Source organism: Paroedura picta, chromosome 1 (assembly GCF_049243985.1).
Source record: "Paroedura picta isolate Pp20150507F chromosome 1, Ppicta_v3.0, whole genome shotgun sequence".
In the NCBI taxonomy this organism is placed as follows: domain Eukaryota; kingdom Metazoa; phylum Chordata; class Lepidosauria; order Squamata; family Gekkonidae; genus Paroedura; species Paroedura picta.
The window spans coordinates 198,142,590-198,205,826 of NC_135369.1; the positions used below are offsets into that span (position 1 = coordinate 198,142,590).

A 63,237-nucleotide genomic window follows, 5' to 3' on the forward strand; every position below is an offset into this window, starting at 1 on the left:
GCCGAACTCCTTTCTCAATTTTGAACCAATCAGTGATTCCATGCCTGGTTCTCACTGTTGCTTCTTGACCTGCATATACATTTCTCAAGAGACAAATAAGATGCTCTGGTATTCCGATCTCTTTAAGAACTTGCCACAATTTGTTGTGCTCCACGCAATCAAAGACTTTAGCATAGTCAATGCAGCAGAAGTAGATGTTCTTCTGGAACTCCCTGGCTTTCTCCATGATCTAGCGTATGTTGGCAATTTGATCTCTAGTTCCTCTGCCTCTTCGAAATCCTGCCTGTACTTCTGGAAGTTTTCGGTCCACATATTGCTGGAGCCTAGCTTCTAGGATTTTGAACATAACTTTGCTAGCATGAGAAATGAGTGCAATGGTGTGGTAGCTTGAACATTCTTTGGCATTGCCCTTCTTTGGGATTGGAATGTAAACTGACATTTCCAATCCTGTGACCATTGTTGAGTTTTCCAAATTTGCTGGCATATTGAGTGTAGCACTTTTACCGCATCGTCTTCTAAGATTTTGAATAGTTCAGCCGGAATGCGGTCACCACCACTAGCTTTATTGTTGCTCAGACTTCCTAAGCCCCCTTTGACTTAACATTCCAGGATGTCTGGCTCCAGGTCAGTAACTACCCCATATCAGGGATGTTAAGCTCGCTCTTGTATAGTTCTTGTATAGTTTCTCTGGATCAGTTGTAGGCCTCAACAGTTATGTCACTGTGTGTTGAAATTCCAGGAGATTTTTAAGTGTGGAGAAGGTGGGATGTGGGAAGAGGAAAGAGCTCTGTTGCCTGAAAAACAGTTGTAATAAGAGACATCTCCTGTCCTCACCTGGAGGTTTTTCTTCCTATTTATTTATGCTATTTTGAGTCCATCACTTGGAGTCAAGGTGGATTTCAAGGAGAGAGTCTGTGCAGTCAACAAGAAAGGATAGTCACTCAACCGTGCAATAGGGTTGGGATTCTAGCAAGTCTAGCCGGTATGCCTTGAGAGGCTTGGTGTAGTGGTTAGGAGCGTGGACTTCTAATCTGGTGAGCCAGGTTTGTTTCCCTGCACCCCCACATGCAGCCAGCTGGGTTTCCTTGGGCTCGCGATTGCACTGATAAAGCTGTTTTGACCAAGCAGTAATATCTCTCAGCCTCCCCTCCCTCACAGGGTGTCTGTTGTGGGGAGGGGAAAGGGAAGGGAAGGCCATTGTAAGCTGCTTGGAGACTCCATCAGGTATAGAAAAGTGGCATATAAGAACCAACTCTTCTTCTTTTTCAGTAATATCAGAGTTCTCTTAGCCTCCCCCCCCCACACACACACACACAGGGTGCCTGTTGTGGGGACAGGGAAGGGAAATCGATTGTAAACCACTTTGAGACTCCTTCAGGTAGAGAAAAGCAGCATATAAGAACCAACTCTTCTTCAGTAATATCAGGGCCATGTCACCAGAAGTGAAATGACCACCCACGTTAACAGTCAGGCTCGAAGAGGACGGGGCGGGGGGAGACAGGAGGAGTGGGTGTGCAGGCTACGAGAGAACTCATGCTTGGGCAGGGGGAGTGGAACAATGAAAATGGCTGAGTCCATTAAGGCAGGAAGAGAAAGGCCACAGACCCCCTCTAGAGCTCCCGTGGACACCTGAGGGTCCATAGACCCCATGCTTGAGATTCCCTGGTCTAAATAAAACTTTCTTTTGCTTTATGAAGGCATGGAATGATACAGCTGGTGAGAATGCTCGGAAATGGGCTGAGCAATGTATACTGGCAAACAGTCCTGAGGAAAGTCGAACCCTTGGTGGTAAGTCAACTGCATCATGGACCAGTAATTTCTAATCAGGGCCAAGGGTAGACCCACATAGAGAGAATTACAGAAATCTTGGAGAAGACCATTGCATAGATCATGCTAAGGGGATGATGGGTCTCCCATGGAAGAAATGTGACCAACTGGGGCAAATGATAGAAGACAGAGTTCAAACTACAGTGTCCAGAATAAAAGGATATTTCTTAAAATGATAGTGGAGTGACCTTACAAGGAGAGGAGAGAAAACCACATTTCCTCTTTTCCTGAACCTCTGTACCTCCCCCAAAGGATGTTCATTTAATATTATACTTGTCATTCACTACCTTGAGTCTACTTCGGCAGAGAGGGCAATCTAGAAATGCAAACAATAAAATAAAATAAAATAAGGCTGGCTATTTATTCTCAGAGTCGCAGTCACCAAAAGTATTTCATGACCTCAGTTCTCACAGCTGGGGCTTCTCCCATTGTCCCCGTTGCATGGTTCAGATGGACACCCTAGGAAAAGGCCGAGTGCTTCTTGTTTCAAGATAAAACGGCTGCTAACTCCCCCTTCCTCTCAGCAGAACTTGTACCATCTCCCTTTGGGTCATCCATTTCTTCCTGTCCAAAAGATAATTTGATCATTTGAACTCTGTATTCCTAGGTGTGACTCTCTGTTTGAGGTGTGAGCTGGCATCTCTTGGTTATCCCCAGGCTGGAAACACCTGCAGATCCATGGCCCTGGATTCGCAGTGTCTCTGTGAGATGACCTGTTCTCCTGTAGCTTTCCCACTATGAGCACATAAAGAGTGAGGACCCAATTATTACAACTCTGATGTATATCTTTTCACACGGCCCTCCATATTCATACCTTATATTTTTGCAAGGGTACTTAAAAGAACTGGAAGTCCATACCTTAAATATCAAAGAAAAGCAAATATGCTTGTGATTTCTTTTATTAAACAAGATGGTCTTTCCTATAGAATTTTTGATCAGGATAGTTTTTTTCATCTAATTGTTTTCTAGTCAACCATCTTGTTTCCGCTCTCAAATATGGCTTGTCTAGCAGTATGGTAGACATTGTAAAATATTGTGCATTGTAAAGTATTTCTTTATCAAAGGCAGACCATCATTTTCTCATAACTTTCCCTGAGTTCTTGTGATACGTTTCCTGTCATAATTTAGACTCTCATTTTTCTTCTGTTTTTCTTTCAATGATTATATGGTGAGGTCATTTGTCCTCTGAGGTACAGCAGGAAGTACATCATGACAGCTTCCCAAACTGTGATCTGGGGAATCTTCCCCAGAATTTTTAAAATCCAAAATGGACTGCTTTCCAGATTTAATCTACGTAATAACCAGAGAATAATCTGCATATGTAGCATGACAAATGCATGTTTGTCATTAATGTATTCACAAGAGAAGTTGAGCTTAATATAAAATCTGTTTTATGGAGATATTTTCTCCATATTATAGAGAAAAGAGGAAAAAGAATACTCCATTTCAGACTATCTGCACTACCTAGTCATGAAACAAAGAAGATAACATTGATGTAAAGATTTTTTTCCTTGGATATATCCAATGCACTATCAAACATGCTGTTGATTTAGTATCTAATCTTAATTGCATTGCAGTCATCACTTTTGGCAATGACCTGAGGCCATTGTAGAATAAACGTTTGGGTCAATTTAGCATAAGGTGACCAGATTGTCCCACTTTTGGAGGGACATCTGGGGGTACCTGGCAAATTGTTCTTATGTTGAAATTAAAAAATATATATTACAATACTATTTTTGCGTTCTATGCGTTCTATGAAACTTTTTGTTGCTCCATATAGACCAAATTTTTGATCAAGAACCCCCCCCCCCCAGTCAATGGTGTCCTGTTTTACCAATGTTAAAATCTGGTCACCTTAATTTAGCATCCAGTCTTAATTGTGCCTGCTAGCTCATGTCCCACTCAATTATTCAGGGTAATGTGGTTGCTTACAACTCTCAAAGATGGGTGCCAAAAAAGTAACCAATTGGATATTAGCAGTGAGGCCTTTGTGAGTTATTTTGTGGATAAGGTATTGATGCTCTTCTACAACCTTCCTGCCCCCATTCATACAGAATGGAAACTGGAGAGTCCTTGGCTGCCTTCGAGGAGGGTGTTTGATGGCTTCTGATGGCTCTCATTGACTGAAATGGATGGGTTGCTAATATCAGTGCGGCTGACCACTTGCCCACTAGATCCCTGTCCTTCTTGGCTGCCTGAATTGAGCGATCAGAGGATAGGAGGTCCTCTTTGGGAGATCATAAATCTTTCCCTGTCTACTAAGAAATTCCCAAGAGGGCTAAAAGGGGCACTGGTCTGGCCTTTGCTGAAAAAAACATCATTGGACCCCCAGGACCTGGCCAACTACTGCCCCATCTTGCACCTGGCATTTCTGGGGAAGGTGATTGAAAGAGTGGCCATGGACCAACTCTTAGCACACCTAGAGGACGCTTCGGTTCTTCTCTTTCCAGTCTGGTTTCCATCCTGGACATGGGGTGGAAAGGGCTATGGTTGCCCTGATGGATTACCTCTGATGGCAGCTGGACAGAGGCAGGTCAGTGCTGCTTGTGTTGTTAGGACTCATGGTAGATCATGAGCTTGCTGGTGCTGGTATACAAGGGACAGCCCTTCAGTGGCTGATCTCTTTCCACTGGGGCCTCAGACAGAGGGCTGCAGTGGGAGAGAGCCAATTGCAAGGCTGCCAACTCCCCTGCTGAGTACTGCAGGGTGCAGTTCTCTTTCCCACCTTATTGAACATCTTTATGTGCCGCCTATCCCAGCTAGATTGGGCGTCCCAAATATGCTGATGGCACCCAGTTCTACTTCCTAATGAATGGCCCACTGAGCTCCCCCCAGAAACACTGGAAACAATGATGGTTTGACTCAAGCAGAACTACCTGAAACTCAACTCCATAATAGAGGTCCTGTGGTGGGGTAGGAGAGGACCAGGCAAGAAAGTGTGATTGCCCTACCTAGATGGTGTGCAGTTGATGGCTGCTCAATCTGCTAGGAACCAGGCCTGATCTTCAGTGTCTCCTTTTCAGTGGAAGCGCAGGTCACTAAGGTAGCTCAACTGACATTTTACCACCTTTGCCAGGCAAAGCGACTAGTTCTCTACCTGGCCCTGGGACACCTAACCACTGCAATCCAGGTGACGCTCACCTCCAGATTAGATTTCTGTAACATGCCCTTGACGCTGATCCGGAAACTGCAATGGGTCCAGAATGCAGCCTGCCTTCAGGCAGCTGTGCTGGCTCCCAGATGAGTTCCTGATTCACTTCAAGGTTTTGGTGTTAACCTTTAAGGTCATTCACAGTCTGGTCCCACCTTATCTGAGGGATCGTTTGACTGACTATACCCCCCAAAGGACATTACAATCAGCCAGTTCTAATAAATTGGTGATCCCTGACCTGAAGACTGTGAATCTGACCCCCAACCAGGGCCAGGACCTTTTCAGTCCTGGCCCCCAACTGGTAAAATGAGCTCCCAGAAGAGCTGAGGACCATGATGGAACTGAACCAATCCTGCAGGTCCTGCAAGACAGAGCTCTTCCACCAGGCATTTGGTTGGGGCCAATGAACACCATGGTGATAATGGATGAAAACATCAACAGGGCTCCCTCTAAAACCCCACCCCATCCCAAAGCCTAAATATAGTGTCATGAACTATCTGGCTGATCAACTGGTGCAAATGATTTTAATGTTTATCTTTTAATGTTTTATGATAAATTGTATTTTATTTTGATATATTGGTTTTTAAAATGTTGGAAACTGGCCCCGGGCCAATCTGCCAAGAGTAGTGGTGGATAAACCCCCCAATAAATAAATGATTTTTACTGCAATCATCAGTTTTGGCAAGGAACCCTTAGAAGGTACTATGTTTGTGCTTTTTACAGGGGTGGTGTGCGGTGAGACTATATACCAGTCAAATCAGCTCACGTTGTGGAAGGATGTGATCGACTTCTGGCTTACTGGAAAGGAATTTTTCAAGTATGGTGTTGGGGCTCTAGACCCCAGAAAAAACATATTTGCCTACACTCAGGTATGAACCCAACAAAGATCATTCATCAGAATGATCCACCCTCTCCTCACCAAAAGCCAGACCAAAATGGGTTCATTCAACAATACCTAAAATGACAGAACTGTCACTTACTAGAGGGTGAGAGAGTTGCCACAGACCAATTTAGACCTTACCACATGCAACAGTCACCTCCAGCCTGGACTACTGCAATTTGCTCTATATAGAGCTACCCTTGGAAACACTTTGGAAACTGCAGGAGTTCACAAATGCAATGGCCAGGCTGCTGGCTGAAAATACAAGCTCAGCTCATGTATGCCAATTCTGCAGCAGCTGCACTGGCTACCAGTTAGTTTCCAGATCCAATTCAAGGTGTTGAACACCAAAGCTATAAAGCTCTTAATGGTCTGGGACCCCTCATACCTGTGGGACCACCTCTTCTGTTACAACCCCTCATGCTGATTTGGAAATACTGAACAGTAACTGCGGCAATTTGGAGAGGAGGAGACCATGAACTTGGATAGAGTTTCCTGACAGAGATGGATTTGGCTGCATGGAGGTCTCCCATTGATGGCCTTCAGCTGAGGGCCTGGAGGAAGAGCTCCATTTTGCAGGCTCTATGGAACTATTTAAGTTCCGTTAGTGACTTGCTTGGATTGGGGAGCTCATTCCACCAGGTTGGGGCCACCATTGAAAAGGCCCTGACTCTTGCTGAGGCCAGCCGGACTTATCCAAGCAAATGTGGATATTGAGCTCAGATTAGTTGTCTCTATGGACCAGACTAGTTGATATGCCTCCCCCCTTGCCTGTTTTGTGAAGGATGTTAGATTGAGAATCCAGCATTTCCAGATGCAGGACAGCCTTATTGAGCTCAAATGTAAGGCATGAAGGGAGGGACTTCGACTTCACCCCTCACATTATTCCCTTATATGACTTGTCAAAGATGTATCATTTAGTCTGGCCAGAAATCCAATGATAGATTTTATCTGTGGAATATCTAGCGAAGAAGTCAATAGTGAACCTCTGAATTGTCTGCATTATCGTTGGGAGTTAATGGAGACCCTTCATGGCAAGAACCTCAACCAGGGCCAGGTTGTTCTCTGTCCTGGCCCCCCTTGCTGCGATGAGCTCCAAGAGGAGATCGGGGCCCTGCCAGAGCTAGCACAGCTCCTCAGGGACTGCAAAATGGAGCTCTTCCGCCAAGGATTTGGTTGAGGCCAGTGAAATCAACAACATATATTGGGCCCTCTAGAACAGCGTTCCCCAATCTTTCTGAGGGGCTGAGGGGAGTGAGGGGAGAGCCGAGAGGTGAGGGGAGAGCCGACGGCCAGGGTGCCACGCACACATGCAGCAGCTGCGTGCAAACGCGAAAGAGCAGTTGTCGCACACACGCGTTTTTGCCACCGGGGGCGCTAACGTGCATACGCAGTTGCCGCACATGCACGTTTTCGCCACCAGGGGGCGCAAACACGCACGAGCGGCAACTGTGTGCATGCGATTTTGTGTTGCCAGCGTGCTAGCGGCCGCGCCTGCCTCTTCCCTTCCCTCTCACAGCGCTAAGCTAGCCAGGCCTGGTGAGATTCTTGCTGCGGTGGGGGGGAGGCTGGCGCGGCTGCCGGCGGCACGGTACTGTGGCCTTTGCGGCCCGGCACCGGGCCGCGGACCAGGGGTTGATGACCCCTGCTCTAGAACACCCATCCCGATCTGACCAGTCTGCAGGGTTATGGTTAAAATGTTAATATAATTAAACAGTGAAAGAGTAAATATTCAATGTTTAATTCAAATGGGTAGCCGTGTTGGTCTGGAGTAGCACAATAAAATCAGAGTCCAGTAGTACCTTTAAGACCAACAAAGATTTATTCAAAACGTGAGCTTTCGAGTGTAAGCACTCTTCCTCAGACTAAGAATTGACCATCATAGCATTAGGCATATATAAGCCAAAGTTTAATGTTACTGAAGTTATTGTTGTTGTTTGATGCAGTTAATGAATTCGAGTTGTATATGTCTTATTGGCTTTCATGTTCCCTGTGAACTGCTCTGAGCTGCAAGGGTATAAAATAAACAAAATAAATGAAACATTAAAAGGCCAACACAAAAGAAATGAACTTAAGCCTATACAGGGTAGAACACAATTTTAAAAATGTAGTACCAGTATTTATCAAACAAGTTAAAAATGCAGGGCTTTTAACATAGAATAGAATCATAGAATCATAGAATCATAGAGTTGGAAGGGGCCATACAGGCCATCTAGTCCAACCCCCTGCTCAACGCAGGATCAGCCCTAAGCATCCTAAAGCATCCAAGAAAAGTGTGTATCCAACCTTTGCTTGAAGACTTCCAGTGAGGGGGAGCTCACCACCTCCTTAGGCAGCCTATTCCACTGCTGAACTACTCTGTGAAAAGTTTTTTCCTGATATCTAGCTTATATTGTTGTACTTGAAGTTTAAACCCATTACTGCGCGTCCTCTCCTCTGCAGACTACAGAAACAGCATCCTGCCCTCCTCCAAGTGACAACCTTTCAAATACTTAAAGAGGGCTATCATGTCCCCTCTCAACCTCCTTTTCTCCAGGCTGAACATTCCCAAGTCCCTCAACCTATCTTTATAGGGCTTGGTCCCTTGGCCCCAGTTCATCTTCGTCACTCTCCTCTGTACCCTTTCAATTTTATCTACGTCCTTCTTGAAGTGAGGCCTCCAGAACTGCACACAGTTCTCCAGGTGTGGTCTGACCAGTGCCGTATACAATGGGACTATGACATCTTGTGATTTTGATGTGATGCCCCTGTTGATACAGCCCAAAATGGCATTTGCCTTTTTTACCGCTGCATCACACTGCCTGCTCATGTTTAGTTTACAATCCACAAGTACCCCAAGGTCTCGTTCACACACAGTGTTACCTAGAAGCGTATCCCCCATCCAGTAGGCATGCTTTTCATTTTTCTGACCCAGATGCAGAACTTTACACTTATCTTTATTAAATTGCATCTTGTTCTCATTTGCCCATTTTTCCATTGTGTTCAGATCTTGTTGAACTCTGTCTCTATCTTCCGGAGTATTTGCCAGTCCTTCCAATTTGGTGTCATCTGCAAACTTGATGAGTAGTCCCTCCACCCCCTCATCTAGATCATTAATAAATATGTTAAAAAGTACTGGGCCGAGCACCGAGCCCTGAGGTACCCTGCTACTCACCTCTCTCCAGTCTGATGAAGCACCATTGACAACAACTCTTTGAGTGCGGTTCTCTAACCAATTCCCTATCCACTTAACTATCTGAAAATCCAGATTGCAGTCCTTCAACTTATCCATCAGAAGATCATGGGGAACCTAGTCAAAAGCTTTACTAAAATCCAAGTAAATGACATCAACCGAATTCCCCCGGTCCAGCAAACCTGTTACTTGGTCAAAAAAGGAAACCAGGTTGGTCTGGCAGGACCTGTTGGAGACAACAGATGTAAAATAGGCACTAAGCCTTTCTGCTTTCTCTGCATCCTCCGTTAGAGTTTGTCCATCCGCACCCAACAGTGGGCCTATTGCCTCCTTTACTTTACGTTTGCTCCTCACATAACTGAAAAATCTTTTCTTGTTACAATGGGCTTCCCTGGCCAATCTTAGCTCACTCTCAGCTTTGGCCTTTCTGATTACTGATCTACAGTGCCTAGTAACCTGTAGGTACTCTTCTTTAGAGCTCTGTCCTTCCCTCCATTTCCTGAACATTTTCCTTTTCTTTCTTAGTTCCTCTTGAAGTTCTCTGTTCATCCAAACAGGATTCTTAGAGCTCCTGCAGTGTTTTCGTCTTTCTGGGATAGTCATTGATTGAGCATGCAATAGCTCTTGTTTGAGTAGCGCCCACCCTTCACATGATCCCTTCCCTTCCAGCATTCTCGTCCATGGTATGACACTCATCATGTCTCTGAGTTTATTAAAGTTTGCCCTACGGAAATCCAACATCCGCGTCTGGCTACAAGCTTCCTTGGCTCCCCATCTCAAAAGGAATTCTATGAGGACATGGTCACTTCCCCCTAGGGTCCCCACCTCCTTCACCTCATCCACCAACTCTTGCCTGTTGGTCAGTATTAAGTCCAGTATGGCTGAACCTCTTGTGGGTTCATCTACCATTTGATAAATGAAATTGTCAGCCAGGCAGGTCAGAAAGTTGCATGACTGAGGATGCTTCGCAGAGTTTGTTTCCCAGCACACATCTGGGAAATTGAAGTCACCCATGATGACAAGGTCCTGTCGCTTGGATATTTTCTCAAGCTGCTCACAAAGTGCAGCATCCACATCCTCTCGTTGGTCAGGCGGTCGGTAGCAGACACCAACCACCACACTGTTTGTTTTCCCCTCGCTTATTTTCACCCAGATGCTTTCCACTGTAGATATGCTCTCCTTCACTAGAATTTCCTGACCGGTAAGCCCTTTCCTCACATACAATGCCACTCCTCCACCTCTTCGATCTATTCTTGTTTTTTCTGAACAGTTCATATCCATCCACTATTACATTCCAGTCTTGAGAATCATTCCACCAAGTTTCTGTGATGCCTACTAGATCATACCTTTCCGTCAGCATGAGAAGTTCCAGCTCTTCCTTTTTATTGTCCATGCTTCGGGCGTTAGTATAAAGACATCTGAATCCTTTTGCTGTTGGTTCCCTATGAGCTGGCCTTGCCGGTTGGGCTGCCCCCGATCGTTTTCCTTCCATACACTCCCTATGTTGACATAGCCTCAATAAAATGAATACATGCATACTAGGGATGTGTGCCTCGGCTCAGTTTGGCCACCTCAGAGATCCTGGAAGCCCAAGGCAGCATGTAGGAGGCCAGGGCCACGGCACGAAGAGGAGGGGTTGCAGAGGAGGAATCATTGAGATGGCCAAACTGAGCCGAGGCGAACATCCCTAATTGCATACTAATGTCTCCAGTGACCAGATGTGTTTCAGCATCACTGCCTTTATGGTCAGGCATCAAATAGAACTAGCATACATAAAATATACAATGATTACACTAATTGTTATAGCTAGTTATAGCTACATAAAATGATCTGTTCAGGACACTATGGACCTATAGTTGATTCTGTGGATAAAACTATTTGAGGTTAAGGCATACTCTTGATGAAGCCTGGCTCCTGACTATATGACACTTACTGGATATTTAAAGAGCTTGCCTTCACCGAGGCCTGTTTTTGAAATATTAGAGGCTTCAAAAAGAATCACCTTAACCCTAATTCTACAGTATTAGACCAGCAGTTTCGGCAAAATAAAAGCATGTGACCTGCTTCATGCATGCCATCAGTTCTGGGATAGCCCAGTTCTGGGTTGTCATGGAGTCCCTGGGTTGTCATGGAGTCCCTGAAGTACTAACCCATGCCAGCACCAGGGGTCTCAACATGGATACTGAGATGTCCAAAACCAAAAGCTGTGGTGATTACAACATCCAATCCAATATGTTTGCTCCTCATATAACTGAAATATCTTTGCTTGTTACAGTGGGCTTCCCTGGCCAACCTTAGCTCACTCTCAGCTTTGGCCTTTCTGATGATTGATCTACAGTGCCTAGGAACCTGTAGGTACTCTTCTTAGTTCTTCTAACCTCTTAGTTACTGCCATCTCTAGATGTGCCTAAACCCTTTGACCTGTGGGAAAAAACAGATATAAAATAGGCACTGAGCCTTTCTGCTTTATCAGCATCCTCCGTTAGAGTTTGTCCATCCGCACCCAACAGTGGGCCTATTGCCTCCTTTACTTTACGTTTGCTCCTCACATAACTGAAAAATCTTTTCTTGTTACAATGGGCTTCCCTGGCCAATCTTAGCTCACTCTTAGCTTTGGCCTTTCTGATGATTGATCTACAGTGCCTAGTAACCTGTAGGTAGTCTTCTTTAGAGCTCTGTCCTTCCCTCCATTTCCTGAGCATCTCCCTCTTCTTTCTTAGTTCTTCCTGAAGTTCTCTGTTCATCCAAATAGGCTTCTTAGAGCTCCTGCAGTGTTTTCGTCTTTCTGGGATAGTCGTTGATTGAGCATGCAATAGCTCTTGTTTGAGTAGCACCCACCCTTCACATGCTCCCTTCCTTTCCAGCATTCTCGTCCATGGTATGACACTCATCATGTCTCTAAGTTTATTAAAGTTTGCCCTACGAAAATCCAACATCCGCGTCTGGCTACAAGCTTCCTTGGCGCCCCATCTCAAAAGGAATTCTTTGAGTCAACTGTCAGGAATTCTGACTTCTAAGTTGTAATTTGGCTACTTGTACAAGAGTCTGCTTGGTGAATTCCCTTGATGCACTTATAGTTGGTGCTTTTTACAGCAGGGGTCATTAACCCCCGGTCTGAGGCCCGGTACCGGGCTGCTGGCGGCTGTGCCTGCCTCCCCCCCCTCCGCAGCGAGAAGATCACCAGGCCGTGAGCGAAGAGGCTGCCAAAGCGGCCACTTTGCTTGCGGCTTGGCTAGCTACTCGCTGCGAGGAGGGGGAAGAGGCAGGCGCGGCCGCTGCCCCCAATTGGTCTCCTTCCTTACACTCCGCATGTTGAACATCTCCTTGCCCCTGTGGCTTCATTTTAAAGCTCTCCTGATGAATCTCGCCAAGTTCCTGCCAAACTCATTCTTTCCCATCTTCGACAAGTGCAGTCCATTAGGTGCTAGTAGGCCTTCTTCAAGAAAGCCTATCCCATGGTCCCAGAAACCAAATCTTTTCTGCTGGCACCAACTACGCAGCCACTGATTCACCTCCATTATCTTCCTCTCCTGACGCATTCCTCTTCCCTTGACAGGCAAGATTGAAGAGAATACCATTTGTGCCCCCATTTGCTTGAGCTTCCTCCCTAGATCTTGATAGTCTGTTTTAATAGGAGCGATGGTATTCAGGGACATGTCATTCGTTCCCACTTGGACCATCACAAATGGGTAGCGATCCGTAGATTTGAGGAGTTTGGGTAGCCGTTCTGAAATGTCTTTAATTTTCACCCCTGGCAAGCAACACACCTCTCGGGTTAGGGGGTCGGGCCCAGCCACATGACGATCCATTCCTCTTAGTAGGGAGTCTCCAATTACCAGTACTCTCCTTTTTTTCCTCTTCTCAACACCATTTCCCTCTATTCCCGTGGCCTTTTCACTTTGTCTTAGACTTTGTTTTGGGTCCTCTTCCCTCGTTGACACTTGCACCTCCTCTGCAAGGGCCTGAAATCTATTCTGGAGCTCCAAAGGCCCTGAGAACTGTCTCGCTCTGCGCCGTTGAGTCTTTTTCCTAACTGTCTGCAGAGGCTTCGTAATGAGGTCAATCCCCTTATCCTCTTCAGGACTGGTTGTATCCTTTTCTGTCAGAATAATAATCCCGTTTTCTAAGTCCCTAATCCTTTCCTCCAAAAGTTTGTTCAACATTTATTGGGTGATATGACCATATATGGTCATGTCAACCTGCCTCCCTCTCCCAAAGTGGCCAATGGGGGTGGGAAGGGGAGGGGGTGGGAAGGGGAGGTGCCCCATGGCACAGCTATGCTTCCCAACCATATTCTATTGCACCACTTCTGAGTTTCTCAAAGACTGTAGAATGTTTCAGGGGTTTCTCCATAGTAAAAAAGTTGAGCAAGGCTGATCTAGAGAATAGAATTTCAGACCACTTTGAGTTGACTTAATGCTGTTTTTTCCCCCTTTTACATTCACAGCTTATTTGGTATAACTCACACATAATTGGATGTGGAATAGCACATTGCCCAGAAATTACTTTCTCTTTTGTGTCTATATGCCACTACTGCCCAGGGTAAGTCTAAATTCTGCATGAAACTCGGTGGTTGGGGACCACTGTCCTAGAACAACTCTGTCCACTCCAAGGGAAGAAGCAGATCCATTTGCCAAACTGCTGGCCAGGAAGAGGAATGGAGCTACTCTTGTGAGAGGAGGGGAATCAGCTTCTGTGTTGCACCAGGCCACATAAAGACTCAGTTTATTGGCACTGCAGAAGTAGGGAGTAGGGAGTGTTTCTGTAGTACACGCTTTCTCAAACAGGGTTTTATGAAACCCTGTGGTTTCTTGAAGACCCTGGAAGGGTTTCTTAAATTGGTGGGAGTTAATTAATTTTAATATATTTTCACATATATGGTCATGTCTATCTACTCACCCCTCCCTAAAATGGCTAATGATGGACCTGGAGAAGGGCCCCAGGTGGGCATGTACTCAGCTATGATTCCCAACTGTATTCTGCACGACTGCACCACCTCTGAGAGTTCTCGAAGCCTGAAGAATGTTTGGGGAGTTCGAGGTCACAAAGAGGTGGGGCAGGGTTGAAACTGGTCTTTCAAATGGCCACCCTTGCGCAAGGTTGTCAGCCAGCATATGGCACCTGGTGGGAGACTGTGTGAAGATATGGGTAGGGAACCATAGCATTGACACAGTGATATAATTTCTCAAGCGAACATGAAAGAAATGTCACACTGATTATGGATTTCATGAAAACTCTATGGTTTTATCATAGGATTTTCACAGAATCCTACAGCAATGTGATAATCACTTCCAGGGCTGCCCTGGAAATGACGTCATGCTGCTGACCCCACTTCTAGTGACAGCATTGCATCCACTGGTGGTGTGGGGAACTCTGGTATTTGGACAAAACTCTATGCCCAAAGCCACAGAGTTTTTGCCCAAATACCAGAAGGTCCCTGTGATGATGTCACTTCCGATGTGTGCTACCAGCAGCCTCGCCAATACGCTGAGCTAAGTCTCCTGCGCTGCTCTAGGGAGGGAAGTTAAGCTATCATATGACAAGCTCAAGGTCAGCCAGAGAATTTCCATGGTTGAAGTGGAAAATTTTGAATTTGGCTTTCCCAGATCCTAGTCCAGCACTTGAAACACTACACCATGCTGGCTTTTGCAAGTAGGGATTGGGTTTATTTCTAACCTCGTACACATTTCTCCCATACAATTGTATAGATTTTTAAATGCATTTCCAAATAGATTTTAAAATAGATATTCCATTATAGAGTGTACTTGTTTTTCCCCACCTTTCATGTTTATGCCATTGGAACTGATATCAGAGCTCACATGACCAATCCCCCCCCTTTTTTTTTCTCAGTTTGCTCGGGGATAATTAAGGGGCTTTCTGCACCGGGATCCTTGTAGCAAATTGTTTGCTGAACGAAAAATCGCCATTTAAAATAGTGCAATTTGTCATTATGCATACCTGACTTTGTAGTGGAATCCAGTTGCGTTTCTATCGTTTCCCACAAGCTTCCGGTCTCAGCAAAAATCGCTAGAAAGGAAGCGCTATTGCCGAGCTCGTCCCGCCCCTGGCCATCAAGCAGCCAATGGGCAGCCGTTAGCATGCTCCCAAACAGCCCCTTTCCCTTTAAGAAAGGTTTAAAAAAAAAACACACACCCATTGCAACGAATATGTGTTGATTCGTTGCAACGGAGAGACCCATCAGCTGGCAGGTGTGTTTGAGCTGTCGTTTCATCGTTGCCACGCTCCCCCAAGTGAAAAAAAAATCCCCCCCCCCTCACGGGCCCGATTTTCGGCCGAAAACAGTGTAAAAAATAAAGGGAAAATACATCAGCAAACGTTGTTTGTGCTTAGTGACTAAACAGCTCTGGGGAGGGACTGAAGCCGGGGAAGCCTCTAAACAGGCTTGCTGGTGGGTTGAACTTCGCTCGCTCGGAGAAAAAAAAATGGCGACCGCTTCGCCGGAAGATCAGAGGAGAGAGCCAGGGGGAGGGACTTTGCAGAAACCGCAACAATGGTAACGCACAGAACTTTCCCGCTAGTGTTGCAGATTGGTTGCAGGAGTGTAGCGCTTTCCGGAGGGTGAATCCACTTTTGGGGATTTCCCTGAAAGCGCTACAAGGAAGCGCTTTTTGCGGATCGGTTTCAGGTGTGTGGCAGATTGTCAACGACGTTGTGCATAATGGCAAATCAGTAGCGTTTTCAATTGGCAACCATTGTGCGATTTTGAAGGCGTGCGAAAAGCCCCTGAGAGTAGGGTTAGGAATTTGTCCCCACATAGGAAGGAACCTGGTAAGCCTGGTAGGAGATCTAGAGTGTCAGTAAGTTTGATAGGGAAGTATACTGTGTTGCCTTGTTTTGGCTTACATTCTTCACTTTTCGTCATTTGTTAACCTCTTTACATGTCTTTGAGAGACTGAGGGTGTCTTAGGGACTTAGCTCTAATTCCCTCCAGAAAAATAGAGCTGCGGAGTAACAGCATTTTTGAAAGTTTGCAGTTATTAGCTACCTTTGTGGATGAGGCACAGACCCACATGATGAGGCCACATCTAAAACTAATAAAATATTATATAAAACCTTCAACCTATTTATTTAAGCTCAGTTTTCAATATTACTCAGAAAGGAATTGTTGGCGTGATTTGTTCTTTTCCATCTTGCATACTTATGGTTTACCATCAACTGGCATGATTAAATCATGGGAGTTTGATAAGATCCAGGAGTCCAGGAGAAGAATGCTCAATGCACAAAAATCAAAGTCTTCAGTCTGGTACCCTAGCCTAAAGCCTAATAGATGCTTCTCCTGCTAGCTGAATGATTTAGTCAAATCTACATTAAGAAAGGCCTTTACTTGGACCTCTTCCCAATTCTTTCCATTGGAAAACTTATATGGGAGACTTAATCGTCTACTATTAGATAAACATTTATGCCCTTGCAATCTGAACCAGGTAGAAGATCTCAAACATTATCTGCTAGACTGTTCACTTTATTATCCTATTCACCTTAGTTTGAATCAAATACTGTTTGAATCAAAAACTGGACATTTTTGTATTTCCAGTTCAGATGAGGACCAAATTAAATTTCTTTTGGCAGATGTCTTCCTGGCAGTTACACTGGAGGTAGCCACATTTATACTGTTGTTGTTGTTGTTGTTGTTGTTGTTAGCCATTCAGTTTCAGTTTATTTAGTCATACGGTCTTAGACCAGAATACAAAGGATAAAAAACATATAAAGGATAAAAGGATAAAAACATAATGGTTGTGATACTCAAGCATTTGAAACAGTTTATTAATGTATTAAAATTAAGGTAAAAGCTAGCATGAAAAATTAACAGGGAGAAAACAATGAAAGTTTAAGAGATTAAAAATTCAGAATAATTCAATGTATTTCTTGTCCAGCTGGTGTGTTTGTATCACAATTGTACAGAATTTTGCTATCTGCAGAGAGTTCTGATGCTTTTCATCGAGTTCTCTAATCCACTCTGCACTGGTTTGATGTGACATCCCGTCAATTAGTGGTCAAATAAGTATGGAGCATACTTGATCATAGTGGGCAGCAGAGGAGAATGTGTTCTATTGTCTCAACTTCTTTAAGAGGAACAGAGGATCTGTCCTCCAGGACTGCAGAAGGCAATGCAGCCAATGCAGAACATCTAGCCAAGATGAAGGCTCTTCTGTGTTTATGTAAGCTGATAGTTGATAAATAGGCAGCTGGTGTTAGAGTATATCTTGAAGATTCTGGTGCCAAGTAGGTAGAAGTGTCCTTCTATCATTCGGTATCTTCAATTCTTTGTTTGATGAGTCACCTTGCCTAGGCCTCACCAAACCTAAGTAGGTCATTGAGGGTGAGCCCCAAGATTGCCAGCTTGATCCCATTATCTTTAATCCAGCTTGATTGGAAAGAGACCTGGAGTGTAGGGGAGAGAAGACCTTGTGAATTTAAAATTGCCTTAAGCCAGATGTAGAGTGACCCAAGACAGACCCAAGACTACCCCCCAGGGGAGGGGGTAGTTGCATAGATTGCATCCAAGCCGAAAGAGTCGCTTATGTCTATCTAATGTCTTAGTTGTTGTGACCCGCCTTGAGCCTATCGGGAGAGGCGGGAAATAAATCTAATAATAATAATAATAATAATAATAATAATAATAATAATAATAATAATAATAATAATAATAATAATAATAATAATAATAATAATAAATGCAGCCCAGCTAATTAGCTTCACCTGGGGGATGACTCACCCATCCCCCACCCCCGAGCTAACCCATCTGGACCCCATCTGTTCTGGCAGAGTGCCTGCATCTTCTGGCTTCTTTGGCGTTCTGCCAACCCCACCCTACGGCTTCGTCTGAGACACTCGGGCGATTCATCTGAATCTGATTCAGACTCCTGCTGTGGCAGTGTCCACGATCTCTCATATGCCGAGCCTGGCTGACTTGAGCAGCCCTCCCCAGCGTCCTTGTCAGAATCCCCTGTTTTCTCAGTCTCTTCAGCTGTCTCCAGTTGCTCTGGCAACCCCTGGGAGACGGGAAGTGGCAGCGGGGGTGTGACACTGTCCATGGAACCCACAGAACACGAGTTCAAATAAATACTTCTCTTGTCCAGTCTTTTCATCATCCAACTTTCACAGCCATAAGTGGCTATTGGAAATAGGATAGATCTAACTAATCTACATTTGGTATTCAGGCAGGTAGTCCTTGCTTTTCCATGTTCTGTTCAAGCTCATCATTGCTGAGCAACCCAGAGCAAATCAACATTTTATTTCCTTATTGCAGTGGCCACTCACATTGATTTGAGATTCCTTTTAAGAAAGGAATTCTTAAATGCATTTGATCTCTTCACCATCAATTGTCATTGTGACATGTCTATTTATTAAGGTGGTAATTCTTTTTGTCTTTTTAGTATTTAAGAAAAGGCCAAATTTCTTATTTACTTCCAGTGTTTGATTCTTTGAGTTTTCTCTCTCATAATGATCTCAGCATACAAGTTAAAGAGGAAGGGGGAAAGAATTTAACCCTGGTGCACTCCTTTTTCTATTTTGAAACAGTCAGTGTCACCCAATGGCTTCTTGGTTTGCGTAGAGAGACTGCATCAGTTTGATCAAATGCACTGGCACTACCGATTTTTATAGGGCTTTCCACAATTTGTTGTGATCCACACAATCAAAACCATTCTTATATTCTATAAAGAAGATGCAGACATCATTCTGATATTCCCCTGACTTTTTCAAAATCCAGTGCAGGTTTGCTATGTGATCATGAGTGTCATGTCCCCATCAAAAGCCAGCTTGAACATCTGGTAATTCTCTTTCATTGGTAGTTGCTGTGCACTGTTGTAAGATTTTAAGTAGGATCTTACTAGCATGAGAAATCCTGGACAATTGTGTCTGTGTGCTGTCTCGATATTGTCCCTTTTATGCCAGAGTCGTAAGAGCATTGGTTGGCGGTCCTAGATGTTTATTTCTCTCAGGCGCTATTTCCATTGGTGAATCCTTGTTATGAGGGGCAATAATAGTCATGTTGGAGTCAGGGTTAGGTGCTTCCATATTTGATGGGTGGGCTGACGGAGTAGATAAGGGAGTTGTGTTGGCTGTTCTTTTCAGTAAGCTGCTTCTCAGGTACTCCAGACTGTCCGTGATCAGTTGCTGATCCATGGCAGATAAGTCTTTAACGGAGCCCAACAATTTTCCCTCTAAGATGCCGTTATCTGATGACAGATCCAAAGAGGTTTTTAAACCAGGAGGCAGGTCTATCCAGCTGATTAGGTCAGTTGGGTTTTTTTTTCTTTCCTCTTCTCAGAAAACTCAATATGCTTGTGCTGTCTCAAAGATTTAAAATTAGGAAATAAAGGCAAAAAGGTTGTATTACTAAAAACATGCACTGGAAAGACCCCTTTTCACTTAGGAGGGCTTTGACTGGCAGGTGGCGACTAACCCAGTAACGATGCAGACCCAATCTTGGCAACAAATTGACCGCAGCCGTTTATTAACCTGGGTCCCTCCAACTGGAGGCTTGGCCCGCATGCAGGTAAGAGAGCCCATGCCTTGTCAGCCGGCCGGCTGACCACCACGACCGCGGCGCTCCGGCTCCACACCTCACTCCCAGCCGGGAGGATGGGATGCCTTCCGCCGCGGGATCCCTGGGAAGCGACCTTCAAGGGCCCCACGGGCGTCCGCCTCCATGGGGCCCCCTCCCCTCGCTTGGCCCCAGGCCCCTGGCCTCCCAGCCGGGTAGGCCACGCCCGGTTATGGCCGGTCTCCTTAACGAGACCCCCTACTCCGGGGAGTCCCATACGCAAACGGGCTCCCCGCCAACAGGCTCCTTACCTTGCATGAGCCCGCGACTGTGACGAAAAACAAGAACAACAGGGAGGGATGGGAGGGTAGCTGTCCGGGCGCGTGATCTGAGGGGAAAGAGGGCGGGCCGCTTGCTCACGGCCTTTTAAAGGCCTGCAGCCCTGCCCTTCCCCCAGCGCGCCATAGCACGGCCCGCTGACGCAGCTGGGTCTGCACCGCTCCTGGGCACCCCCGCCGCGTCAACGGCAGCCGCGCTCAATCGCGGCCGCTATTTGTTACAAAGCAGCAGGGATGGTACTTTGGAGCTGCTGGAGCTGCTGTAAAACCCTTTGTGCGTGATTGGGATTGGGATTGTGCATCTCCACTGCAATTAGGTCAGCATGTTTCACTTGATCACCCAAAAGGGCTCTCAGGTGTCTTTAAACAAGTAGCTTAGATCTCCAAGAGGGAATGTTGCCTTTAAAGCTACAAACAGGTTGACCTTGTGTGGCTGCAAAACCAGGTGGTAGATAGCTTCACTTCCTCTGTCATGCAGCCCTGAGGTGATTTTTAAAGCAGAAGTACCTTGTTGTGGGGCAGTAGTTGTACCTGGTGAAGGCTCTTTAGTTAGGGTGGTCTCTTTTAATTTGGAACTCTTAGCAGCTAAGTCAGAGATCCTAGTAATTAGGTTGTCCACTTTCTCATGCAATGAAGATAGTACTTTGCAGATATAGTCTATTGTTTTTGCAGTCAGTAAGAGCAAGTCAGCTGGCGCATCACTAACCCCCTTCACGCTCCCATCATCTGGGGGGGGGGGTCTGAGTTCTCCACATTTAAGTCAACATCTCCACTAGCAGTATCTGAAGCAGAGTTTCCAGAGGAATCATCCAGAACATCTGCCTAAGGTGCAAATTGATTGGAGGTGGGGATTTGTGAGAGTAAGGAGCCAGTTGCTACAAAATAGTCTTTCATCTTTGATTGTTTAGAGCAGTGGTCCCCAACCCCCGGGCCGTGGCCTTGTGCCGGGCTGCAAAGGCCTCGGCGCTGGGCCACGGCTCCCTCTTCCCGCCCCCCCCTGCAGCGAGAAGCTCGCCAGGCCGCAAGCAAATCTGCCACCAAAGCGGCCAATTAGCTTGCAGCTCGGCAAGCTTCTTGCTTTGGGAGGGGGGGAAGAGAAGCTTGCCGGGCCGCAAGCTAATCGGCCTGGAGGGGCGGGGAGAGGGAGCCGCGGCTGCTGACATGCCTGCGGCGCAAACGTGCATGTGCGGACTTGCCACTTGTGCGCGTTTGCTTAAACAAAGGAGTTCCTAGCCGCAGACACAAGGAAGAGGAGGTGGGTAAAAGGTAAAGGTATCCCCTGTGCAAGCACCGGGTCATGTCTGACCCTTGGGGTGACGCCCTCCAGCGTTTTCATGGCAGACTCAATACGGGGTGGCTTTGCCAGTGCCTTCCCCAGTCATTACCATTTACCCCCCAGCAAGCTGGGGACTCATTTGACCGACCTCGGAAGGATGGAAGGCTGAGTCAACCTTGAGCCGGCTGCTGGGATTGAACTCTCAGCCTCATGGACAGACAGCTTTTCTGCAGCCTTACCACTCTGTGCCACAAGAGGCTCATAGGAGGTGGGTATCCTCCCACTATCTCTTACGAAGACACAGAGATACATTCAAATGGAGAATTATTGGTTGACATAGAGTAGAAGTCCCCACCAAACACATTTTCTGGCACCAATAAATGTTAGTAGGAAGTCAGCAAGGCCATGTGGTGCTTTGGCCTAGAAGTTTTTCTGATTCGCCATTTGAGATTTGATTGTGGTTGGCTCCACCTCCTGCAGCAGCCATCTTGTGTGTTCTAGAGCTGTTCTGTTCATTCCATGCCAATACCACAGGACTCCCCCTCACAGGGGACCCTCCATTTTGGGTCCCTGTACCCTTCTGCATCCTAGCATGATCCTACCAATGAAAAATGATCAAACCGATATCAAAAAGATAATGAGCCATGCTCAAGGCACGCATGGAATGTGAAGCAACTTCTCCATTAATCATGTGAAAGACATATCTGGTGGGAGTAGACCAAAGAGTCTTTCCCTCAAAGGACCTATGAGCTACCCTGCTTGGAAATCTGGCCTTAATAATGAGCCAACCAACGACATCTTTATCACAGTTTTGATCTGTATTTGGATGCTAACATGTACTGCACTACTCTGCAATTTCAGAGGGAACGTTATGAGTAAAATTGCAGAACCCTACAAAAAAGGCAAGCCTTGTCAAGACTGCCCTAAAAGCTGTGAGAAGAACCTCTGCAGTAAGTTACTGTTGATGCAATCAACTTCTTAATAATGCCACTTTTCTTCTAATATAGCTACAGTACTTTCAGCAAGTTATATTCAGAATCTGTGGCAAAACTCCCCTTCTGCTTATTATAGGGTTTGATTCCCCATTCCTCCACATGCAGCCAGCTGGGTGACCTTGGGCTTGTCACAGCCCTGATAGTGTTGTCCTCTCAGAGCTCTCTCAGCCTCTCCTTCCTCACAGGGTGTCTGTTGTGGGGAGAGGAAGGGAAGGCAACTATAAGCCTCTTTGAGACTCCTTCGGGTAGAGAAAAGTGGCATATAAGAACCAACTCTTCTTCTTCTTCAGTAATCTCAGGGCTCTCTCAGCGTACCCTCCCTCACAGGGTGTCTGTTGTGGGGAAAGGAAGGGAAGGCAAATGGAAGCCACTTTGAGACTCTTTTGGGCAGAGAAAAGCGGCATATAAGAACCTTCTTCTTCCTACCCAAAGTTATTGTCATGATGTGAGCTTTGCTTTGAAATTATTTGGTGAGACAATTCTATAATTTAGGAAACCCCACAGTTTGGCTATTTTCATTTTCATTTTCATTTTCATTTTCATTTTCATTTTCATTTTCATTTTCATTTTCATTTTCATTTTCATTTTCATTTTCATTTTCATTTTCATTTTCATTTTCATTTTCATTTTCATTTTCATTTTCATACCGCCACTCTCAAATGTCTTGTGACGGTTTACAAAGATACATAAGTACAATAAGTTCCCGTTAAAAAACATTTTAAAATCCCATAAAATCCCGTTTAGGAGCAGGGATTCAGCTAAAGCTCTGAGCTTTGGCGTTGGCACCAAATGCCTGCCTCCTCTCCCCTGCCATGGGGATCCTGGGGCCAAGGCAGCAGAGCTGGGGCAAAGCTGCTCTGTGTTCTCCAGAATGGCCTCCAAGCCAACCTCAGCAGTCCTGCAAGCCCGCCTTAAGTTACGGCCTCCTCTTGAAGGAAATGAGTATTCTCTTGGGGGAGACAAGCAACAGATGACTTATGGAGACCCCTGGTGTGGTTTTCAAATCAAGAGATGTTCTGAGGTGGTTTGCCATTGCCTGCCTGACTCTGCAACACAAATGTGATATTCCCTGGAAGTTTCCCCATCCAAATACTGGCCAAGGTTGACCCTGTTTTGTTTCTGTAATCTGAGGAGATCAAGTTGGTCTGGGCTATGCAGATCAGAACAGCTTAAAGCTTAGGAGAGTTTTCTAGAAAAAATAAAAATAAACACCATCCCTTTAAGTCCTGGCTAGTTCTCTGCCTTCCCCATCTAACTTCCTGCTGGTTTGGTGCCTTTCAGCCAATCCCTGTAAGTACACGGATACTATTCCCAACTGCAAGGAGATGCGGGAGGTGCACCCCTGCAAGAAGAAAATAATGAGAAGAGGCTGCAAAGCCACCTGTAGATGCAAAAGGGAGATTATCTAATGTGCACCTGAACATCGGAAGACCACTCTTGAGATAACTGTTGATACATGGAAGAGCTTAGAGATTTGGCATCAAAAAGGACTTCCAATACGCAGCACCTAAAAGAGGTCAAATATTTGCTGACATTTATTTATGTTAATTTTTTTCCAAAAAGTTATTGTTCTGCTTTAGGAAAAGTTTTAAATGCTTCAAAACTAATAATTCAAATAGTAGGAAGAACTTACCAAACTCACTTTCCATTCTAGTCTTGGTTGCAATAATAAAATGTGCTAAGTATGGAACATTAATTCTGAGGCATGTTCAGTAAACTAGACTGATTTTGTTTCTCCTTCAAGTAGTCACATGGCTCCGATATAAATGTATATTCTTCTCTAGTGTCAACCAGAGTTTTCCTAATGATTTCGCTTGGATTTTGTCTGGAGATCTCACCGTTTCTTCCAATTGCACAAGTAAAGGCAGTCTTACAAAATAAATGCATTAAAATATTACTGAGGCTGCTCTTAATTCTTAACTATTCTAGATATAATTGTTCATGGTTAAAATCCAGAAGCAGACTTCCCAAGTGGTGAGATGGGTTATGGTTTTCATTTTAGTTATGGTGAGCAAAGTAAAAGGTAAAGGTAAAGGTATCCCCTGTGCAAGCACCGAGTCATGTCTGACCCTTGGGGTGACGCCCTCTAGCGTTTTCATGGCAGACTCAATATGGGGTGGTTTGCCAGTGCCTTCCCCAGTCATTACCGTTTACCCCCCAGCAAGCTGGATACTCATTTTACCGACCTCGGAAGGATGGAAGGCTGAGTCAACCTTGAGCCGGCTGCTGGGATTGAACTCCCAAGCCTCATGGGCAAAGCTTTCAGACGGCTGCCTTACCACTCTGTGCCACAAGAGGCTCTATGGTGAGCAAAGACCTCATCTAATTGGTAGCCAGGGTGCCGGAGTGGTTAAGAGTGGCAAAGTCTAATCTGGAGAGCCAGGTTTGATTCCCCACTCTTCCACATGCAGCCTGCTGGGTGACCTTGGATCAGTTACAGTCCTGTTAGAGCTGTTCTTACAGAACAGTTCTGTCCGAGCTCTCAGCCCCACCTACTTCACGGGTGTCTGCTGTGGGGAGAGGAAGGGAAGGTGATTGTAAGCTGCTTTGAGACACTTTCGTGTAGTGAAAAGCGGGATATAAAAACCACCTCTTCTTCATACAAACCCATTTGCAACAGGCCAAGCTAATAGTGGTTGAGCCACTTTTGAGGGAAACTGCTTTCTTTTATTTTTTTCAAATTCAAATTCAAAAACCTTTAATGGCATATAAAACATCATAAGAACAAGGGTAATTTATAATTATAATTAATTGATAAAAATTACATATTGTTTATATAAACAATAAAAGAAAAGAAAATAAGCAGTAACCAACAGTAGATTCCTCCAGAATGCCCAGCAATCAGTAATTTCCACCAGTTGTAGGTGCCCCTGGTCTAGACCTGATTCTTGCCTAGTCGACTGTCCTTTTATATCACAGTAGCCAAGAATTCGGCCACCAGTTCCGTTATTTCCGGGGACCTATCAGCTAACAAATGTCTGGTTATTCTGTCCATAGGCCAGAAAGGTCCATCGTGATAGGGACAACAAGTCGTTGTCTAAGCATAGAATGTGATGGGCAATAGAGCAGAATATGGGCAATAGAGCAGAATACTGAGTCCGGCTCTAATTGGCAAAATTTACAAAGTCTGCTCCCAATTGGTACATTGCTGTATCTGCCTGCTAGGACAGCTGATGGGAAGATGTTTAATCTAGCAAGCATAAAAGCACGACGATGGAGTGGGTTAATAAGACTTTGCATATAAGTAGCTCCCTGACCTGTATTGGAAGCAAGGCCGAAGAAGCGGGGGGAACAAGAAGCGGGGGGAACAATTGATTCCAGCTTCGATGGTCTGTCTCTCAATATCACGGATTCTCTGTCTAATAATAAAATTAATGGAAGGAAATTTGCTGTATAGAACCCACATCCCTGTATAACTTACTTGGGTTTGGGCTAACAACAACAACAACAACAAAATCTTCACTTTTTGAACATGTATGTACCCACAACAACCACAGTAATGTAATGAAGAAATCATATAATTGTCAAAACCCTTATTTACAGATCTTTTTTCCTCTGGTCCAATTATCAGAACTTTGCTGCTCAGTATTTTTCCTAACAGCATTTAACTATTGCTAAGATGACACCCCATTGACTGGGTCAGTCCAGAATTGAGCACAAGCAAAAGATTGTTGCAAACATGTGGAAATGGCTCCCTATTAGCCTTCCCCTGCATCAGCAGCTATGGAAGATAGCACTGACTTTTAGTCCCACCCCAAGTTTCTGGCATATATTGCCCAGGAAGGAACACTTTGTAGAAGCCAAGGTAGTCATCATATTGGTGGCCATGGCCAGCCTGTCATATATCCATCACTTCATTATCCTATGCTTATTAAGGAGGTATGCAGAAGTATGATACATGTGAGAATCTCTAATTACTCCCAAAAAGCAGGATTATTTTTGTGAAAAGAAAGCTCTTTATTGAAAGAATAATGAACTAGGCATCGCAGAAACTTTGCTAAAATTAAAGATTATAATTGAACTACTTCTTTATCTACCCTTCTCCTTGGCCCCTTCCTGTGCCAAATGGTTTGGGTGCGAAGACAGTCTCTGTGAAGGTACCTGCTGAGGTTTAAAGACATAGAACCATAGAATCATAGAGTTGAAAAGGACCTCCAGGGCCATCTAGTCCAACCCCAACATAGTACAGGAAATTCGCAAATACCTGCCTACCCACACTGACCACAACTCCATGCCCAGATGATGCCCCCCAACCCTCCCAACCCCCTAGAATCCAAGGTCAGTCTGTTCTGGTGGAAATTCACCTTCTGACCCCAAATTGGAAATCAGCATTTCCCTGGGCATGCAACAAAGGGCCACAAGAGCCAAAGATGAATGCAATGCCTTCTGCCCACCCACCCACACTCCACCTAAGTTCACAGAATCAACATTTCTGTCAGATGGCTATCTAGTCTCTGCCTAAAACTTCCAAATAAGGAAAACCCACCACCTCCAGAGGAAGCCTGTTCCATTGAGGAACCGCTCTGACTGTCAGGAACTTCTTACGGGTGTTAAATTGAAAATTCTTTCCAATTAATTTCATCCCATTGGTTCTGGTCTGACCCTGTGGAGGAACAGAAAACAACTCTTCTCCATCCTCTATGTGACAGCCCCTTCAAGTACTTGAAGATGGCTATCATATCACCTCTTGGTTGTCTCCTCTCCAGGCTAAACAGACCAAGCTCCCTCAACCTCTCCTCATAGGTCTTGGTCTCCAAACCCCTCACCGTCTTTGTTGCCCTCCTGTGAACTTGCTCCAGTTTGTCTACATCCTTCTTCAATTGTGGTTCCCAAAACTGAACACAGGACTCTAAGTGAAGTCTAACCAGAGGAGAGTAAAGCGGCACCATCACTTTGTACAATCCCGTTTGCTTTTTTAGCCACTGAGTCACACTGCTGACTCATGTTCAGTGTATGGTCTACTAAAACCCCTAGATCCTTTTCGCATAAATTTCTGTCAAGACAGGTCTCCTCCATCCCATAATGATACATTTGATTTTTCCTACCTAAATGAATTTCATTATTGAAATTCATTTTAGCCCAGTTTTCCAGCCTGTCAAGATCATCCTGTATTCTGATTCTGTGTTCTACTTCAGTAGTCCTCAGCCCCTGGTCTGCAGACTGGTACCAGTCCGTGGATCAGTCGGTACCGGACTGCAGCTCCTCCTCCTCCTCCTCCCTGGCTGCTGCCTCGGGGGCTGCCCTGCCACACTGCCGCCAGCTCACCTTTGGTGTTCTCCAGCGGCCGCCATGGCTGGGCCCCCCCCCCCTTGGCATGGCACTGTGCAGCTGCTGGTAGTAGCCCTGCCCAGCTGGCGGCGGGAAGTCAGGGGCGCCAGCGGGAAAGCAAGCAGAGCAGAGGCAACATCCTTCGGCAAAAGACTACCCCCCCCCAGGCCTTAATAAAATTGTCAGACGTTGACCGGTCCCCGATGATAAAAAGGTTGGGGACCACTGTTCTACTGTGTTTGGTACCCCTCCCAGTTTAGCATCTTCTGCAGATTTTATAAGCACTCCCCCCCTGTTCCTTCATCCAAATAATTTATGAATATGTTGAACAACACAGGGCCCAGGACAGGCTCTGCACTTGTCACTCCTCTCCAAGAGGATGACGAACCATTAACAAGCAGTTCTCCATCCACCTAACAGTAATAGGATCCAAACCATATTTTACCAACATGTCAACAAGAATATCATGTGGAACCTTATCAAAAACGTTATGGAAATTGAGATGAGCTATATCCACAACTTGTCCATTGGGTTTTCAATGGACAAGTTGTGGATATAGTTTATCTCAATTGAATCTCAATTGAATATCTCAATTGAAGGGGATGACAGACAATGAGGTGGCTGGATGGAGTCACTGAGGCAGTCGGTGCAAACTTAAACGGACTCCGGGGAATGGTGGAGGACAGGAAGGCCTGGAGGATCATTGTCCATGGGGTCGCGATGGGTCGGACACGACTTCGCACCTAACAACAACATATCCACAACATTCCCCTGATCCAGCAAGGTAGTCACTTTCTCAGTAAAAGAGAGATACTAGGTTAATCTGACATAATTTGTTCTTGAGAAAGCCATGCTGACTCTTCATAATCATAGCCATCTGCTCCCGTCACAGTGGGGAGGCAGGAAGCTTGAGGTCTGGGGCTAGCTACAGTCACCCCTACCCTAGTCAATAACAAAAAATCAAAAATGAGGTGGCCACATGCAAAGGTGCTGTTGCAGACATGACCATTAACAAGAATCAAACCACAGAGCAGAAATACACAATGTAAAATATCATGGTAAAAGAGTAACATAGCATACCACAAGTATCACATGACCAAAGTATAACATGATTTTAAGAAAAGACAAGTCAGTAAAGCAGCTTTTCTCAACCTTTTTATTTTTTTTTTATAGAAAGTTTTTATTTTATTTTCCAGAGTTGAAAACAGTGAGATACATGCAATCTACATTGTTAATACAGAAAAGGAGAGCTATACTCTTCATTTGATACACTTGGTTCCCCATTTTTAATCCCTTTTGTAAATAGTTCAGGTAAGGGCCCCATTATTCTTGAAAGGCCTCTTAGTGTCAGTTTGGCTATCTTGGTAAGATCAGCTAGTTTATTCACCCAGTCTTCTGTCGAGGGTAGTTCTTACGTTTTCCATTTCTTGGCCAATTCTAGTTTTGTTGCCGTCGTCGCATAATAGAAGAAGCTCTGTATGTGGGTTAGGAAGCACTGTGGAAAAACATTTTGGTTCCCTGTTTCAATCTTACAAACCCTCTTCTCTCCATTTAAGATTATAGACTGGCTACAATATTATGGACTTTTACCCAAAGCTTATAGACTTTTTATAGACTTTTTCACGTTTGCACCACATTTAAAAAGAGAAGTCTACTTTGTTACCATCATTTCAACATTTGTTTGCATAGTTTCTGATAGTTTTAACAATCATAAACAGTTTATACTTAACATAGTCCTAGAGCCCTCCACATTTTCACTAGAAAAAGGGAAAAAGGAGAAAAAAAAATAAGCCTACTTAGTTGTACGGAAAGAAGAGAAACAAATATATATAAGTATACATTGTTAATACCAGAAATAATAAAATGGAGTCTTCATTAATTAATAGAAAAGATTTTTCGTTAGTTATATATACACCTCCTCAGCTAGAAACCTTCTTTTAGTTATGCTTTAAATTTAGGCTGAAAGTCACTACATAGATATGCTAGATAATTCAAATTCAGCTATCATAGGAAATCTAAAACCCCACACTATAATGTAAGCCCATTCCATTAGGTGTCTCCTTTTAGTTATGCTTTGATTTTGGGCTGGTAGCCACTGCGAAATTAGGTTTAATAATACAAATTCAGCTTACTTAAAAGATCTTAGACCCCAGATTAACTTCTTAACTAGTTATATTGCCTATATGGCTACATAAAGGAGGTAAAAGAGGAAAGGAATTTCGACCACTGTGTTGCATTTCCATTCCCCAAGCTTCTTAGGGAGGTCTCATTTCGAGGCTTATTACGTCTTGTGGCTCCCGTTGACTAATGTTCTGTCCTATTGGTCTTTGGCTGGGAAAGTATAGTTGTAGTCTTTCCCTCGGAGTATACATCGATAAATCTTGAAGCAGTTGTACCTCCTGGACTCCAATATCAGTACAGATGTTTTTCCATGAAGCTCCTTTCAATCGATTGCTTTCACCGCAGATCCATATGTCTTTCTTGTGTATTGTTGCTTTGGAGTGGCTGTATATCTTCTCAGGTAGGGTGTCCTTATCTGAGCTGCAAGACTCTGACATCCCCTTTTCCATCTCCATAATTTCAGATTCCTCTTCTGCTGGTAATTTTCCATCTTGTTTAGAGCTATCATCAGCCACTACTATTGGTTCATCATTCCTGTTAGAGACTTCTTCCTTAATGCCTTTAAACTCCATGAGCATATTTTTAAGTGAACCATTTAAAGATTCTTTCAGGTCTTGTGTTTGTTTGTCTAGAAGATATGCAAATTTTTTAAGCGAAAACATGTTCCAGGTTTGGAATTTTGTTAGACTTAATCAATTATGCATATGTTGTTTCCAAAATATATTGCAATTTTGCAAATAGCCAGTAGAGGTCCTACAGAGTCCTAACGAAAGCAACAGTCTGTTTTTAATTAAAGGAATGTCTCTAAAGCTTAGTTCTCGCGAGATTCCACGGCTCTAATCTCTCTTATCTTCGAAGAAAAAAAACAGATATAATAAGAGCTGTTACTTATTAGTTTGAGTTGATTTAAGTCCTTCTTCTGCTTAGAAAAGAAAATTAGCCTGCCTCAAAATGAGGTGGCATCAAGCAGAGCCAGAAACGGGGGGAAAAGTAAAGACGGAGAAGCGGAAAAGCACTTGCATCTCTGCGTTGATTAATGACTCAATATCTTGGAGTTTGGCAGCTTCACCCCCTAAGTGGTAATAAATAGTCTTCCCGTCACTCTGGCTTGTTTGGATTAGCGAGAGCAACTCTCCACGCCGAGAGTTCATTCCAGGGAAGAAGGTGCCGAGGGAAACCCCACTCACTGTTTGCAGGCTCGATCTGATGTCTGCCAGATGTTTTCACTCCGGAGTTGTGGTGAGTCGAAGGTCTTGCTGGGAGGTATCCAATTAGCTTTGTAGATTAAAATAAGCTTTGTAGATTGCAGAGTTGAAAAAGGAAGAAAAGGAAAAAAGATTTTAAGATGGCGGACGGCGCTTGCTGGACCCTGTGCACACTGAGCTTACGTTCCAGTGGGAGATTAATTTCCCTGCGGAACAGAGAGGCCCCAGAGATTCACAAGGAATTCCTGAGAAGATTTATGGGTAGGTTGGCGTACCCAAAACCCGATTCTGTCAATCACAGCAGCGATTGACCCTCAGTGGAACAGGAGCTCGAAGTATTCGAGCTATCCAAGTGCCATGGCTCCGCCTTCTCCTTCTCAACCTTTTTAGCATTGAAAAACCTCTGAAACATTCTTCAGGCTTCGAGAAACCTCAGAAGTGGCATGGTAATGCAGAATATGATTAGGAAGCATAGCTGTGTACCTGCCTACCTGGAGACCCTCCCCTTTCCAACAACCTCCAGACCCCTCACTGAACATTTTTCAAAGGGGGGGGGGGAGATCGACATGACCATATATGGTCATATCACCCAATAAATGTAGAATAAATGTAAAAAATATATAACAAACCAATTAACTCCCACCCATTTAGGAAACCCTACCATGGCCATCAAGAAGCCCCAGAGTTTCATGAATCTCTGGTTGAGAAAGCCAGCCCCAGAGAATCAAGCGAAGTGCACTTATTGACGTATTCTGCTAATCAAGGTGTTGCCTTTGGACATTCTGCAGAGTCGTCACTAATCCTCAGGTAGTAACCTGGCAATGCTGGTAGTGCTTAATTCACTCCTCTGCTCCTATGGGAAGGGCATGATATAAATGGATACATCACATAAATATAATTAATAAATAACAAGCATAAATAAATTATTAAAATGTGATTGGTAAAACTATGCAGATGGTGTGGCAGCCCTACCGTGAGTAGTTCTTGCAGTCCTCACCTTACACCATAACATTGTGGATGGCTTTGGAAGAGCCAGAAGACTCAAGTCCAAGCTATGTCCCATGAGAGGTGATGAGAATCATAGAAACAGAGTTGGAAGGGACCTCCTGGGTCATCTAGTCCAACCCCCTGCACTATGCAGGACACTCACATCCCAATCGCTCATCTACTGTAACCTGCCACCCCTTTGCCTTCACAGAATCAGCCTCTCCGTCAGATGGCTCTCCAGCCTCTGTTTAAAAATTTCCAAAGATGGAGAACCCACCACCTCCCAAGGAAGACTGTTTGTCTTGACCAAGTGCCAAAGTCTCTCTCTCGGGTCGATATTGTCACTATAGCACGCAGATAGATTCCGGTGGGTAGCTGTGTTGGTCTGTCTGTAGCAGTGGAAAACTGCAAGAGTTTAGGAACACCTTCAAGACTAACACAATTTGTGGCAAGGGAGGAGATTTATTTATTTAATGTTTATATTGCCCTTCCCAAGGACTCAGGGCTGTTGACATCATAAGAGAATACTATACATAATACAAGGGAGTTAAGTTTAAGTGAGAATATTAAATGAGAGCCAGTTTGGTGTAGTGGTTAGGAGTGCAGACTCCTAATCTGGCATGCCGGGTTCGATTCTGCACTCCCCCACATGCAGCCAGCTGGGTGACCTTGGGCTCGCCACGGCACTGATAAAACTGTTCTGACCGAGCAGCGATATCAGGGCTCTCTCAGCCTCACCCACCTCACAGGGTGTTTGTTGTGGGGAGAGGAATGGGCCACTTTGAGCCTCCTTCAGGCAGTGAGAAGTGGGATGCAAAATAACAGTTCTTCTTCTTCAGTAATATCAGGGCTCTCTCAGCCTCACCTACCTCACAGGGTGTCTGTTGTGGGGAGAGGAAAGGGAAGGCGAATGTAAGCCACTTTGAGCTTCCTTTGGGTAGGGAAAAGCAGCATATAAGAACCAACTCTTCTTCTTCTTCTTCTTCTTCTTCTTCTTCTTCTTCTTCTTCTTCTTCTTCTTCTTCTTCAAAATCCATTAAAAACCATTTCCTACGACACTATTCCTCAGGGATAGGTGCATACTGCCTACGTCCACAAACGGTGGAGGGGGCAAAGCACATTAATGGGCATCCATGTCACTGACTGTTTCCCAATGCAAACATCTTGGAGCATATAAGGAGAAGAAGGTAGAGATGCTACAGTAGCAAAGTTGAAGGCCATTGTCACAGTAGTTTATTCACTATGGTTGCTACAAAGGGAAACTGAAAGTGTAAGAATGTGAATCCACTGCTGTATCAAAACTGTCTGACATTATACAACCTATCACAACCTCGGTATCAAGGTTCATATTTGGGTATCCTTTTCTCATCTAGACTAAAACAGTAGACACACTGAGAAGGGGGAAAAGTGAAAACCTGTGCTGAAAGAATATTATTTCCCACCTAAAATGGAGTTGGGAACCATGGCCCTTTCTGCACTCACTGCTTACTTTCAATAACCACTGAATTCGAGTCTTAATTCTGCATCTGTAAGAAAATCTGATCCCCCCCCCTTGGGAATCACAGAGAAATCATGTAGAAATCGATTGCCAAACCTTTGCATTTAGACCTGTTTTCCATTTTGGGGGTATCCCTACCGTTCAAAAATAATTCCTGAGTTATTTCCAAAATGGGAAAATAGCTAGGGAGTAGTAAAAGCCCAGCAGAATGTCCCAGAGAATCTCTGCAGTGAAAATGAAGGGGAGGGGGCATTTTTGCAAGGCCAGACCAGCATTAGGACAATTGTGGCAGTGCCAAACCCAACAGGACAAAGTTCACATCTGGGAAGGAGGCATTTCTGCAGTATTGCACTGGTTCCGCTGTCCTTGCAAGCTCCTTCCTCCTCACTTGGATTGTGATTCTGTGCTGTAGCCCCATTGAACTTGCATTTGTCACAATGGAGCACCAGGTTCTGATGGGCTCTACTGGGTTCTGCACAATGGGACACTGGGTTCAGCACTAGTGCCATCTCGAACTGGCAGTTGCCAGGAGAGGCGGGGTATAAATAAATACAACACAACACAACACAACACAACACAACACAACACAACACAACACAACACAACACAACACAACACAACACAACACAACTAACTAACTAACATATATATATTGAGAAATTGGGCTGCAGTCCTGTTGAGCTGGCATTTGCCACAGTGGGACCCTTGAGTTCTGCTGCTGGGCAGTTATAGGGTGGCAGTGGGTTCTGCTGCTGGACACTAGTGTACCTTCCTCACAGTCCTTTGCATGTTTTAGGGGTTGTTAGTGTGCAATTAAACCATGAAATTAATCATTAGGACACGAATGTTATCTAGTGGTAAAGTTTTCGGTTGGGGTTCACTAAGGAAGCCAACTGCAGGCTTTACTAGTTCCCCATTTGGATTTGGAATTTCCAGTGGCATTCCTACAGTTACACAACACTTTCGTAGAATTGCAATGTTACATCTGGTCTCTTAAAGCATGGCGTAAACCTTTTCTATATTGTATACATTCTTATTTAGTTAATTTATTCATTACCTTTATTGGCATTCCATAGCATTACAGCATATGAGAAAAAGTCCAACAACTGGAACTTATTTAGTTGTCATTACACAATGGGTTATTGTCCTTTGTACTGCTACAATATACTGTGTACCCCATTTTGTAGTTTTGGGCTAGGCTGGCCTTGCAAAAATGCCTGGACCCCTTCATTTTCATTGCAGAGATTCTCTGGGGCCGTTTCCGCACTGAGGTCTCACCCAGCTGTCATGTTGCGATGCTTCCTGTTTTTTAAAGTTTGGGATTGAACCCCAGACTGTTTCCAATGTCTGCATTGGGAGCCTTGGCCCTTCTTTTCACCCTGTTTCCCCTGATTTGAGCCCCCAGATTTTTCTTCGCACTGAAGCCCAGAGACAGGAAGTAGAAACATTCAGGTTGCCTTTTCTTTTTCACTTGTCCATCCTGACGAAAACAGCCAATCACCTGCCACTGCCATTTTGAGGCCTCTGAACACCCCACATTGCCTTTTTTTGAAACTCAACCCCAATTGCATTATAACAAGATTCCACTATAACAAACTTGTTACCCCTTCCACCTGCTGCTATGTCGATAGTCCCCCCCTAGCCGCCCCCATGTGAACAGTCCCCCCCCTCCACCTGCCCCCATGTGGATAGGCATGCAGTGCCCAGGGCTGCATGCGCATGTGCACACACATTCCCAATTTGGGATGAATTAATTTGTTTCTCCAGCAATACTGGAGAGAGAATGCAGTATCACAACACCAGCCACTATCAAAGGGGAAAGGGCAGAGGCGGGCTGGGCAGGCAAGGGAGCAGTGATGTTGCTGCAGATAGCTGGAGCAGAATTTAAACCAAGCAAAAAAAAAACCCACCTGTATCTTGGCTGCACTAGGAGTTCACTCATTAAACTCTAAAAGCCACTCAAGCTTGACGTCCTGCCGGCACATGGACAATCTGATCAGGACACAAAGTTGATCACTTTGTACTTACAGCTCAGTTTGAGGCCAAGATTGGGGGGGGGGGATAATATTTTGACAGATTTCTGTTTATCAGATTTCAAGTATCTGATAAACAGACGTTTAACTCTCGCAAGCTTATCCTCTGAACATCTTGATTTCCAAGGTGCTCCTAGACTTGAAGCAAGCTGTTCTTCTCTAGACCAACATGGCTTCCCTCTGAAAACATCTTTGTGTACTAGGGATGTGCCAGATGGCGGTTCTCTACTTTTGGGCCCCGCCTCTTCACCCCCAGCCACCTGGCCGGTGGGGGAATGACTCCTCAAACAAGAAAGAATGCAGAAATTAAACATGATATATGTGTCTCTGTGGCCCGGCTGTTGTATGTGTGTGTTGATGCTCTGTTTTTTTGGTAAAGCTCTATGGTAGAAGTCCAAGAACCAAACTGCCGTGCTCCCCCCCCCATGTCCCTCATATGCCAGGATTATTTTTGCATTCCTCTCCTCTCCCAATAAGTTTACCTCCATCTCCTGCTGGCATGTCTGAGGGTGTTCACATTTTCTCACAAAACATAGATAAGCGCCTTTTGCATTTTGGCAAATAATAAATAAATAAGGCGTTTCCTTTTCTTTAGAGAGTTCCCACTCCCTGCCACCTCATTGCAATTGGCGCTATATCAATAAGTTGTGACTGTAATATTGGCAAGCAGTAATTCCCCCCCCCCTACTGTGCATTGAGTACATCTTCATCCTCACATTTGTTCTGCTGTCTAGAAAAATTTTTTTTGACCCAGTAAATTCTTAGAGGTAGCTCCATAATAATATCAGCTCTCCTTAAGCCAAAGGACAGAAAGATAGGAATAGACAGAAACTAAATGGACCAATGGGAGAATGTTGCATCAATGTGCCAGTGATTTCTGTTGTTTTAGAGCAGGGGTAGTCAAACTGCGGCCCTCCAGATGTCCATGGACTACAATTCCCAGGAGCCCCCTGCCAGCATTCGCTGGCAGGGGGCTCCTGGGAATTGTAGTCCATGGACATCTGGAGGGCCGCAGTTTGACTACCCCTGTTTTAGAGCATAATCTCAAGGAAATAAGCAGAGACCTCAAACTAGAAAAACTCTTGCATTCCTTCCTCATAATTTGCAAAGTCATTCAGACCAACCCATTAAGAGTTGTTGTTCTCAATTGATGGCTGATTCATGGCGATGCCAAAGTTTTTCAAGGCAAGAGACCTTCAGAGGTGGTGATGGGGAGATGATCACTCGGTCCTTGGAAACTGGCTTCATTCTATATTGGCAGAGATCTCTTTTTCTTCTTTGTATTAAGGAAGGCTGCCGGTTTTATGATCTCTCGTCCACTAAAATATAGGAGAGTTGGTACTAAGCTGTGCTAAGGGGAATGGTTTGTTTAAAATTAAGGGTCACTTCAACTTTATATTTCTGCTAAATCAGTGCATAGCACCAAGACCCCATTGGGAGAAATACGCTCTGTTTAAAGCAAGCCTGGAGGCTTAGCACTGAATAGAACATCAAGGGTTCTCTGCTTCTGATTGTAGTTCACTCCCCCCACCCTTAACCAGAAGGGAAATACTTACAATAATTGGCTGCTAGTAACTTAGAGCTTGGTTAGGGCACTGGCAAACTACCCCGTATTGAGTCTGCCATGAAAACGCTAGAGGGTGTCACCCCAAGGGTCAGACATGACTCGGTGCTTGCACAGGGGATACCTTTGCCTTTACCTTTAACTTAGAGCTGGTCTTCTGGTTTATGGTTTTAAAAATAATTTTTCAATTGATTTAATTGTATTGACAGTTTTACCTTTATTACTGATTACTGATGTACACTGCCCAGAGATGGCAGGTTTGATAGGGGCAGTTTATAAATGTAAATCATTAAAAAAATGTTCAAGAACCACATCAAAGGATGGGATCAGGGCCCCTGGGCTAGTTTAGAGTCTTTGGGGGTGGCCAGAACTCAGGTGCCATCAGCAGGGCCAGAACTCCAGAAGCCCCCCCCCTGTTGCCTCCCCCCAAGAAGACTGCCCCAGAGAGAATATTTAGCCTTGGGGCTAATAGCTACAGATAGGCTGTCTTTGTTGCTGCCACCACTTTCCTTCAGCTATGAATTTGACATGTTAATTAATGAAGCAGGAAGTGTTCCTGATACATATTCTCTGCTCCAGTGCAGACTAGGTTCAATTCCACCAGCAGCTCTTCAGAAGACATAGAAGGACCACACTTGAAAGGTAACATAGAAAATCCTTTGTTCCAAGTGTCAGAAACGGAATCAGTTGTTTACTTCCCAAGCGGATGTTGGTGTGTGTGTGTGTGGGGGGGAGGGAATAAGGCTTTCAAAGGGAGATGAATCTCTTGACTAAACCAGTGGTTTGCTTCAAATGAGAGCAGAGATTATTCAAGCCATCTGCACACATTTTTGTATGCATGTTGGAGTAAAGTATGCCTCAACATGGGAGGGAGATCATCCATTCTCAGCCTTGTTTTGACCATGGCCCTTATAAGAGCTTTTCTCAGGTTCCCGGGCCCCCTGCAATGGCCGCTGGTGCAATGAGCTAGGCTAAAAAAGGCCTAGCCTAAGAGTGAACGTATACTAGATATTTGTGCTCATATATGTGTATTTGTGTGACAGATTTTGAGAACATTCAACCAAGAGAACCATGTACATTCATTAATTCAAGCACACACAAAAGTATGGATTCCATTATTGCTTTTTCTTACCCTTGACATCAATTCAGCCCCCCAACCCCTTTGGGCTCTTCTTCCCATATTTTGCAGTCTGTGGCCCCCATCAAATGTGCCAGGGTCCCCCTGGGGCCATATGGATCCCACAGAGAATGGCTGTTTTAGCTGTTTGCATTTGTTACCTTCTTAATGAATGGGATGTCTCTCTTTGTTCAATCTGGAATCTTTTCTGCAACTCTTCCTTCTTCTTGTACCTTTATGGTCTTGGCTTCACCTCATGGGCTTGCAATAAGCTATTATGTCCCCAGGTCACTCCTGTAGAGCCAGGCAATCATCCAAACACGCACATGCAACCAGACTAGCATGCCATTTGTGACAGGAATAATATCCGGCAGATCAGGCTTCTCTGTCCTTCCTGCAACATGGATGGGAATTGAATCTACCTCAATAGAAGTTTCTACCTTTTGGCAAGGTATTTGCTTGGATCCGGTTTCCTGGACATGATATAGGGTTACTCCAATCACTGGAGGAGGATAGGGGCATAGGGTTGCCAGCTCCAGGCTGAGAAAATGCTGGAGATTTGGGGATGGAGCCTGGGGAGGACAGGGACCTCAGGCCATAGAGTCCACCCTCCAAAGCAGCCATTTTGTCCAGAGGAACTAATTTCTGTATTGTGGAGATGAGCTGTAATCTGGGGGGGGGGGGAGTTTGCGGGTACCACCTGAAATCTGGCACACTTTCCTGGTTGTATAAAAACCAACTTCTTCTTCTTCTTCTTCTTCTTCTTCTTCTTCTTCTTCTTCTTCTTCTTCTTCTTCTTCTTGAGATCATGATCATCACCACAAAACAAATTCAAAAAAGTCATTGGGAGCAAGCAGGTAATATGAATCTTGGAACTGAAATACCTTATGTAAATGAAAGTCCTTATGTAAATGAAAGTCCTTATGTAAATGAAAGTCCCATACCTGTTTGGTTGTTGTTTCCCCCCCTTAGAAATGCATTTCCTGACTGTGATGCTCCTTGTGGCTGCTGTTTTGGACCAGTCTCTGGGAGAGGTATGAGCCAAATACTGTATGTGCCAGAGATGTCTTCATTAATAACATTAATTATTCATTAATAATATTTATTAATCATTAATAATATTGATTCATAATAACTTGGAATCTCTCAATTTCTGTGAATGATTTCCCTCTAGTACTCCTCGTATGCCCCTGGGAGAACATTGAGATTTTTGAATGCTAATATGTTGGTGGTCCCTGGTCCTAAAGAAGTGCTCCTGGCCTTGACCATAGTCAGGGCCTTTTCAGTCCTGGCCCAAGCCCCTATCCCACCAGGCATGGAGTTGAGGCCAAGGGCAGGTAAATTACATCAAGCAACCCCACCCTCCTGTTTCTCCACCACAGGTATTGGCCAGATCGACAGAGCTAGAAGCAAGGCCCAAGAAATTAACTCTAATGGAGTACCTAGGATCTTTTTTTATGTTTTCACTGTTTTACTGTTTTTATTAGAGTCTTGAATTGATGACTGATGTGCACCGCCCCAAGCCTTACTGGAAAGGGCAGTTTATAAATCAGCTAAATAATAACGATAAATAAATAATATTCTTAACAACCCAGTAGCACCAACAAGGTTTTCATCTCTGATGAAGAGTTTTTTGACTCTGAAAAAGTTCATGACACTGGAAATTCTTGTTCTTTAAAGTGATACTGGACTTTAATCTAAAAGAAGAATAAGAGTTGGCTTTTATATCCCACTTTCCTCTACCCAAAAGTGTCTCAAAGCAGCTTACAATTGCCTTCCTCGCCCCATAACAGACATCTTGTGAGGAAGGTGGGGCTGAGAGCTCTGACAGAACTGCTCTGTGAGAACAGAGCAGGTCTGTGACTTGCTCATCTTCACCCAGCTGGCTGCATATGGAGGAGAGGGGAATCCAGTTCGCCATCCACTTGCTGGCGGTTCTTATCACTTTTGGTGGTGGCAGGTGGGAAGGAGCCTGCAATGGGGGCAAAAAAGATGTAGGAAAGGAGGGAGGCCAGATGTAACTCTAAACTACCCTGTCCTTAACTGTCGGTGTGGTGGAAGAGTGCCATTTTACAGATCTTGTGGAATCCTGCCAAGTTTTTCAGGGCATGGATCTCCATTGGCAGCTCATCCCACCAGGCAGGAGTCAGGGCTGAGAAGCCTCTGGAACAGGTCCAGGCCAGCCGGATCTTTCTGGATCATTAGCAAGTTCATATTTGCTGATCTTAACATTCTTTAGGGAACATATTTTGGGAGGCAGTTCCTCAGATACACAGAGCTCAGACCCTCTATGGCCTTAAGAGTTAGCACCAGCACATTGAACATGATCCAGAACTCCACCAGCAATTAGTGCAACTGTTGAGGGCAGGTTGAATATGAGCCATCCACGAGGTCCTTGTAAGGACCCCAGCAGCCACATTTTGTACCCACTGTAACTTCCAGGTTAAGGCCAAGGGTAGGCTCACATACAGTGTGTTACAGTAATCCAATCAAGCAGCGACTGTTGCATGGATCACTGCAGTTAGATCTTCCAAGACCAGGTAGGATGCTAGTAGCTTCACTTAACTATAGAGTTAAATTTGTGATCTGTTCCTTCATTGTAATCACATTCAAATTCCTGACAGAACATGAAGTTAACTGTATTCCATCCAGGCAGGGAAGGCACGCTTTATTCTCTAATATTTTCTTACCAATCCACAGGACCTCTGTCTTTGTAGGGTTTAGTTTCAAGTGGCTTCATCTGAACCACCCTGTCACAGGGTCAAGGCCTGTGACAGCTTGTGATCTGCAGTGTCAAATGCTAACCCACCTTGGTCCAGCTGCCTCCAGAGTTCATCCATCAGAGCAAACAAAGCTGATGGCCATGTCAGAAGCCAGATTGGAATGGGTCCGAAACTGATGCTTCCTCTAGGAAAGCTTGCAGTAGATCCACACCTACCCACTCAGCCACCTCCCCTAGAAATGCCAAATGAAAGGTCAGGTGGTAGTTGGCGGGGTCCTGTGGATTGAGCAATGGTTTCTTTAGTAGAGATTGAACCATTTCCTTCATTCATTCATTCATTCGTTCGTTTGTTCGTTCGTTCGTCCATTCGTTCATTCATTCTATTGCATTATATTTTTATACAACCCTCCCTTTCGGCTCAGGGCAGGGCAGTTTACATTAGAACTGTCATAAACAATACATACAATAAACATCTATCTAACCCAGCGGTTCTCTTCCACTCTAATGCCGCGACCCCTACAGCAGGAGCGGCACAGGTGCCTGCATGCCTGCCCATATGTGCACACATGTGTGCGTGTGGGCAGACACGCAGGCACACAGGCACTGTCGCTGCTCATGTTCGCCATGGTGCTAGCCTCCTCCACACAGCCTTGGTGATCTCTGCGGCTTCCATGAGTTCCAAGGCAGCAATGAGAAGCCAGCGTCACGCCACCGCCAAGCTGTCTTTGCAACCCCCAGGAAAGGTCGACCAACCCTTCGAGGGGTTGTGACCCGAACGTTGAGAACCACTGATCTAACATCTTTAATGAGAACTTGCATTGAATAAAACAGTTGATAATTTAATATTCAGCATTCAGTAAACAACTCAGTTTTTACTGCACTGGGCTCTATTTTTCCACTGTGGGTGAAGTTGATGTTGGGAAGGGGCCTCTGGGCTCTGCTTCATGGTTTGTTTCATTTTTCTTGGCCGAAAGCCTGGCTGAAGAGCTCCCTTTGGTAGACCCTTTAAGATACCCAAGGATATCCCAGAAGTCAGGGACATTTTCAGTCCATCAAGTTGCAGTTGACTTATGGTAATCCCAGAGTGCTTTCAAGGCAAAAGATATTCAGCAGTGGTTTGCCATTGGCTGTCTCTGTGCAGTGTCCCTAGAATTCCTTGGTGGTCCCCCAATCAAATACGTTAGTTACAGGGTCAACCTTGATCATCTTCCAAGATATGACCAGATCAGTCTAGCCTAGGTGTGAACTGCATGGAGCTTTTATTCCCACCCCAGATCGATTCAGTCCCTGCCCTCTACACAGAATGCGATTTCCGTTTGGATTTGGGGCAATTTAAATTTTCCTTCTGCAGCAAGAAGGATTGATCTGACCCTACCTTTATTGTGCAATATCTCAGACTGCTTTTAATGCTCAATATATTTTAAAATATGGATTGGGAAACCAAGCTCTGTGGTAGAGAACATCTGATAGGCCACACCTGGTCATGTGACTAAGTTTCCTTAAAGAAGAGGCCCCTAATTTCTCTCAACTTCTGTCGGTCCTGGATTTTTCCTCCCTCCTCTGCCTTTTTCGATCTTCTCCCCCACCCCTCCAAGAAAAGAAAGAGGCTCCCTGCCTGGCTCCTCTCCCCCCCCCTTCAAGAAAATAAAGAAAGAGGCTTGGCTCCCCCCCTTCTGAACTACCCTAACCACGTGCAGAACACTTTCCTGTTTCAATGTGGAGGGGGGAAGTCCCGAGTTCAAAGCAATCTGAATTCAATAGGATTGACAATGGAATAAAGAAAGTAAGTGCAGACTCTGCCCTGGACTGTCTGGGTCAGGGCAGGAAAACGATAGTATCTTAACCCCCGCCCGCGGCGCCGTGGACTAAATAGAGCCGTAAGGGCTTGGGGGGAGGAGTTAGGGCGGGCTCTGTCCGGGATGAAGAAGGGTGCCGATTGGCCCCTTCCTCCGGACAGACCATCGGTGGGGCCAATTGGCAGGCGCAAAGCGCCTGCCGATTGGCCTCTCCGATGGCCTCCCCGCCGCCCAGGCTGGCGGCCTGAAGGCTTCAGCTTCCTCGCTGTGGGGGGTGACCCACCGCCTTCTCCCGGCCGCTGGAGCGGCCTTGCTGCGTCCCAGACGCGGCCAGGCCGCTCCAGTGGCCGGGAGAAGCCTGAAGATCGCTGCCGGTGGCAGGGGAGCCCGCCTTATCCCCACCGCAGCACTGGCCTTACCGCGTCCCGCCGCGCCTGGCCTGCCGCCACTGCACCATTCATGGATCGCTGCTATCGCCCCGACACCCGACCGGCCTCCTGGACTGCCCAGCCGACTACAAGGTACCTCTCCCGCAAGGTACCTCTCCCGCAACCCTACCTTTTCCCCCGCTAGCGCCTAATGGGGAGGGGGGGAGGGAGACCCGAGTTCAAAGCAATCTGAATTCAATAGGATTGACAATGGAATAAAGAAAGTAAGTGCAGACTGGACTGTCTGGGTCAGGGCAGGAAAACGATAGTATATTTTTATAATTCTTAGGAAGAAGAAGAGGAAGAGGAAGAGGAAGAGGAAGAGGAAGAGGAAGAGGAAGACGAAGAGGAAGAGGAAGAGGAAGAGGAAGAGGAAGAGGAAGAGGAAGAGGAAGGGGAAGAGGAAGGGGAAGGGGAAGAGGAAGAGGAAGAGGATGCTGATCTGCCAGGGAGTGGCCTCTCCCCAGAGATACAACAGGAAATTGTGAACAAAATCAATGACTTGCGAAGAAACGTGATACCAACTGCAAGCAATATGCTGAAAGTGGTAAGACAGCAAGATATTGGATATATCTTTCACAACGATCAGTTGTCACAAATTTTAACTTCATGTATGGGCAGGTCCTTTAATTATGGTGACTGTGGTAGAATTGTCTGGCTGTAGCCTGCAAGTACAGAAAACCACTACCAGGATCAGAAGTTATAAAACATTTATTAAGAAGAAAATGTTCACAAGCATACATTTAGTACAGTGCCTGATTGAGCAGGGAGTTAAAAAGAAAAGGCATAATAAAATCAGAGTCCAGTAGCACCTTTAAGACCAACAAAGGTGCTACTGGACTCTGATTTTATTGTGCTACTTCAGACCAACACGGCTACTCATTTGAATCTATCCAAAAAGAAAAGGGTAACATGAAATTCCTCTGTCCCTCCCTCTATACTTGCCCTACCTGTCATTAAATATAGAACAGGATCTCTTAAAATATTCTAGATCTCTTGCCACTTCCTCCAGCTGTCCAGGACAACACATGACAATTGCTGCCACCAGACCTCAGTTAAGAGTTCTGACTGCTCTCTCTCTCTCTCTCTCTCTCTCTCTCTCTCTCTCTCTCATCAGCAAACAGATTAGTCAAGACCTGTTTAATAACAACCACCTACATATACAGAGTTATTGGTCTTGGGGGATCAAACATTATTCCAGTTGCACACTGCTCCTATTAATTTATATCCTATAAAAACTATATAGTACGAGATATTAATGTGTGTGTGTGTATTTATGGTACAGCAAGAAGCAAGAAGATATTTATGGTACAGAATAAAGTAAGGTAGAATTTACAATGTTTTGCTTTCATTGAACTTCTGAACTGAGATCGTATTCCTGCTATGGGAATCCTTTACTTACAAATTGATTATTTTCAGGCCACAATAAGCCTTCTCCACAGCTTCACTCAGACATTTTTCCTTTTTCCTCTCAGCTCCCCAACTGCCAAATCCTCCTTGCTGATATTAACTTTCCATCTGTTTTTCTCCAACATTCTGTCAGCTCTCATTGGTTGCTGTTAGAGAGAGGTGGGACCTAGCCTGTTCAACATCCTCTCACAAATCAGTATGAAATTAGAATCATAGAATCATAGAATCATAGAATCATAGAGTTGGAAGGGGCCATACAGGCCATCTAATCCAACCCCCTGCTCAACGCAGGAATAGCCCTAAGCATCCTAAAGCATCCAAGAAAAGTGTGTATCCAACCTTTGCTTGAAGACTTCCAGTGAGGGGGAGCTCACCACCTCCTTAGGCAGCCTATTCCACTGCTGAACTACTCTGACTGTGAAAAACTTTTTCCTGATATCTAGCCTATATCGTTGTACTTGAAGTTTAAACCCATTACTGCGTGTCCTCTCCTCTGCAGTCAGCAGAAACAGCATCCTGCCCTCCTCCAAGTGACAACCTTTCAAATACTTAAAGAGGGCTATCATGTCCCCTCTCAACCTCCTTTTCTCCAGGCTGAACATTCCCAAGTCCCTCAATCTATCTTCATAGGGCTTGGTCCCTTGGCCCCAGATCATCGTCGCTCTCCTGTGTACCCTTTCAATTTTATCTACGTCCTTCTTGAAGTGAGGCCTCCAGAACTGCACACAGTACTCCAGGTGTGGTCTGACCAGTGCCGTATACAATGGGACTATGACATCTTGTGATTTTGATGTGATGCCTCTGTTGATACAGCCCAAAATGGCATTTGCCTTTTTTACCGCTGCATCACACTGCCTGCTCATGTTTAGTTTACAATCCACAAGTACCCCAAGGTCTCGTTCACACACAGTGCTACCTAGAAGCGTATCCCCCATCCAGTAGGCATGCTTTTCATTTTTCTGACCCAGATGCAGAACTTTACACTTATCTTTATTAAATTGCATCTTGTTCTCATTTGCCCATTTTTCCATTGTGTTCAGATCTCGTCGAACTCTGTCTCTATCTTCCGGAGTATTTGCCAGTCCTCCCAATTTGGTGTCATCTGCAAACTTGATGAGTACTCCCTCCACCCCCTCATCTAGATCATTAATAAATATGTTATAAAGTACCGGGCCGAGCACCGAGCCCTGAGGTACCCCGCTACTTACCTCTCTCCAGTCTGATGAAACACCAAAAGCATGATTAAAGCATGACTGGGCCACGCACACTGAATGTACCATGATGTAACTCAAATGTGATGTCTGTTTCTTTGTTTCTTTATTTCCTGAGGTATGGAATGAAACAGTGGGAGAGAATGCCAAAGATTGGGCCAATGAATGTATTCCACACTCCAGTCCTATTGAGCTTCGAACGATGAATGGTAAGTGAATTGAAAAAGTGAGATCCCCACCCAAAAACTGACCTGGTTTTACCACCAAGTGTACTTTCAGCATGGAACCAATAAAAGGCATTTGATTCTATGATGTCACCTGAGTTTTCAAGCATGTGTTCTATTCAAAACTGAAACTTACATTAAGGATACCAACTGGAAATTCTTGAGGGGTGTAGCCTCAGGAAGGCAAGTTTTGGGGAGAAGAGGGTGCTCAGTAGGGGAGGGTGCTCAGCAGCACCCTCCAAAGCATCCATTTCCTCAAGAGAAACTGATCTCTGGAAATCATTTGTAACACCAGTGCCTCACCTGGAGGCTGGTAACCATCTTACTGAGGTTAACAAAATGGCACTGTTCAGAATTGATTAATATGAGAGACACTCTTAGAGCAAGCATGGTGCAGTGGTAAAGAGAGGCAGACTCTCTTTGATTTGATTCCCTACTCTTCCTCCTAATGAAGCCTGCTGTGTGACCTTTGGCCAGCCTCAGTTTAAAAACTAATCGTTCTTTTAACACTGAAAGATGGTAGTGGTGGTGAGGCAGGATAGAATCATAGAATCATAGAATAGAATCATAGAGTTGGAAGGGGCCATACAGGCCATCTAGTCCAACCCCTTGCTCAACGCAGGATCAGCCCTAAGCATCCTAAAGCATCCAAGAAAAGTGTGCATCCAACCTTTGCTTGAAGACTGCCAGTGAGGGGAAGCTCACCACCTCCTTAGGCAGCCTATTCCACTGCTGAACTACTCTGACTGTGAAAAACTTTTTCCTGATATCTAGCCTATATCGTTGTACTTGAAGTTTAAACCCATTACTGCGTGTCCTTTCCTCTGCAGCCAACGGAAACAGCATCCTGCCCTCCTCCAAGTGACAACCTTTCAAATACTTAAAGAGGGCTATCATGTCCCCTCTCAGCCTCCTTTTCTCCAGGCTGAACATTCCCAAGTCCCTCAACCTATCTTCATAGGGCTTGGTCCCTTGGCCCCAGATCATCCTCGTCGCTCTCCTCTGTGCCCTTTCAATTTTATCTACGTCCTTCTTGATGGGTTGTGCGCAAGAAAACCCAGCGTCTTGGATCCTGACTTTTCCATAGACGGCAGGGAAAAGAGTTTTCTTTTATTCCCCCTGCCTTTCCTGAGATTCTCGTGTCCCCCCGAGAACACTTGGATATTTTGAGCTGCACAGAGAGAGAAGGCAGCAGGAAAGTTGAAAGTCATGGACAAATTGGGTAGGAGGAAGTGCAAAAGTACATAGTTGTCAATAATTTTTGCATTCAATTTTAAAAGTTTTATTTTCTAACCTCAGCTAACTAACCCAGGGAGACATCTGGCTTCAACCAGAGCCAGAGATTTCTCCATTCTGGCCCCCACTTGGTGGAATGAGCTTCCAGAAGAGATCAGGGCTCTGCCAGAGCTAAAACAATTCCACAGGGCCTACAAAGTAGAGCTCTTCCAACAAATTTTCGTTCAAGGCCAATGAAACAGCTCACCGAAGTCCCCCAACCACCAACAGCAGATACAAGACAGGGCAACTCCTGATCCAGCCACCCTCTAAAGCAAGAGTTGCACTACAGCTGTGCACTGAATGGTCAAATGTTATGCAGTTACTGGTTATAACGTAATGTTGAAATGTTATGAGTTCAAAGTTCATAATTGTCAAGGTAATCTTGCACTGTACTGTGCCACAGCAAATGTGAGCTGTGAATCCTCACTGTAAACTGCCCTGAGCCGCAGGGGAGGGCAGTATAGAAATGTAATAAAATAAAAATAAATAAATCTGATCTTCATTACACCCACTAAGGCATTTATCTGGCATTTCCAGTGTAGCCCAGAAGGATGCAAATGCCTGGGTGAATTCAGAGCTGATATTAATGAACCTGAGTAAAAATTTGGACATACACCTCTTAGCGACATAACCATCATCCTTCTTTTGTAGGTGTTTTTTGTGGTCAGACTATATCCCAATCTGATATTTTCAGCTCCTGGGAAGAAATAATTGACTACTGGCGTGAGTCAAGTAATAGTTTCACGTATGGTGTTGGACGTACTAATCCCTCTGTAAATACTCACAGCTATACACAGGTATGGACAGAAGCACATTTGGGATCAGGAAAGAAACATGAAACATGAGTAATATACATGAGTAATATCTGCCTATAATCTATTTACCCATCAATTTTTGAAGATGGGCAATGTAGTCCAGGGTGGGGTGGGGCAGGGCGGGGGAGAGCTTGGAGTAAGGTGCCACTGAAGGATGACACCTAGCTCCATTTCTCTTTAATAGTGGAGTCTTGGATGATCCTGGTGTTGTTGGTCAATGAAAAAAAGCTACTTTGGGACTGTGGGGTCAATTTATCCTGGAGGGAGGTTCCACTCCCCAAGATGAAGCAGGTTTGTAGCTAGAGGATTGTTAACTATGTGGGTTCAAGAAACACATGACAATCATTGCAGCTCTTTTAATTGTGAGAGTACATGATGCAGGAGCATCTCGACTTCACTCTGCTAAGCTCCCCCAGAAACCCCCAACGTATATACATCCATATACAACAAAAGAATCTCCCGCAGGGCACTTGATTGATTTTAAAGGTTTGGCTCCCATGGCTGGAAGCCTTGCAGCACGTTGGCTGCTTCTGAAGCTGCTAGAATCCTACCTTGGACCTCAAGCTCAGTCCCGAGGGGATTGACACATACAACGCCCCTTTTAAGATAGTCACTCAGCAGGTGATGCATGAAGTCCTACAAGAATATAAGAAGGACGGTCTAATAATTAAACCAAACAGACCTATCCAATGGCAATACAATAAATATATTCATAAAAGAAAGAAAAGTGTCCTATTTTTGTAGTTCTCCTTGTTTCTTTATTCTGTAGGACTTCTGTCAAAATGGAATCCAGGTAATATCTGTTTTCAGTGAGATTCTTTCATCAGTGACAAGTCCTTATATATAATAATAATATAATACTGGCCACAGGCCCACATAGGTATGGGGATACCAGTCTGTATTGACACATTCCCCATGCATGAAGTCCTACAGGTATTGGAGGGCTTTGTGGGCCCGTGCAGACTGATGAAGCTCAGGGGCTGCAGTTGGGGCCAGCGAAATGGGGGTTACAGGCTGACCTGCCACTGGGGGCACAGTGGAGTGTTTCACCAAGCTTGTTTGGGGTCAATTTCATTTCCTTGGAGCCAGGGATCCTAAGCAAGTTTTGCCTGCTGCATTTTAATACTCTGGAGGACGTAGTAGGAGAGGTGTCCCACGGTTACGACAGTTCCAGATCATTTAGGGCTTTGAAGGTACAAACCCAAACTTTGAATCTGATCCAGTCTTCAGTCTGGAGCCAGTGCAGCTGGGAAAGCACTGGTCTTATATGGGCTCTCTGCTGGGTCCTGAAACACAAAACCAAACACAGCCATTCTGTGATTCAAGAACTATAAGAATTTCTACACAAATCAAGACATTTAACCTGCAACAAAATGCACCCCAAATTTAATCTGTGATTTCCTGTCCTCTTTACATTCACAGGCTATTTGGTATAATTCATACATCGTTGGATGTGGTACTTCTTATTGCCCGAACAATAAATTTAAGTTCCTGTATATCTGCCAGTACTGCCCTGCGTAAGTATAATTTCTGAACAACAGATTCCTACTCATGGGAAAGGGAACCGTTTTTTCCAAAATTTAGTTTTCAATATATATTTTATAATACATTCAATATTGGTTTGGGGATTTTGCTTTTCTTCACATGTTTTGCCCTCTAGAGATCAATTCAATATTACATCATTGTATATCCAGCATTAAAATCTTCATATTAAACCTTTCCTTCATTCATTGTGGCCACCAGTCATGGGTGAGGTCCCTTACACCTCAACCAATAGATTATAAAATGTATTTTAAATGAAATATTAAAGCAATTTGAGTTTAGGCAGCATTATCTTCTATGAATTATACTTGGATAATAAAATGCCCTTCCTTGCTCTGTGAATTTCAGTGGGAACATAAGAGGACAAATTGCAACACCCTACAAAGAAGGCCCATCTTGTGGAGACTGCCCTAAGAACTGTGAGAATAAACTCTGCAGTAAGTCACTAATGACATCTTTGTGTGGCCATAATCTTGGGAAATCAGTTCCATCATTTAAAAGACCATATTATGAGCCTTTGAGGATTGAACCTCTCCTGGGTGTAAACTGCATGGAGCTTCATTCATTCAAACTGGGAGTGGGTAAAAGGCCCATGCAGACTACATCCTGGTTCACAAACCCACACAAGACCTCTTGGAAAGATCTTAATAATCAGGGAGACCATGACAGGAAGACAGCATTGCCTCAAAAGGTCCAGGCCCAAGTAGGATTGCCAGCTCTGGGCTGGGAAATACTTGGAGATTTTGGCCTGGAGTCTGGGCAAGACAGGGTTTGCGGGAGGAGAGGGATCTCAGCAGGGTATAGTGCCACGGAGTTCGTCTCCTAAAGCAGCCATTTTCTTCAGGGGAAATGATATATGTAGCGTTAAATCTGGAGTTAAATCTGGAGTTAAATCTGCAAGTTCCTTCTGGAGAGGAAGGAAAACAACTTTGGTGAAAGGCAGCTTGGGAGTACAATATATCCAGGAATACATGTGTTGTCTTGAGTGAGTGTTGCATTACTAAAATATTGTGTTTGACAATGAAGAAAGATTAATACATTTCAGATTAATGGGTGTTTTGCTTTGGTTTATTTCAGCCAACCACTGCAAGTATGTGGATCGTCTCACAAATTGCAAGGAAATGAAATCAGCTATGGGGTGTAAAAAAGCAAATAAGAATGGACTTTGCAATGCCTCTTGCAGATGCCAGAACACAATTCAATAATGTGTGCTTCGTGTTGCAAGATCAGCTTGGATCACTGTTTCTAACCCAAGAGGATGGAGAGATGGAGTATTAAAGGAAATATCCATTTTTTGCCCTAAAATGGTCCCCATTTAATCTTTTGTTTATTGGTATCAAGCCCCACAAATTCCCAAAAGTTACTTGCAAAGAGCATAAAGGTGGAATGGGGTTGCAAATCTACTGGTGGGATCTGGGCTCCCACAAATTACAGCTGATCTCTAGACCAGGGATAGTCAACCCGTGGTCCTCCAGATGTCCATGGAGGGCAAATGCTGGCAGGGGCTCATGGGAATTGTAGTCCATGGACATCTGGAGGACCACAGGTTGACTACCCCTGCTCTAGACTACAAAAGTCAGTTGCCTCAATAGCATCATACCCTCCTGAGGTCCTTCCCCTTCCCTAACACCATCCTTCCCAGGCTTCACCCCCAAATCTCACAACCAATCTGCAGACTACAGAGATCAGTTCCATCAGACAGAATGCCTGCTTTGGAGGGTGGACTCAATGGTATTATTCCGTCTTGAATAGGGATGTCAGACTCTATATCCAGTCTACAGTGATCAGTTCCTCTGGAGAAAATGGATGCTATGGAGGGTGGATGCTGGGGCACTGTAGCATCCTCCCCAGGCCGCACCCCAAATATCCAGGAGTTTCCCAACCTGGATCTGGAAGCCTTACACCCAATGATGGCCGAAGGGGAATTGGCTATCCTATCCATGAAGTTCTGCTCTTCACCAAGCTCTGTCCTTCCCGTTATTGTTGTTAGGTGCGAAGTCATGTCCGAACCATCGCAATCCCATGGACAATGATGCTCCAGGCCTTCCTGTCCTCTACCATTCCCCGGAGTCCATTTAAGTTTGCACTGACTGCTTCCAGCCACCTCATTCTCTGTCGTCCCCTTCTTCTTTTGTCCTCAATCGCTCCCAGCATTAGGCTCTTCTCCAGGGAGCCCTTCCTTCTCATGAGGTGGCCAAAGTATTTGGTCTTCCAGGCTGCACCCCAAATCTCTGGGAATTTCCCAACCCAGAGTTGGCAATCCAAATTATGGGCCTTGGCAGTAGAAACTTCAGTTTGATGCACACACCTTGATCAGTCTCAGATATATGAAACCAGACCATAGTCTGTCCATAAACCTTGATCAATCAGCTGTCCTGCTTCTTCCCTGCCTCCCAGCTGATTGTCTGCATGCCATACCAAAAGTTCTCAACTATAGCAAAAAGCAGGGACAGAATGACCTGACTCAGGCAGCATATGAAAGCAGAGGGTTCAGGACAGAAGAACCCTCCTCTCCAATCAGAAATCTTGCAAGTCACCAATTGTGAGAAAGCACACAGCAAAACAGGAGCAACACAACCTTCATGGGGGAGAGCATCACATTCCTATTCATTAATAAGGACTCCATGTACATGGTATATCATTTTTACATTGGTGGTAGAAACTGCCAGCAAGTCATATGGCAAACCTGTATGGCATTTCGAGGCACGTGATGAGCCAAGGTGGTTTGAAATTGCCTGCTTCTGCAGAGCAACCCTGGAGTTCCTTGGTGGTCTCGCATCCAAGCATTAACCAGGGCTGACATGTTTCTGATATTTGATTCCAGAGTGGCTATACAGGTCTACCAGCCATTTCCAGGTGGGTCCTGATGTACCAGACAAGGCTGGTGCCTGACTCAAAAGCAGGGCCATGCTCCCCCATGAATGAGACCACTTGCATAATAAAATTCAAGAACTTCTTGGTGGAGCCATTGAACATGTCTCATAGCTTTCATGACACACCTGGCACACCCAGGACCCTGGCTATAGGGAGGTGCATACTGCACCAGAGGCTCCTGCTGCACCTGTTGAGCCCAAGGCACTGGTTGTTCCTCTTCCCTCATCAGAGCCATAATGACATCCAACTGTTCTCATACTTGGTACTGAAGCTCCTACAGTTCCCTCCAGAAAGAGGTCCCCTGTGCTCAGGCATGGCTTGCACCTAGCCCACTTCGTCCCAGTTCAGTGATCATAGGCTGGGTCATCCCAGTTCAGTGATCGTAGGCTGAGTACTTGCAGTGGGGCCGTATGGTCATCTGTTGGGATGAGGGATTGTAGATGAAATTTCCAATTGTGGCAGACCCATTCTTCCAGGATGGGCTGCCCATGGTCAGGATGGAGGATATAACATGTGGCACGTTTGGTCCTTGATATTTGCATCTTTCTCATTGGTCAGTGGATTCTTGGGCTGGTGTCCCCCAGATTTCCAGAATTTGTTTTTAGCTCCTTGTCCACATTGTCAGATATGGTGCTGCAAACAGTGAGGGTTCAGGGACCGTAGAAAGGGAAGTCTGCTAAGACTTCCATCTGACTACCTTCAATAATCAGACTTCGTTGATCTCGGCTAGAAAGATGCAACTGGTGCCTCTTGTCCCAAAGTCAAAGAGAGAGATAGCATGTTCAAAGCAGCACTTGCAGGATACTAAGGACACTACGGTAAAATGGCTAAAATCCACACTGAAGATAATCAATTATACAGGACAAGAGCCAAGAGAAAGCTAAGATAACAACATATGGCAAAAGCTTGGTTTTGACACAGGTTAGTGTAAAGGCAAGCTGCAGTCCAAGGCCTAGTGAAGGCAGCTTGAGTGGGGATGGCTTTCCCATGACAGGGATTAGGGAAAAAGTCGTTATGAAAAGACAGTAATACCAGAAAAAGGGGATCCTTGTTGCCTGGCGATGAGCTATAATTCCAGGGTCTCCAAGGTCCCACCTGAAACCATTGTTGGAATATACAAGATCTGTAGCATGCAGGATTCAGAAACATTTGAAAAATGTTATATCAGAGGATATCAGAGGAGATGTGTATTCAGCATAGTTAGTTTAAGAATTAAGAGTTTAAGAATTTCCAGATTTTCCCCCCCAAAATAATCTCATCCACTGACTTGACTGACTCTTTGCAGGCTTCCTGCTCCTTTGAGCTCACTTCCTCCCTGCTTGCCTAGAGAATGAACAGAAGAATAAATGTAGACCACAGAACAGTTAGGTCTCTCTCTCCTCTTTTTATACAAAGTTGTTTCTCTTTTAAATAAAGCTATTTCATTCTTTTAAGCAGCTTGGCACTCCATTATTTCCAGCCACCTCTTTATTATTGTTGTTGTTGTTTTAAAACTGTCCCAACAGCCAGGGCCCTAAATTTGCAGCACTTGAACAAGCACTGTTAATGACAGGAAGTTTTGAAAGACATTAATTCATAGGGTCATCACAATTTGGTAGCAACTTCAGGGACACATACATTCCCCTAGGGCAGGCTTTCTCAATGAGAGTTTTGTGAAACCCTGGGGTTTCTTTGTGGTCCTGGAAGGGTTTCCTAAATGGGAGGGAATTAATTAACTTTTTATAGTTAAAAAAACTGGTAAACATTTATTGGGTGATATGGCTCTCCCTTCTAAATTGGCCCATGAGCCTGGAGGGGGTGGGAAGGGGAGGGGCCCTGGGTGGGCTTCCCAACCATATTCTGCACCATGACACCACTTCTGGGGTTTAGCCTGAAGGATGTTTCAAGGGTTTCTCAACCGTAAAAGAGTTGAGCAGAGCTGTCCTACAGCATCAAAACCTTTTGGGCGAGGCCTCTGGGAATTTGTCTTGAAGGCACATGCGAAGAATTTATCGAGTAGAACTACTAAATCAAATCAAAATACACATGGACATATAGAAGTATAGTTTAAAAACATTCAAGCTAAAACTCAAATTTGCTATAACTTTTTAGCATATTTGAACAGAGTTGCATAGAAAAATCTGGCAATGGCTCCAGTTATCTGGGGATTCGAGTTGTTCAATAAATATTGAAACAGTGTTGTGAAATTACGGAAGTCAACTTCTCTAATTAAAGGCTTTATAATGTGCTCATGGTATAGCAGGATGTGTTCCACAGTCTCCGGTTGTTTTTTTTCCCACAGGTCAAAGTGTTTAGGCACATCTAGAGATGGCCGTAGCCAAAGGATAGTGTCTGGGTGGCAGGTTAACATGGATAGAGAGGTTGTCGAGAGGCATTTAGCTGCATTGGATGAGTTCAAATCCCCTGGTCCAGATGAAATGCACCCAAGAGTACTCAAAGAACTTTCCAGAAAACTTGCACAGCCCTTGTCCATCATCTTCGGGACCTCTTTAAGGACTGGAGATGTCCCAGAGGACTGGAAGAGAGCAAACATTATTCCGATCTTCAAAAAAGGGAGGAAGGATGACCCGGGAAACTATAGACCAGTGAGTCTGACCTCTGTTGTGGGGAAGATAATGGAGCAGATATTAAAGGGAGCGATCTGCAAACATCTGGAGGACAATTTGGTGATCCAAGGAAGTCAGCATGGATTTGTCTCCAACAGGTACTGCCAGACCAACCTGGTTTCCTTTTTTGACCAAGTAACAGGTTTGCTGGATCGGGGAAATTAGGTTGATGTCGTTTACTTGGATTTTAGTAAAGCTTTTGACAAGGTTCCCCATGATGTTCTGATGGATAAGTTGAAGGACTGCAATCTGGATTTTCAGATAGTCAGGTGGATAGGGAATTGGTTAGAGAACCACACTCAAAGTGTTGTTGTCAGTGGTGCTTCATCAAACTGGAGAGGAGTGAGTAGTGGGGTACCTCAGGGCTCGGTGCTTGGCCCGGTACTTTTTAACATATTTATTAATGATCTAGATAGGGGGTGGAGGGACTACTCATCAAGTTTGCAGATGACACCAAATTGGTTGGACTGGCAAATACTCCGGAAGATAGAGACAGAGTTCAACGAGATCTGAACACAATGGAAAAATGGGCAAATGAGAACAAGATGCAATTTAATAAAGATAAGTGTAAAGTTCTGCATCTGGGTCAGAAAAATGAAAAGCATGCCTACTGGATGGGGGATACACTTCTAGGTAACACTGTGTGTGAACGAGACCTTGGGGTACTTGTGGATTGTAAACTAAACATGAGCAGGCAGTGTGATGCAGTGGTAAAAAAGGCATATGCCATTTTGGGCTGTATCAACAGGGGCATCACATCAAAATCACAAGATGTCATAGTCCCATTGTATACGGCACTGGTCAGACCACACCTGGAGTACTGTGTGCAGTTCTGGAGGCCTCACTTCAAGAAGGATGTAGATAAAATTGAAAGGGTACAGAGGAGAGCAACGAAGATGATCTGGGGCCAAGGGACCAAGCCCTATGAAGATAGGTTGAGGGACTTGGGAATGTTCAGCCTGGAGAAAAGGAGGTTGAGAGGGGACATGATAGCCCTCTTTATTTGAAAGGTTGTCACTTGGAGGATAGCAGGATGCTGTTTCTGTTGGCTGCAGAGGAGAGGACACGCAGTAATGGGTTTAAACTTCAAGTACAATGATATAGGCTAGATATCAGGAAAAAATTTTTCACAGTCAGAGTAGTTCAGCAGTGGAATAGGATGCCTAAGGAGGTGGTGAGCTCCCCCTCACTGGCAGTCTTCAAGCAAAGGTTGGATACACACTTTTCTTGGATGCTTTAGGATGCTTAGGGCTGATCCTGCGTTGAGCAGGGGGTTGGACTAGATGGCCTGTATGGCCCCTTCCCACTCTATGATTCTATGATTCTAATGTACAGGAGCAAATCCTCTCAGCAAAGGGCACTTTAAAATATTGGCCCTTAGTTATGGCCGTTGGAAGTACATTTAAACATGCCAGCATAAAACTTTGACTCAGGACAGGAGCTGTTAGCAGAGAGAAGTATTTTTGAGCCTTCCCGGACAATGGGAATATATTTTTAAAAGATGGGGGAGCACGTTTTGGGTGCTTGAAAGTCAATATCTAGGATTCTTTGTCTGATGATATTATCGACTTGTCTCTGTTCTTAGTTTTCCTGGTGTTCTGTGGAGAGACTGATGGCTTTTTAATTTACTGATAATCATTTTTGGCCAAGGAGAGACAAAATTGTCATTTAAAAGTCAGACAGGTTAAACTCCCTGCTGAAGCCCTGAAATTTAGCTGCAGCCAAAATTTGAAAATTCAAAGCCTCGCTTGGGAGGCGTTGGGTGACATCAGAACAGAAGGTGGAGTAAGCAACACACCTAGGTAAGCCAAGCGGGCGATACAGAAAAGAAGATTCTACTCTTTCCATTTCAGAGATGCTAGTCAGACCCCAGGCAGGTAGACCACAGAAAAATGTTGGAAGCACTTTCAAGTTAAAAACTCTTCAAGCTGCAGGAAGGTATTGGCCACCCTTGTTCGGGAAACCCCCAGACTAATATACCTACTTTCTATTTAATGAGATTTAGGGCTTGCTTCCAGGGTTAAACTACTATTTCCTCATAGCTACAGGGATGACTCTCCCACTATGTCCCCCTGAAAGCATCTGGTGACCACAATCTGCTTTGGGTCCCTAGTACCGTTGGGCGCTTTGGCTGCTGAAGCAGCCATTCATGCACGAAGCAGCCAGCGCTGCGGCACAGAGGGGTGAAAATGGCAACTTCAGTGGCCAAAGCGCCCAACCCTAGCTGGCCCTAAAGAAATAATAATTGCCTCAGCCATGGGCTCTGCCCACTGAAACCAGAGCCCTGCAGGGCCGTAAATTGTCCCACAGGCTTCGCAAGACAAAACTGTTTCTCTTGGCCTATGGTTGAGGTGAGGAGCTCCTGTTTGCAGGGCCTGCGTAACTGTATAAGCTCCGTCAGGGCCCTGATCTCTTCTGGAAGCTCATTCCACCAGGTGGGGGCCAGAACAGAGAATGCTCTGGCCCTGGTCGAGACCAGGCGGACTTCTTTAGGGCCAGGGACCATTAGCCGGTTGGTGGCGGAGGAGCGCAGAGCTCTTTTGGGGGCATAGGCAGGGAGGCGGTCCCTCAGGTACACTGGGCCCTGACCACGAATGGCCTTGAAGATAATTACCAGAACCTTTAGTCTGATCCGGAATTCAACTGGCAGCCACTGCAGTTGGTGGAGAATGGGCCGGATGTGGGACCTCCACGGTGTTGCTGTGAGGATCCTGGCCGCTGCATTTTGGACCAGCTGTAGTTTCCGGGTCAAGGCTAAGGGCAGGCCTGTGTAGAGCGAGTTACAGAAGTCCAGTCTAGAGGTGACCGTCACATGGATCACTATGGCTAGGTGTTCCGGGGCCAGCTGGGCCCTAGTAGTTTGGCTTGGCGGAGATGGAAGAATGCCAGCTGCGCTACCTTTGGGATCTGGGCTTCCATTGTAAGAGAAGCATCCAGAATCACGCCTAGGTTTCTGGCGGAGTCAGCCGTAGAGAACTGTACACCATCCAGGGCAGGCAGGCACGCTTCCTCACATGGGCCCTTCCTACCCAGCAACAGTCTTTGAAGGATTGAGCTTCAGACGACTCTGCTTCAGCCATCTTGTCACTGCTTCCAGGCAGCTGGCTAATGCTTCTGGGGGGGAGTCAGGGCGGCCATCCATCAGGAGGAAGAGCTGGGTGTCATCGGCATATTGATGACAACCCAGCCCAAACCTCCGTACCAGTTGTGCAAGAGGGCTATCATGTCCTCCATAAAGATGTTGAATAGGATAGGAGAGAGGACCGCACCTTGTGGGACTCCACAAGTAAGTTGCTGGCGGTCTGATGTTTTCTCTCCTATTGCAACCCTCTGTCCACGATCCCGGAGAAAGGAGATCAGCCATTGGAGGGCTGTCCCTCGTATTCCAGCATCGATGAGGCGGCGAGCTAGAAGCTCATGATCGACTGTGTTGAATGCTGCTGAGAGGTCTAGTAACATCAGCAATGCTGACCCGCCTCGGTCCAACTGGCGACGGAGGTCGTCCGTCAGGGCGACTAGCATTGTCTATACCCCATCGCCAGGCCAGAAGCCTGACTGGGATGGGTCTAGGATCATCTACGTCCTTCTTGAAATGAGGCCTCCAGAACTGCACACAGTACTCCAGGTGTGGTCTGACCAGTGCTGTATACAATGGGACTATGACATCTTGTGATTTTGATGTGATGCCTCTGTTGATACAGCCCAAAATGGCATTTGCCTTTTTTACCGCTGCATCACACTGCCTGCTCATGTTTAGTTTACAATCCACAAGTACTCCAAGGTCTCGTTCACACACAGTGTTACCTAGAAGCGTATCTTTACACACACACACACGATTGCAAGGCCAACTAATCCTGGTCTGTACACCAGGTAGAGCCACAAGTCCTAATCATAGAATCATAGAATCATAGAGTTGGAAGGGGCCATACAGGCCATCTAGTCCAACCCCCTGCTCAACGCAGGATCAGCCCTAAGCATCCTAAAGCATCCAAGAAAAGTGTGTCTCCAACCTTTGCTTGAAGACTGCAGTGAGCGGGAGCTCACCACCTCCTTAGGCAGCCTATTCCACTGCTGAACTACTCTGACTGTGAAAATTTTTTTCCTGATATCTAGCCTATATCGTTGTACTTGAAGTTTAAACCCATTACTGCGTGTCCTCTGGATTTAATGGATTAAAGAGTTTAATTAGTCAGGTAAAGCATGCCAATTTATGAGAAAAGTGACCTTCTTTGAGGAATAATGCATTAGAACTCAAGAGCATGGAGTTTGGGCCAGGATATGCTTCAGTTCAATAAGCAGAAATTGTGTGTAACTAACAATAGCTTGGATCCTGTTGAAATATAGGAGGGTAACTCGAATGTCTCTCCCCTCTTTCTGCAGCTTAATGTGCCCCCTCCCCCCTCTGCAATGTTCCTTCTGGAGGAATGGAAGACCCAGAAGAAAAGCATGAGGTGAGGGACTGGAGATTTGCAGTGAAAACAGGATAAATGTTAAGTGGGATCCAACCCGCTATACTAAATTATTTATTTATTTATTAGATGTGTATATTGCTCATCTTGCTTGCTCAGCTCTGTGCAGTGTACAACATATCATATAGATACAGATTGGAATTTAATTGGATTAAAACAGTTAAAATATCAAGGGATTGGCGGGCTATAAATCTAATAATAATAATTAAAATAACAGTAAAACAGCTTTTGGCTAAAATTTCAAAAATAGCTGCCTAAAGTCTCTGGCATCTCCTGCCATTCTCAATCAAGTTAGACGGTGGTTTAGATCTCCTGCAATGAAGGTAAATGGTAACATGTGAATATGGTGGAGCCTGATAGAAGATGTTCATCTTTTCATTATCCCTGGCCAAAAGCCGGGCGGAAGAGCTCCGTCTTGCAGGCCCTGCAGAACAGGGCTAGCTCCAGCTGGGCCATGATTTGCTCTGGGAGCTCATTCCACCAGGTAAGGGCCTTGAGCTGGATTGGAGCTACTCGCATGTCAAGAGTGAGAGAAACCTGTGGACTGGTATAGCATCCGTGTCTGCGAGAGTGGCAGCTTGGATGCAGGTGATGTCCATTATGAGGACCCCAGATGCTCCAGCCATTAAGGCTGAGAAGACAAGTGTGCTTCCCGCTGACCATGACCAGCTGCATAGGGGCAAAGAAGAACTTGTAGGTGATGTGGAAATTCCCAATGCTATGGACAGGGTGCCTTGGTGCCCTGGAAGTCCTTCATGGTGATGGGCAGGGATGTAGCAGTGATCTCCTGTTTGGGAAAAGACATTGAAACATGCGGCTGGAGATGATGGAGAGTGATGAGCCAGTGTCGAGCTCCATCTCGGAGGGCGACCCTTCAACATAGACCATCAGCTGGATCTTGGGCTCCATCTTAAACTGTGTGGTGGAGACAGAGAGGTGGATGGATGAGACGGTCATTGTCAGATGAGAGGACCATCGGTGGTTGCTGGTATGGCTACACCTTGAAGCCCTTGCTGAAAATTTCTTGTATGTCTGTGTGTTTTGCCCATGTTGGCGGCACTGGAGTTGCCCGATGGACTGAAACCCCTTTGTCCCTCTGAAGATAGCAGGGTATCTACAGGGATTCCAGTTGAAGGACGCTTACTAGAGCAGCATGCCTTGGTTCACTATCCTGTCCTTGTTGCTAGTGTTAAATCTGTGGGTTCAGGAGGAAAATGGACATGGGAATAGTTGCAGCTCTTTAATGGTACCAGAACATGATACAAATTGTACCAAGACCTCACTGAGAAACCTCCCAGGAAAACCCCAACATATATACTGTTCGCAAACAATAACTTGTTATGAAGATAGATTCAACTGAGTAGCTGTGTTGGTCTGAAGTAGCACAATAAAGTCAGAGTCCAGTGGCACCTTTATGACCAACAAAGATTTATTCAATGGATGAGGAAGAGTGCTTGCTCTCGAAAGCTCATGTTATGATAAAACGGAGGACAGGGAAACGAGTAAGCTGCTTTGGGTCCCCTCTTGGGAGGTAGGTGGGGTATAAATGAATGAATTAATATAAATATCTGATCTATATCACCATGATGGTTCATAACCAATTGTTCCTGAATGGATGACCAGACAAGGACTTAAAACTATGGTGTACAAGCAAAAGCTCTTAAGAGAACGAGAAGATCTTGACTTCATTCTGTTCCGTAATTGCTTCTAGCGAACCTATGACTGTAGAAAATTAGCCGGAACAAATAATGGAGCCTGTATTAAACAAAGCATAGTTATCTTTCTGCTTCCTCAAGTCATGTGCTTACAGAATAGCTCATTGTACTTCAAGGGTTACAGGCTTCTACCATGCATGCAGAAGACTTTACAACTTTAAAGGTCATACAATGATGTCAGAAACTGACAAGCTAGGGCTGCCGTGTCCAAACTGGTTGCCGGGGCAGGATGGAGGGGTTGGTGTTGCCAGAATAAGGCTGGGAAACTCCTGGAAATTTGAAGACGGACGCTTTGGAGGACAGGAACCCCCATGGGATACAATGTCACAGACCCCCCCCCCAAGCATCCACGTCCTCCATTTTGCAGGATCCCCATGTCCCACTTGGAGGCTGGCATCCCTATATTACTGACAATTGTGCTATAGTTACTTGCGTGTTCAGTTTGTCTCCCATCAATCGGAACAAGCATCCTTACTAGTTCTGACTGAAAAGGAGCACCATCAAATCAGTCAAGAGGAACCACAAGAGCCCCAATCATTCAGCAAATCCAGAAAAGCAAAGCGAAGAGGTCCTGAATAGACCAATGACATATTCCCAGTCCTCATGAGCCAGGCTTTAAAATGACCATAGTCTGAAATCGGAATGAGAAAGTGGATGATCCAAACTCCACCATTCATTTTAATCTTATTTGTCAAGCCCTGGGGCTAGTCACCCATTCTCACTCTACCCTACCTCACAGGGTTGTTGTGAGGATAAAATGGAGGAGAGGGAAACAATGAACTTGGCAGCTATTGGTTCAGATTTTACTCCAGCCACAAGCTTCATAGAGCTGAACCATGAAGGGATTTTCCTTCTCTGGCGCACTCTGCTTTATGCACAAGATGTCACAAGATGTCATAGTCCCATTGTATACTGGTCAGACCATACCCGGAGTACCATGTGCAAAACGGCTTACAATCATCTTTCCTTTCCTCTTCCCACAAGAGACACCCTGTGAGGCAGGTGGGGCTGAGAGAGTCCTGATATTACTGCTCAGTAAGAAGAAGAAGAAGAAGAAGAAGAAGAAGAAGAAGAAGAAGAAGAAGAAGAAGAAGAAGAAGAAGAAGAAGAAGAATAGTTGGTTCTTATATGCTGCTTTTCTCTACCAGAAGTCTCAAAGTGGCTTACATTTGCCTTCCCTTTCCTCTCCCTGCAACACCCTGTGAGGAAGGTGAGGCTGAGAGAGCCCTGATATCACTGCTGGGTCAGAACAGCTTTATCAGTGCTGTGGCACCCAGCTGGTTGCATGTGGGGGAGTGTGCAATCAAACCTGGCTCACCAGATTAGACGTCTGCACTCCTAACCACTATACCCAGCTGGGAGGTTGGCAACTCTAACCTAGGCATGGCTCAGGTATAAGCCAGAGTTCAGATTTTAGGGTGAAGGAGGTTCATCAGGCTGTGAGGGCAGCAATATTGTGTTTTTCATATTACATGGTGTTTTTATTTATTGTTGTAAACCACCTTGAACCTGCTCACATGGAGGGGTAGTATAAAAACAAAGGATGGATAGATAGATAGATGATAGATAGATAGATAGATAGATAGATAGATAGATAGATAGATAGATAGATAGATAGATAGATAGATAGATAGATAGATAGATAGATAGATAGATAGATAGACAGACAGTAACAGAGGATTGTGAAAATATGCAGTTATTAGCTACCTTTTTGATTGAGGCACAGATTGCTTTGCAAGTAATATTTACTGGGAAGATTATTTGCAAATACATGTCATATTCATCTTCATCAGTTTCCTTATTGAAGCAGAGTACAAAAGCTTAAAGTTATAAAAGCAGCATATGACAAGCCTCTTGTGGCTAGGTTGCAGGCAGCCTACATGCCACACATTAGCAGATGGAGAGAGCTGAGCTTAATGATGGCTGCTTGTTTCTTCTGTAAAGGAACACACTGGTCTGCTCTTCCCGAATATGCAGGAAATGGGTGAGAGTCCACCTTAAACAAAAGAATTCCCAGAGCACATGCTGGGGCCTCATTAGCTATCACACGAGAATGGGGCCAGTCTGTGTACTGACCACTAAGAAACTTTGTCAATAAAGTAGCCACCATTAATGGAAGCCACCACCCTCCCTTTGGAAAACCTGAGCAAGGGTGTTAATAATAGGAAGTTTTAGAGGTCATCCATTCATAGGGTTGCCGCAAGTCAG

General features: G+C 45.0%; 1 protein-coding gene across 2 annotated transcripts; it reads left to right on the forward strand.

The window, feature by feature from the left end:
• Nucleotides 1-37,292: 37,292 nt before the first annotated feature.
• LOC143826964 (serotriflin-like) lies at nucleotides 37,293-50,670 on the forward strand. Of its 2 annotated transcripts, none has more exons than XM_077316034.1 (8): nucleotides 37,293-37,464; nucleotides 38,912-38,973; nucleotides 43,181-43,432; nucleotides 45,625-45,715; nucleotides 47,660-47,805; nucleotides 49,246-49,340; nucleotides 49,714-49,802; nucleotides 50,443-50,670. In XM_077316034.1, exons 2-8 carry the CDS (start codon nucleotides 38,914-38,916, stop codon nucleotides 50,568-50,570), a joined length of 861 nt encoding a protein of 286 aa, XP_077172149.1. In that variant the 5' UTR covers nucleotides 37,293-37,464; nucleotides 38,912-38,913; the 3' UTR covers nucleotides 50,571-50,670. The 2 variants fall into 2 exon arrangements, with proteins under 2 accessions (XP_077172149.1, XP_077172139.1); XM_077316024.1 differs by having other exon boundaries at nucleotides 37,294-37,464; nucleotides 43,175-43,432.
• Nucleotides 50,671-63,237: the final 12,567 nt, after the last annotated feature.

Bases quoted from the DNA above. Each gene is read 5' to 3' on its own strand.
- LOC143826964 (XM_077316024.1), top strand. From the start codon at position 38,914: ATGCATTTCCTGACTGTGATGCTCCTTGTGGCTGCTGTTTTGGACCAG. The intron at 38,974-43,174 runs GTATGAGCCAAA...TATAATTCTTAG, and splicing joins TGGACCAGTCTCTGGGAGAG to GAAGAAGAAGAGGAAGAGGA. The intron at 43,433-45,624 runs GTAAGACAGCAA...TTATTTCCTGAG, and splicing joins CAAGCAATATGCTGAAAGTG to GTATGGAATGAAACAGTGGG.